The sequence below is a fragment of the Chanos chanos genome, chromosome 1, assembly GCF_902362185.1.
Source record: "Chanos chanos chromosome 1, fChaCha1.1, whole genome shotgun sequence".
Taxonomy (NCBI): Eukaryota; Metazoa; Chordata; class Actinopteri; order Gonorynchiformes; family Chanidae; genus Chanos; species Chanos chanos.
Genome location: NC_044495.1, coordinates 54,572,082 through 54,633,029, shown reverse-complemented (window position 1 = coordinate 54,633,029; position 60,948 = coordinate 54,572,082). Strand labels below are relative to the sequence as shown.

Here is a 60,948-nt window from a genome sequence, read left to right as displayed (position 1 = left end):
TGACTGTCTCCATAATAAGCTTCATATTAAGTACTGATTCATAAGTTTTTCCAAAACCAACAAAGTAAATAAATGAAAATTGTGGGTTAACTATTTAAGTAGAAGTTATCACATTCGTGGCAAGTTAATTCACCTGGTTGTTGTTGTTGTTGTTGTTGTTGTTGTTGTTGTTGTTTTATTTAAACACTTACTCGAAATAGTGTGGCCACTCAAGTTTAAACTGGACCATAAGGCTGTTTTCTGATTGCAATTAGTTCACTTTGGCTCCACCTTGAGACCAGCTGGTGGCCACGCACTTAATTACTATGCTCCACTGTCATACAAAATATTAAATATGAGATTAGATATCTCATGCTCTGTTGTGGATATATTACACCTAACCTCAGTAATCCTAGACTCATTTAATCGGTCATCATTGAAATAACAAATCCAGGTGAATTATACTCTAAAACTCAACTTATTTGTCCAACATTCATTTATATCTTGTATGTCTTTGTAAAAAGCAAAGTGCTCTGTTGCTTTGGTCTGGGTCAATTTACAAGATTAATAATTACTATTAAATCAAAAGCAAATGGAAGCAGTAAAGTAGGCAATAAATTCAGAAGACCATAAAATCAGACACTGGATAATCATTGAAACCAGGAATGTGGGGCAAAGCTCAGAAGCCCAACGATCTAGATCAGGGTAAGACATAGCATTTATCATGTTAAATTACAGATCACAATTGTTCAGCATGATTTGTGGAATACTTAACGACGGTAAAAACGGCTAACTGTGAAGGGACTACTTTTTAGTTGGGCGCCAGATGCCCTCCAGGAGGATCACAGAGAAAGAAAGAGAGAAGAGGGAAAAAATAAAGAAAATAGGCAAGTCTATTAGGCCACTTTTACCCCTATCAGACCGGCATATGTTGTCCAGAAGGGCCTAGATTCATATGCAGCCTGTTGCGAATAGCTCAAATTTCAGGGTAGTAACCATAAGGCATTTTAATATTCAAAGCAATATTACCAAAATAAAATGAAAACAGATTAAAGAAAATTAACAACACGTCAAATAATTAAATGTATTTTCAGGTTTTTAGAGGTCCAATTTGAGAATCGTCATAAAGGTTGGTCTGGTGGAAATGTCAAATGCTTGCATGGAACAGTAACAATACATTGATTGTTACCATTTGGTTTTTTTTTGTTTGTTTTGTTTTTTTTGTAGAATCAAGACGTCAGTTAACACAGTTTAGTTCTGAATGCAATACATAATGTTACTGATTCAGTTCACTGGTCTTATTTACATATATACGTGGGGCAGAACTTAACTTTCTTTTACCATGAGGAAATAAGGGAAAAGAGAGATAAAAAAAAGAAAGAAAAAAGAGAAGGGATCTCCACAAAGTTCGTCACTCCTAAACTGGACTCTCTGTGAAGAATCCACATATCCCACCCGATAGCATCAGCAATGAATGAAATCATTGCCTACTGTGGAAAGGGTAAGGGCTTAAAGTACACCAAGTCAGATAAAAAATGTTTAAATTGTAGCCAACTATGCCACCCTGGCAATTTCAACCAGAGAATTTCAACCTAGTACTAACACGTAGAACACAGGTTTGTTGATACCAGGAAGCCAGAGACATGGTTTCAGGTGTAAAATTGAATTTTATTGACCAAGGGGGTAGTGGAATCACTGCAAAGCTGAAATCATACAAAAATATTCTGGCAACAATTCCAATGTAATGGTGAGAGAGATTTACTGCAGATAAAGTCAGCCCTACAGGTTACAAGGTGGGACAATGATTAGGAATTCTTTATTATAGAAATAGCCTTTAAAAGTGTAGCAGTACAAGAATATAAAATACTTCCACCAGCACACCATCTAAGCACTATCACACAATCAGACTTCCACTATCACACTATTATCATGCAAATAATTACCCACCCTTGCAACTGGAGTAAAAAAGGGCATTGACAGCAGAGCTAAGGTTTACCTTGGGGGAGGCAGACTAATTGGGAGATGTGCCCAGGTTCCACGGCACATGCACACTGCACGCACGGCACATGCACACTGCACGCACAAGCAGACCAATTGGGAGGTGTGCCCAGGTTCCACGGCACATGCACGCGTGCACGCACACTGCAAACAATAAGTGAACCAAGCCAAGGTGCTCCTGAAAATTTCACACTGTGAGGGGACACCACCAGTGACTAGCCTCCCCAAAAGGGGCATTCAGCTGCAGCCTGGGTCCAAGGGAATTATTAAATGAATAGTGGACACACCAGATCACATACCAGTTGGCACCAAACTAAACAAAACCAATAAATACAAATCCCACATCCACAAACTCATACAGAAAAGTGAACCAATAAAATGGAGAAAAAGAGAAAGGACACAGTTGAACACAACTGGGCCTGCGCAAACGTCGCGCACACCGGACAATAATGAGTAAGCGGAATACACTGCGCAGAGACTGACCTTTTAAAAATCCAGTCCTGGAGGGCCATGTCCTGTTGTTTTTCTTGTAGACCAACTAAATAGAATCTCTGATTGGTTGAAGAGTGTCCACACCTGTTTTCAAGGTGAAAATCAACAGATAACTAATAGATGAAAACAAAAATCAGCAGGACCCCGGCCCTCCAGGACCGGATTTTGTCACCCCTGTTCTAGAGTCAGTATAAGCCAACTAATACTGATGGAACATAAGCGAAAGAATAATAGAAACAAAAACAAAGACGGAAACTAATCAGAGACAAAAGAGAAACAAAAGAGAAACAAAACAGCAGCTTCAATCGCGATGAAGCACACCAATACCTATTGCCCTTGGCAGGTCTAATGTTACCCACGGTATGGCAATCGGCCATCAAGGACAGATAACCCCAGACAGTGCTATGGCAAGGCAGGTGAAGCTGAGGGTCAGTAGCAGAGGAACATACTGAAAGTCACGCTGGCAGTAACTACAAAAACCAAGCTTTCTAATAATGAAGGAACAGGTGGCGGAAGGGGCGGATATCCAGAAAGCAAACCCTCAGGTAGCGTTTACCTGGCCATTTTATGCACAAGAGCTTGTCAGTTATGCTAATTAGTTACCAGCAAACTGAACAATAGATGCACAGAAGGGGAGGTGACACTACCCGGCTACACATCCATGCAAGCTGAATTACTTATGGAGGGAGAGTTTAAGATGGAAGGGAGAGTCACCAGGGGAAAACTGGGGAAAAGACGGCAGAAACAGTGAGGAGTCGGGGCAACAATCCACAGCTGGGAAATGAGAACTGCAGACTTGTTTCTGAGTACTTTGACAAAATTGAATACTTAAGATATAAGAGCACTCTGAAAAAGTTCACTGGATACACAGAATATGGAATGTCATTGGAAAAGAGGCTGTAAATGCAAAGTGTGTATATTTTATTGGACACCTCCTGTAAAAAACTATGGTCAAGAAACATCAACTGAATGATTATGTTTAGTACTGAAATGTTTTATAGACATTATTTAGTGTTAATCACAGTACATGGACATAAATCAGTATCACTGCAATGGATAAAAATATCCAAATGGACACAGTTTGTGATGTATAAATCTTGTTTGGTTTCACAGTGCAGCCAGAAGTCGAGCTCAGATTAATCAAGCAGGCCAGTGACAGACATCCTGCCATTTTACTGTGCAGTGCCTACAATTTCTACCCCAAAGCTATCAAAATGACCTGGTTAAGGGACTTTTAACTGGTTACCTCTCATGTGACCTCCACGGAGGAGATAGCTGATGGTGATTGGTACTACCAGGCCCATTACCATCGGGAGTACAAATCAAGAGAGAATATCTCTTGTATGGTGGAGCATGCCAGCTTCAGTAAACCCATGATATATGACTGGTGTAAGAATACTTTAATACAGTTGCACATGAGTCAGATTTAGACGTTGTCATCATCCCTATATGTCCATCATGTTTACTCTGCCTGTCTGACTTCTGACTCTGCATTTTGTAAGTTTTGAAACCTTTGGTTATGTTTAACTTTAATAAAAATGAACACTGACCTGCAAATGCATCCAGCCTCTCTCTACAAGCGTGACAGTAATGCATAAGATTGACCCCTCAGTTACGTGATATGATTTCTCAGCTACGTGATTGAAAGAAACATGACCCAATCTGTTTGTTTTGTTCCTGATTATTAAGATCAGTTTTGTTTTTTGAGAGTCCAGTGGCATTGTTTTCTATAATTGTATGGGATGCCCCTGGTACTGTGTACCGGTAATGCGCTATACAGTAAATGTTTAAAAAACAACTTTATGCAAGCTTGCATTTCCAGCGGAAAGAATAAATTGATTCTTGCATGAGAAGTGAATATTTTGCTCCATTTTTTTCATAACAATCTCATATATTTCACAGCAGGTCCATCATGGTACGCCATATATAATGGGCTTGCAGGCTGAGATATGTGTATATTTAAAGGTTTTGTTGGAAAAAACATATGCATGTATGTTACACGTCCAAAATATCACAGCTAACAGAGATACCCCCTCAGAGGATTTTGTCTTGGTTTGTGTCAGTCTGGAGAGTACCTAAATCATCCCAAAATCTCATATATAGATCATCAGAATTCAAACAATAGTCTAAGTTGATGTATTGATAATATACAGAAATTGGGTCAGAATCTTGCTATGAACCATAGAGAGACTGTTGTCGAAGCAGAGATGGATACAGATACTGATGCACTTCAGAGACATCGCACACTTATAACTTGTCTTAATAAACTGACATTCAAATAACTGGCAAAGATTCCTGTTTTGTAATAAAAAGTCGAAAAATGTGGACTTTTCATGACCGCAGATAAATTTCAACTGAGAGGTGTTTGACATTATCACTGTGGGCTTAGATTGTAGCTGCATTCTCTGACCTGCCCGCAATCACCTACCACGGAAAACAGTACCATGGCTTACAAACAGTGTAACAGTGGTGTTACATAGTACTTGTTACGTTCACAAAGATGAATGTAATTTGATCAGTCACAGAGGAGTGCTGTCAGTTCAATTACCTTATCTTGCTATTTTCAGATAATTCAATGACAGGACTGACTCTGTGTGTGTGCGTGTGTGTGTGCGCATGAGTTAGTGATTACAGATGGATAAGCTAAACGATGGTTCGTGAATTGCACAAATATTGTTTAATGAAAGATTACCACAAGGTGGCAAAATACCACACAAAATAACAAGAGATATACATATAGTCGACATTTTCTGAAGAACTACTGTGTAATCACCAGAGCCACACATATCGCTCATTTTCCCTCATCAGATCAGTTAACTACTCATAGTAAAAAAGGTCTTGTTCTATCCAATGGACATGGTCAGAAGATTGTGGTCAATATTCATTGCATTTCATTCACCAGATTCATTCCATATTGTAATATTCCATACTAGGTGCCAAAGTGAACAACAGAATCATAATTATCCCAATAATTCTCATAAAAAGCGTAGAATGCATGGAAGGGTCTGTAATGAGAGAAAAAATAGGTGGGGTTTTTATGTATTGGAACAATACATCCAAGATAACAATAACCAGATGTACATAGCTTGCTTGTATTATACTTATAATATTTTGTTTTATGGTCTTCTATTCTCTTCGGTATCAGTGTTCAGTATCAAAAATTTAGGCCCCTAAAAAAATTCTCACATTCCACACTGAGCAATAACTTAGCAACAGCAGCATCAGAATTAACCTAATAATCCCATTGGCTGATGGAAATCAGAAATTTGTGATAAGGAAATGTGTTTATGCTCTTCAGACAACCTTTACTTTGCTGGTGCTCTGCATGACCGTTACCGTTAGCTGTACTGTCACATAATGAGGTTCTTGACTGTGATTTTCATCTGTATACATTTCTTCTTCGTGGATACCAGGCAGTGTGAGTACTGGAATGTTCATTATATGGTTAAAACTTGTTGTTCAGAGAACTAGAGAATATATAACCATAATAAACATCAGAAGTGTTGTAGAATTTCTGCTTCAGCTTTGGAGAATGAGGAATGATTCTCTATCAGACTGGTAAAGAATTACTTAAAGTAAAAATGAAAAGGACCAGTCACTCCATTTCTAAGAAAAAGAATATTGTGACGATGTATTCCAGTTCATTTTCTAAACTGGTTATTCTCCCTTCTGTTTTGCAGATGTTCATGTTTTTGACACAGAGGAAATTTGCAGTGACACAGCTGATGCTGATGAATTAACCGTTCAGTATGATGAGGATGAAATAGGTTATATTGATTTCAAGTCTAAGGAGTCAGTACTCACACTGCCAGCTTTTGCAGATCCCATTCCTTTTTCATATTACTTTGATGCATTAGCTGAAATTGCAGACTGCCACAACCGGCTACAGTCAGCAAAAGACAACTACGTGAATCCACCTGAACAAAATGGTGAGGTAAAGTTTTTGAAAAAACAACATATTACAGAGATAGCATACTTTAAAGGGAAATTTTTAAAATAATGCTGTATCTGTGCTGACATATTATATACTGCAAATAGAGTAGTGTTAAATTAACTCTGAAAATGTGAAATTAACACTGTTTGTGTAATCTGCGCTGTGTTAGTTCAACAGTCCCAAGTTCATTTAATATAGGCAAATTTCGATGCAGAACAATTCTATAAAACTTTACACTGCCTCACAAAACATCCACATTCTCTTCAATGTTAGATGTATCAATATCTATTATGACACCTGTAATGTAGATACTAATTTAGCGACTCATTCAAATCACATTATCAGTTATTAAGTTCTGACTCTTAATGCATTATGATGATAGATAATTGCTAAATTAGTCTGTGGTGACTGATAATATCCTTATTAAGAATCTGAACAAATCATAACCTGTTTATTTTTCAACCCAGTATGTATTTTCATCCTATGTGGCCAAATCAGTTTTAAGTAAAATATTTATAGGCCAGTACTAATAATAAGTCTATGAATATATGACTTATACAGGCACTTTTCCAAATCCCCAGGATGCCTAACAGACTAAAACTGGTAAAATTTCACACAAAATAAATACAGTAACATAGAAGAGATATAAATGCAGTGTAATAGAATACTAAACAATTGGCCACTGCATAACTTGCATAGGGAAGTACCAAAAATCAAACAGTATGCCTAGTACCACTCTGAACTGAATGTTAAGCAATAAGCTTAGTACAAACGAAACACTGCTTATCGCTTAACTAAAATGCTAAAATCTGGTGTATTCATCAAGTGAGAAAGATTTCATTAGAGGTGGTCTTGGTTCCCTGCTTGTCAAAAATAGGGGAATTAGAATGGAATTTTGAAAAAGTTCAATACAAGTTTAGAAAAATCAAGAAACATGAAGGAATTTCATCAATTCTATCCATATGCCACTTGGCTAAAAATGAATCTGTGAGGTTAATACCTGATTTCATACATGACTGATTCTAACATTGCTTGCAGATCCTCCCTATACCATTATTTACTCCAAGGATAATCTAAAGGCAGGCAAAGAAAACACACTGATCTGCTATATGACTGGATTCTACCCTCCTGCTGTTAAAGTAACATGGACAAAGAACAATGTGAATGTCACAGAAGGAATGACTCTGGGTCGCTATACCATTAACGATGATGGCACCTTTGCTGTGTTCTCTTCTCTGAGAATCACTCCAGAAGAAGGGGCCATCTACGCCTGCACTGTTGAGCACCAAGCTCTTCTCCAGCCCCAGACCAGAGAGTTGGGTGAGACAATAAATTGGTCTGATGTTGTATAGGTGCTTTATATTTGTATTGTAACACACATTTGTACAGAATTGAAGAGAAACTTCCTTTGAGTCTGACAGTTCGGAAAACCATATGCATGTTCAACAAATCTATAGTCGGAATTGCAGCCGACTTCTCTGAAATGAAATTTAAAGCAAGTATTTACATACTCATGTGGTGTTGAGGCACCTCATAGAATTGTAAAATAGTTAACAATAGACTCTGCATTGTGTAACATAATAAATAATAAACGTAACGTAATTTCATTCAAGGCTTTGTGTGTGTGTGTGTGTGTGTGTGTGTGTGTGTGTGTGTGTGTGTGTGTGTGTGTGTGTGGACGTGCATATGTATGTGTGTTTTTTGTTTTGTTTCTACAGATGTTGAGATAACCGAGCAACTTGTTGATAGCTCGTCATTGTTTTGTGGACTGGGTGTAATTCTAGGACTTCTGGGTATGGCTGTTGGTGCATTTTTCTTCAACAAATGAACAACTTAAAGGTGCAAATAACAGGTGTTTACAATCTGTTACAACTGAATAAAATGATTTTTGGTTTTAAATGATGTGTTAACCTATGCATGTCCTTACTGTACATTCTGTGATTTGTTTCAGGGTTGATGATAACAAAGAATGGTCTTTCAAGCTATATGTAAATGATATAAAACATCTTTTAGACATTTCTGAATACACCTCTTACAGTGAAAACACCAACAGCATTTTCTACCAAATATGGAATTTCCAGTTCTGTTCACTTTGTACAAAACAAACATCTCCCATAAAAATGTACCAACAAATCGGGACGTATCATATATGAGGGCTGTGTTTTGTTTACCAAAGCAATGTGAAATAAGGACTAATAACCAGATCTAGAATGCTTTAGTCAGTTGTCTAATTTGCTCATGTGTATCTTTAGACAGCAGTGGACAGTAAGTCAAATATTCAGGGCCATATAGTGCCTCTATTTGAGGCTTTTAGGGAATTCTGCTATTTGCTCATAATAACAATATCGTATGTTGTTTCCTTACAAGACCGATTAAACAAATTAAATTAAATACAGCTGCAAGCAGCAATTCTGGGGTCTAAGCACACTTAAGCTAATTGGGGGTCTTTAATTTCATGCACTAAAAGTCTGTGATGAAGATTTTTCATTATACAATGAAAACCATTTATAGTGATCATGTCTGTCCGGGTGAAATTGATCACTATAAGCAAACGATCATTATAAGCAAACGATCATTATAACCGATTTTTTTTCTTTTTCTTTATTTCTCATACAGATTACCATCTAATTGACATTTGTATATTTATTACATGAATACAAAGTAATGAAATGGACAATGTCGCTATTTACAGAATTTTGTTGACTCTTTCAAAATACAGTAGGCCTACAGCTGTTTCAAACACTTTTCAAATTACAGTACTGTAAAAATTAAATTACTGAACTGTGTATAATTCAAATACAATATAACACAATACAGTACTGTATATAAAACATTGTACTTCAAATTGAAATTAGGCTTATTGTAGGATTATTGTAGGATAATTTTTATTTTTCACGAGTAGTATGTAGTGTGCCATTTCGGACACAGCCACAGTTTCGTAGCTCCCCGAATGCGATGGTTTACATTACTTACTGTCAACACAGTTTGTTAGAATGGGTCTCACGATGCACCCGTTCCAAATTTCATAAGTCACCAGGTCACCAAATGGCATACTACATACTACTTGCATACTAATTTTGACGTAAAAGTAGTATGCAGTACGTGAAAAAAAAAATTTTGCAGTACACAACAGTTACCCGGATGATGTACTACTCTGGCGAAAATTTGCAGTATACAACCGGAGCTCACTTCGTCGGGTACTGCATCCCATGAAGCAACGCGGTGACTTCCAACTGTCAAAAAATTTTAAAAACATGGCGGATAGCAACAGAACCAGCTTCAACTTCAACTGCAGCTGCAGTTCCAAATATAAATGTATCAGTTGCATATTTTGGTGTAAGAAGAATTCATACACTTTCTTATAGGGCCACTTTTGATACATATTTGTGGTTGTCGTGTGTTGTTTGATTTTAACAGAACAGATAGCCCAACCAATAGCAAACGTGTAGTACACTACACGAAAGTTCTCATAATTGCGTACTACACTGTATACTAGTGTGTGTAGTAGTGCTCAGTACGCAGTGTATACTAGACTAGTATGCAGTATGCAGTACGCTAGTATGCCATTTCGGACACAGCCACAGAGGGAGAGCGTGGGCGGAGTCGCACGGAGAGCGTGAGAGAGGAGAGATGCAAACACTGGCATGGCTTTTGGGAAGAAACAGGCTAAGTAATGTAATATCAAACTATACTGATATAAATGGTATTGTCTCATCCTACATCTCGTTTGAAGATATATGGATATACCTTAAAAAGTCCATATACCGCCAAGCCCTAGTTTTATATAGTTCTGTGTTGATCAGGCTAGTGGTTCAGAAGCATATGGCTATTAAATGTCCAAAAACTCATTATGCCACCATTGCAATTTGACTGACACATAGCTATATGTTATTTGGTGTAGCAACTATTCCTTCGTAATTTAGATAGAACATACCCTAAAGGCCTTACAGGTGAACTTTTACGGTTCATGAAAGTATATTTTTCATTTCATTAGCTCAAAATCCAGTCTGACAGACTTGAAAGGTTCAAGAGGCAAAGTTGTTCCTTGTGATGAGGGGAACCTGTGTGCCAAGTTTCGTGACTTTTCAACAAATGGGTCAATGGGGGCTGCACTTTTCAAAATGGCGATTTCAATCCAAGATGGCCGATCAGGTCATGCGACCTATGGATGCCATATTGTAGGCAATTGTTCAGGAAATAACCCTGTACCATCCTACCGAATTTGGTGACATTTCGATGCACAGTTTTGGTTTTATGGGCAAAATTGGAAAAGGTTTGGAAGGATAATAACAATAAAAAAAATAATAATAATACTCGAGACTCCTCCCCCAGCCAATTCCCTAATTAGAGCTAGGCTACATAAAGCACCTAGTAGTATGTGCTTCCTTTTTTTTTTGCTCCTGTCCCTTTGTCTTTGCGTTGACTTGTGGTGCTTGGTGTTCCTGCATTGATCCCTTGATTTGACCTATTGGCTGAGTATGCTTAGTGTTTGAGCTTTGCCCTTTACAATAGCCAGTAGCCAATAGCCAATAGCCAATAGTCTGTTTAGCCAGTAGCCAATAGCCAATAGTCTGTTTAGTATCTGCTGGACCGGCATTTTGTACATTTTTAGAGTTTAATCATTGTTTTAGATCTTGTAAAGGCCTTTTTATTGAAGTTGTAACAGTTTTTTTTATTTATTTCCCTTATTCTTAAGTTTCTGTTATTTGGGTTATTTTGTTTATTTCTTCCCCAGCAGCTGCAGTCCCTGCCTTTTTCATTAGTTTGATTCTTTCCATAAGGTATTTGGTTTATTTTGAAAACTTGTCTCTGTCTTGTAGCAGTAATGAGTCTTGTGTGCTTTATTAATTTCCAAAACAAAACTCAAGGTTCCTCGAACAGTATTTCCTGGGGTGTAATTCCAAAAGTGGGGTTATCGGTCTTTTCCCCATTCTCTCCTTACTGCCCCTCGCCACATTTCCATTATTAATTACACTGTTTAATGATAACAGGAAAGGTTTCTTGTGGAAAAAGAGAAATTTTAATATATGTGTTAGTTTGATCCCAGATGTCAGTGTCCTGCATCTCATTTTTTACCAAAAAAAAACCCTAACTTTTTTATACATTTTAAAGTCCTGTTTTGTCACGCCTTGGCTCACTCTTTCCTGTGTTAATACTGTGTTGTGAATCCTGTTTCAAGTCCTGTAAGTTTCAAGAAGTCCTGTTTCATGTTTCGTGACAATAAAACTGGAAGAACTGCATCTAGAAATTCCTTTGAACAGTTTTCTTATGAGTTGCAGGGCTTTCTTTGAAAGTAAACCTTAAGTCGTCTTAAATTTTACAAGCCCTAAAGCAGCACCTATTTGTGTCGTTGGAATCTTGTCTAGTAGAAAATACAGCACCACGATCTACTTTTCCTGTGCCCTACAGACAATAGTATTAAACTGGTATTGTGAATTTTGATGTCCATTGGACTTAAGGCACAAAAGAGAAGTTGCAGAACTACTTTTTTAGCATTTTACAAAACGGAGACAAACATAAGAGGATAAATAGTTGAGACTACATGCAAAAAATGTGGTGTTAAACTTTAAATGTTAATCTAGATTAGTATAACTAAATACCATCATCTGGCCAAACCATACTGAAACTGATTCAATGTGTTTGATCCATATTGGATTCATAAGGGGTTACTGCATGGAAGAGTTATATCTTAATTTCTCAAAGGAATATGCCTATGTGTGTTACTTGGCCTGACACTCCGGGATTTCCCATGGAAACCGATCTCAATGACAAATTTTAGTCTCACTGACTGTCTCCATAATTTACATACAAATCTAGGCCTCATCTGAAGTATGATTCATGAGTTTTTCCAAAACCAAGTAAATATATAAACGGCAGTAGCGTCATTATGACAGTTGTGTCATTATTAAGTTTATCCGTTGTCTTACACTTCTTATGACACAGGAACTCAACATTCATGAGGTTACTGAGGCAAAAAAAAAAATGTAATCCTGAGGATGTTTTTCTGCCATAGGTAAAATCTCTCTCAACTCTGTGTCTATTTTTGTATAAAGGAAAAACGGAAGGACACTGGCACTTTATACCCTTAATAACCATATATCAAGCAATTTCCATGTGCATTTTTATGTTCCTACTAGCTACCCCACATAGCATTTTGGTCCTATAAGATCGACCAAAATATGCTACCAGGCCTTGTTTTATTCATAATATCTTCATGTCCATTGGGGGCAGAGACCACAAATATTGGCACAAAATTAATATTAGATTCTATTTGTGGAAAAAAATAATGATTGACATCATATTGGTGCTAAAATGTGGGTTTGTCGTACCATCAATGTTACGCTCGTTTATGAATTTTGTACTTTTTCCAAATCCAGGGCCTTATAAAATGGCACACGACACAGGCTTTTAATGGTTTCAGCATAAGGAAAACATGTTTGTCTGCCATCCAACAAAGTTTGTTGAGGCTACAAACAAAACTTTTCACCATATTAACCCACAAACATGTCTTCCCAGATGAGGCCTTTTTTGAGGCTAAAAAAATGAAATAATATCAAGGGTTGAAAAAATATGAAAATATAGGATGTCAACAGAAATATTTTTCCAGGCTTGGTTTTGGGACCCATTCATGATATAGACAAGATTTTAACAAAATCTGAGATTTGATATCTGATTTGACACAGAATTTCGTATTATATATATACACACACACACATATATATGCATATATACACAGTATATATTCCAGCCAGAGTAATTGGTATAATGAACAACAAGAGAAAACTAGAAATCAGGGGAGATAGAACATGCCCAGTCTGGTGGGACTGAAACTACCAGCTGACTGGACACAGGTGTTATAATAATACAAGATTCCCAAATGTACGTTCCTTGTCTTAATGAAACCTAAACAAGATAATATATAGGTTGGAATTGCAAGAGAGAGCAAAAAAGCTGCATGGTGATGAGTGACTCATTTTTTGCATTGCACTGGATTGGTCGGTGCGTGTAGGCTCTTAAGAGCGGAGACTTTCCTCAGGCATCATGTTACAGTAGACTAGTTCAGTGAATGCACTCAGGCTGGCAAAATGCCCCAACTGGGCCTCCTTCAGATTTGCATTATAGTTTTGCTCCCCAGTTTATCTGGAACTGGTAAGTTCTATAAATATCTAACATACAATATCTAAAAACTAAATTTACTTACTACGGATTTCATTGAATTTTTTTAGATTAAATATTTTTATTGGAGGACGGTCTCTAATGAACCAAACATTTGTCATATTGTTTTATTAATATATTGGTAGAAAAAATTAGGTTGGTGAAGCATAGCACTGAAGAAAAAGTGTGATATGATGTTGGTCATTACTGAATTTATGTATTCAGTGTCATAAAGTATCACAACAGTCAGTGATGTTTTGTTTTTTCATTTGTTTGTTGTGATGGTTGTCAAGGCTTGTAGAGGCTGTGGTTTTAGAGGCTTTCCTAATCAAACTATGACATTTGTTCGTGTGTCAGCTGCTGTTATTCAGCCCCTCAGTTGTCGACTATCATTGGGCAACATCATATTTGCAGTGATAGTAATTTGTGGTTCTCTTTAACAGAAGGGTATTATACATACCGGAGGGTACGGTGCGCTACCTGGGACACGGAACTGTTAACAGGGGAGTTAATTATTTCTGATTACTTCAACAAGATTGAATACTTAAGATATAACAGCACTCTGAAAAAGTTCACTGGATACACAGAATATGGAATGTCATTGGAAAAGAAGCTGAACAATGATACTAACTATCTGCAGGGGATGTATATTTTATTGGACACCTTCTGTAAACACTTTGGCCTTGAGTACCATTCGCATGTAAAAAAGAGCGGTGAGTTAAACCCAAGGAACATCTGAATTGTTCAACAGACATTATTTATTCAGTGTTAATCATAGTATACGCACACTAAATCAGTATTACTGCAATGAATAAAAATATCCAAATGCACAGACTTTACAATGTAAAAATCTTGGTTGGTTTCACAGTGCAGCCAGAGGTCAAGCTCAGATTAATCAAGCAGGCCAGTGGCAGACATCCTGCCATTTTAATGTGCAGTGCCTACAACTTCTACCCCAAAGCTATCAAAATGACCTGGTTAAGGGATGGTAAACCAGTGACCTCTGATGTGACCTCCACTGAGGAGATGGCTGATGGTGATTGGTACTACCAGACCCATTTTCACCTGGAGTACATCCCCAAATCAAGAGAGAAGATCTCTTGTATGGTGGAGCATGCCAGCTTCAGTAAACCCATGATATATGACTGGGGTAAGAATACTTTAACGCGATTGCTCAGGTGACACATGAATAATGGTTGAACTGGATAATGATCAAGCACATTCCATTCAAGCAGAAAGGGCAATGCATTTACACCGTTTCCAAGACATTTTCATCTTTCCATATATCAGTCAGATTTAGTCATTGTCATCATCCCTATATAGCCATCATGTTATCTTTTGTTAATCATCACCAAAGACCTAGTGGACATCTGTTAGATTTGTAAAATTGTAAAATAATTAAGAATTTTGTTGGTAATTAAGAAGTATATTGCATACAGTAGTGTATACATAAAGGATAGCAAGAAAAAGAAATAAACATAAAAAGTTAAAACCAAAAAAATACAGTAAAATTAACTTGACTTCTTTCTACAAAATGTTAATCTGGTAGATCCTGGACTTTCTGGTGTGGAGAAAAAGAAGATTGCTGCAGGAGCCTGTGTACTTGTATTGGGGATGACAGTAGCAGGTGCTGGGCTGATAAACTATAGAAAAAAATACAAAGGTCAGTGGGAACTGAAATATAGAAAATCGGACTTTGAGGTGCAGCTCAAAAACTCTGATGTAATAAGTAAGAGCGCACAAATCACATTAAAAACAGGCTGCTATACTTTTTACTTGAAGACTGGGTGCATTGTAATTTTCGACACATTTTAGTTATTTGGATAGACTGACATGTTTATGTTGAACACTGAACAAAGTTGAAAACTGATTTTAAAAAATATTACTTGAATCTTGCTCATAAAGTGAGACTTTTTGTTGTTGTCTTTTCAGGACAGAACGTAGGACACATTTGGGTATCTTCATTTACAGGTGAGGCCATAGAAGGAAGGATACTGTATAATATAGTGGTACACTTTCCAGTCAGTAACCACTAATCTGCTTCTCTTCATTTCAAGTGAAAATTCAGACTAATATTTTTGTAAATTCTTACAGGATAACATCAGATGAGACAGTGAATGGATAACTACTTAATACAAAAGATGATGCTACAGTGCTACAATGACAGTGTTGTTTAAAGATCACTCAGCAACATAACATTTGCAGATAGATTATTGTTACATTAAAATAGTCAGTTTTTGCTAGAGTTTAATTATCTGTGTATATATATATATATATATATATATATATATATATATATATATATATGTCATGTCATTTCATGTCTATTTGATGATATGTGTCTATTCAAAGATGTGAACACAGAAGCAGCTGTTGGAAGAACTATATTTGTAAATGACATAGTATGTTTTGCATGAACTGATTCCAGTGCCCAATGACAAAGGTAACTGTGAAAAGGAATGTTTAGTAAAATAAAAGTACGTTCAGTTTCATCCTGGCAAGTCATTCTTATTGATTTAATATGTTGATATATTATGTATAACACAATGATCAAGGCAATGATTTTACAACGTTGTAATTGAGTCCATTACCTTTGTAAGGAGTCCAATATTTGACAAATTGATTACCAATTGTGCAATATGATTCACTTGTACCAAAATTATAATGGCATTGTTTGGACTGCTAAGTGGACTCAAGAACGATTTCATAAGAAACTAGACTAAAACCAAATACTTGTGGTTAACATCAGTCTAAATATCTCTGAATCTTTTGGGGAAGTTTGGGAATGCAGAGTGCGCAGTATATTTCGATCCTACTCATCTCTTGAAGGTTTGGATGCGTTCATGCTCATAGAGGTGTCCAGCAAATACCATATGAACATTTCATTTGAGAACTAGTATATCAGCATTTCAAAGAGGACTGAAGCTCTTCTGAGGGCAGTGAGGGGCCCATCTCCATAGTACCTGCTTATTTATAGATATTCATAACCAGCTGTCATAATCAGTGGTCATACTCTTTATAGGAAAAAAAATTACCAAAAAGTCTGTCAGAGCCCGCTTAAACAAATCTTACTTCTCTCTGTTAAATCTCCGCACTCATTGAAAAACAAAGGCCTAGGTTGTCTAGAGCCGTTCCTCAAGTGGAGCAAACTATTTGAGAGACTTTTGTTATTGATGTGTAGCTACTCTTTCAGAGACTAGGAGACAAAATGAGTTCAGTGGTTTTGGTAAAGTGCATATGCATGAGCAGTAAAATAATAATGATAACAATAATGAGTAAAGTAATGAGAGACATAATTAGTAACGAGTAGTAAAAGGAATACATGGCTAGTTTGTAAACCAGCAAGAGCTTAAATGTAAAACATAGTAATACCTGGTATTATAACACAGAAACATAGTTCAACCATAATACTGCATCATAATTGAACAAATAAACAGTTGGTTAGTTTGTAAACTGAGAAGCGCTCTGCACAGCGGTAATAAAAACTGTGACTTGACTGCACAGATGAGAACTGTAGTTTCACAAAGTATTTGTTACACATAATTATTAAACAAAACAAATTTTACAAACATTTACTTTCATCTTAATTACTGCGAATGTGGAAAATGCTCATGAATGGCATCAGAGAGCCTAGGTCAATGAGGGGATATGGAGGAATGAGAGGATAGTTGGACAAAAGTTTGAATGGATGTCTACATTCACAAAAGAAGTAGACATGGGGCACAAATTCAGTTGTTGCTAATTGTTTACATGGCATTATTCTGTAGACTTTTATAGTCTCACTCAAAAATCTGGACCACTCAAAAAATCAAGGACTAATAATTAGAATTGAAACCCTGGCAGGAATCTGTAAACATGCATAAAAATATATCAACAAAAAGAAAAAAGTTATCATTTCTTTAAAAAAACAAAACAATAGCATACACACACTTGCTACACTCCTTTTACCTATGTGAAATAGCCTCCCTGCTGTGCTATCTGCTGTCTTTACTCCACCTGTAAATGCACAGCCTTTCAACCAAAACAGCAAAACACACATGCAGCTACTCTCCACTACCAGAGAAACAAGGTTATAAAAGCCTGTGAAAAAACACTACCTAGAGCACAAAGATTAGTATGTAGTCCTGAACTCAAAAGGTCCCCACACAACTCTGGTGGGACTTGAACCCATAGTCCTTGATGGCTTCACCACTTAGCTAGAAGTCCAACATGCCATCCATTGCACAGTTCAAATCCTGGTTTGAGGTTGTTGGAGAGCGGTCTGCTCCACAGTGCAGCTGTAGACATCTCCTGCCACAGGCATCATTGTGAGGGTTGAAAGGGTGAGGGTTTGTTGAACAAATACCAAAGTGATCTATTGAAATTGTCCGGAGCAGTTTACAGGATTACTAAGTAATATTAATCAAAAGCAAACGGAAGTAGAAGTAGATGGTAATTTCAGAAAAACATCAAATCAGACAGTGGTCAATCATTAAAATCACAAATACAAGGCAAAGATCAGAAGTCCAGCAAACTAGATTAGTGTCATACATAGAATTTATCACAGATTACAGATTACAACAGCTCAGCATGTGTGGCGGAATGCTCAATAATTCATAATGGGGCAACTGACAAAGAGTTCCATATAAATATTCCAACCAGAGCAACTGGGATGATGAACAACAGGAGAAATGTATAATCGGGGGAGGTAGAACATGTCCAAGCTGGAGGGACTGAAACAGCAGCGTGTTACGTTAATACAAAATTCCCAAATGTAACTTTGTTGACGTAATAAAACCAAAACAAAATAATGTGTAGGTTTGGATTGCAAGAGAGCGCAAAAGAGCTACATGATGATGAATGACTCCTTCTGTGAAATGCACTGGATTAGTCAGTGCGTGTAGGCTTTTAAAAGGTCTGTCTTTCTTCAGACATCATTATGCAATAGACTAGTTCAGTAAATGCACTCAGATCGGCAAAAGGTCCAAGCTGGGCCTCTTTCAGATTTGCGTAATAGTTCTGCTTTTCACTTCCCTGGAACTGGTAAGTTCTGTAAATATCTACCTTACAAAATGCAAATACCCACTCATTATTTCTATGAAAAGACTGGAAATGCTTGAAAACTAAATGTATTTACAGTGTTTTCACTGAATTTATTTAGATTAAGTATTTTTACTGGAAGCCAGTCTTTGATGAGGCAATGATTTATCACATTGTTTTATTAATATATTGGTAGAAAATATCAGGTTTTACTGAAGAAAATGTATGATATGATGTCGGTCATTACTAAACATACGTAAACAACGTCAAATGTTATCCCAACATACAGTGATATTTTATTGCTATTATTAAATTGTTTGTTCATTTGTTTGTTTGGATGGTCATAGAATCCTCTTTAGTAACCATCATAATTAAACTATGAAGTTTGTTTAATGATCAGCATACATACTGGGTCCCCCCTGTTATTCAAAATCATTAGGCTACTTCATATTTGGAATGGTAGCTCATGTTTCCCATTAACAGCTGGATATTATTCATACTGAAAGGTACAATGCACCTTCTGGGATGTAAAAAGTTCACAGGATATACTGAATATGGAATGTCATTGGAAAACAGGCTGAATAATGACCCGAAGTACCTGCACAGTACTCAAAACGCTCAAAATTCAAAATTCTTTTTATCCCTGATTCCCTGGCTCCCGCTGAGCAAAAAAGTCAATGGGACCATTGTGTTTCACCATATTGGATTTCCGCCATTTCGAATTTTTTTTAAAACCTTTAAAATGTATCTCCTCCTAGACAGTTTGCCCGATTTGCCCAAAATTTGGTACACAGCGTCTTCAGAGCCATATCTTTAAAAGTTCTATAAGGAAAGATGCCGCGTTAGAAAACATGGTCACAGTTAACCAATGAATTTTTGAGGTGTGGCCTCAGTTCATATAATGAGGTGTAACTTCTGAATGCAATGTCCAATCATCGCAAAACTTGAGATATGGCATCTATAGGTCATGAGGCTTCAGCCTACCCACTTTGGTGTAAATTCACCAATAGAAAAAAATGGTTACTCCTAAACCTCTTGCCCGATCAAGTTCAAACTTTGGATGCGGTGTCTTGATCAAAAGTCCTAACAATGGCTACAAGGCCAGGTTGATGGCTTAAACAAGATGGCTGTCATCAGCCAATCAAATTTCAGCGGTCCTTAAACTGACTTGAATTTGACCTATCGTCATGAAACGTTACAGGATTGTTCAGGATGTGTCAAAGAGCAATCTGCATGAACATTTTTCCAATTGTCCAAATGGTGGCGCTATAGCACAATGCGAAAGATGTGCAGATTTAACAGGTTATAACATTTGACCTGTTTGTGCTGGGGACATGAAACCAGTTCTGTTCGATGCCTCTCCTCAAGAGGAACGAAAAAGCCTCTTGGACCAAAATGATCTGCCATACTGGATTTCCGCCATTTTGAATTGTCTGAATAACCTTAAAAACCTATCTCCTCCTAGGCGGTTTGGTCAATTTGCATGACATTTGGTACACTACTTCTTCAGACCACTACCTTTAAAAGCTCTATAAAAAAAAGTTGCTACGTTAAAAGGCTTGGCCACAGTAAGCCAATGAAATTTTGGGGCGTGGTCTCTATTGCTATAATGAGGTCTAATTCCTGAACCCAATGTCCGATCCTCACAAAACTTCAGATGTGACACCTATAGGACATGAGACTTAAGCCTACAAGATTTGGTGTAAATCCATCTATAGGTGGCGCTGTAGCACAGAAATGGTCCTACTTCCTAAACCTATTGACTGATGAACTTCAAATTTTGTATACCTTGTCTCTGTGAAAACATGAAATAAAATCTAGATGGACAAGGACATAGTTAAAACAGATGCCTGCCATCAGCCAGTAAACTTTGACCAGCCCTTAAACTATCTTTGCTTTGACATATCTGGAAACTTTGCAGGATTGTGTAGAGTGTGTCTGATAGCCATTCATATCAAAATTGATCCTTTACTTATCATAGGCTTTAACCTTTGACCTCTTTGATCGTTTCGCCTGAACTGCTTGGACCCCACTGATCACTGCTCGCAGCTATATTTACATTTAAGTTTATGTGCAAATAATGCATGCATAAGGAAATATTATTTAGTATGCATTATTTATTCAGTGTCAATCACAATATCTGTGCACTCAGTCAGTATTACTGATGAATCATAAATGTATTATGTTTATTATGGACAAATCTTAGGTTCTCTTATATTTTTAAGTGCATATTTATTTTATGAGGTTTGCTGAAGTTTAATTATCTCTTTTTTTAATCTCATGTCATGTCATGTTTATTTGTATATTTGTACATTTTACAATGCGTGACAGGTAATATGTTGAAAGATGTGAACACAAAAGCAACCGTTTAAAGAGTTATATTTGTAAATGCCATAGTATGTTTTGAATAAACTGATTCTACTGACTCTGCATGATGACAAAGGTAACCCTGAACAGGAATGTTTCGTAATAAAAAAAAGGACATTTAGTTTCACCCTGGAAAGTGATTCTTTTTGAGTTATGTTGATTTAATATGTTGACATATTCATATAAAATACAATGATTAAGAGTACGGTTTTCCATTGTAATTAAGTCCATTACCTTTGTAATGAGTCCAGTGTTTCACAAATAGATCACCAATTGTGCCATATGATTCATTTGGCCCAAAATTATAATGACATTGTTTGAGCTGCTAAAAGGACTAATGGATGATTTCATTAAAAACTAGACTGAGACCACATGCTTGTGAGTAATATCAGTCTAATCATCTTTGAATCTTTTGGGGAAGTTTGAGAGTGCAGCATGTGTAGCATATTTCCATCTTACTCATCTCTTCTCAGAACTAGCATACCAAAGATGACTGAAGCTCTTCTGAAGGCAGTGAGTGGCCCAACTTTATAGTACATACTCATTCATAAATATTCAGACAGTTGTCGCAGTCTTTTAAGAAAAAAATCACAAAAGAGTCTGTTAGAGCCCACTTAAACAAATCATAGTTTTCTGTTAAATCTCAACACTCACTGAAAAACAATACTGTTGAAAGGCCTATGTTGTCTTGAGCCCTTCCAGCAAATGATTTGAGAGACTTTTGATATGGAAATACAGCCACTATTTCAGAGATGGTGAGAACAAAGTGAGTTCAACCTCAGCAGTGGTTTGGGTAAAGTGCATATGCATGAGCAGTAAAGTAATAATAATGAGGAAAGTAATGAGAGAATTAGTAATCTGTGATAAGTTACCCTCTTTGAGTAACTACCAACACTCAAATTCACAAAGTACTTACTACTGTACTTACAACATCAAGAGGAAGTGCTTATATCATCATGTGCAGATGTGGGTCATGTAAAGCCACTACAGGCTTTAAATAGAGCTCCCAGCAATGTATGCATATCTAATTTGTGTTTGACGTATTTCCGTGCTCTGTATTTTTCCATTTATGTCAATCTAATCAAATAAATGTCCCCAGATTTATTCAGTGTGGCAAACTCTTTTCCACAGCGCTTTGAAAATATGTATTAGATATTTTTAACACATATCTTTCCCTCTGCACATGAACTAACCCATATGCAGATGGTAAGAGAATTTCACTTGTTTACTAGCTCAGTTTAAAGATCAAATACTCAAGGTATTGAAAGATGTATTAAATGATGTTCTCAGAATTAGTTTGGTGGCACCTGTAGTCTCACTGTATGTTACATAAAAAAACCCTTGTCATTCCTCTAAACAGGATTGTTATATCAGTTTGATATACTTCAACAATGTCTCTTTTTTTCTGTCTGTATGAGTGTCATGTTGTGTGAAGGACGCTGGATGCAAGTGAAGGTCAGAACTTTATTCAAACCAAACACAGGAAAAGACCTCCAAAAGACTTAGAAAAGCGGGTACAGGATTTCAGTCAAACAGGAAATCCAACACAACATAGTGTGAACACCAAACAACACAAGACAAAGAAACAGGAAACCACGGAGTACTTATACGAAACTAAACGAGGCTTAATGAACTAAAAACAGGTGAACAGAGCTGAACTTAACAGAACTAAACCAAATGGGGACTAAACCAAGAGACAAACAAGACTGAATCAAAAAACCAAGTGCACAACAGAACCAAAACTGGCCACTAAAGGGGGAAAAAAGAAACAAACAATAACAAAAGCATACAGGGCGTGACAATGAATGACTGTGATAGAAAATGCAGGAATAAATTCATTTTGAAGATGAGGAGGGATTCTGACAATCGTGAAGAAATCCTGTTCAGTATGCAATATATAAAAATGTTTTTGAATTGTTTCCTGTCTCCAAAATGATTTCTTCAGAGCACAAGCAGTGCAGCTATGGGAACCTGAATATCACCTTAAAGCCTAGTCTCAAAGCTTGACTCTGAGTTTCAGTCAGCACATTTTGCCCTCATGGTTGAGCATCTACTTGTGTCCACGTATATGTTCTCCATACCACCCTGCAGTGGTTACCTAACATCAATGATGAGCTCTGAGAGTCTGGTCCTGATAATGTATTATTAAATATTAGAGCGTTCAAACAATTAAAATAATTATTCGTGGGCAATCGCAGGAGTTTGCGTAGTTAATCTTGATTAATTCTGCATTTTGTATCTACTCAAATTTTACCCAAATGAAAGAGTATTCAAAATTCAATTTGTCCATAAACGTGAGTGAACAAAATATGCTTCATCCAAATGTATTTCTTATTTTCCAGCAAAACCGACCTCACCAAGAGGAGTTTTCAACAGCAGCTTAACATCAGACAATTCAAGATCAGGCTGCCAACATTATTAGTCTACTCAATAGAAACAACTTTCCCAATTGCATTAATTCACTCCGCAGGTTGGCCGTTTTGGATTTTGTGCGTTTTGACTGATTCCAAAATTTTAAATACTACTCTTAGATATACTTTTCCTATTCCTTCGCACTGAGCCAGTTGCTTAAACACACAAGTTTGGTTACAGCAGCTCGCTTACTGTGCAATATGCCCAGAGATGGAAAACAACCTCAAGGTACTGATGTGTCAGGTGACCTTGTCGACTAACCTACCTTTCCTTGCACTAAGGGTGATTCAAAGGGTCATATTAGGACTTGCATTAACAGCATTAAAAACAAATACTGGCTTAAAAAAAATGCGTTATGAACACGTTAACTTTGACATATATTTCAAGACCTGGACAGTATTAATTTTAGAACATAACTAGGTATGTAGTTCATTTTCTGTATACTTGTATGAAAAAGAAAGATGATTGGAGCAATCCCAACCAACAGAGTGGGAGTTTGCAGTAGTTCTGGATAATATCCAGATAAGCACATTGAGGGAGAGGCATTCTTTTGGGCATGATAATAGCATAAATATCTGCATAAAAATGATCACTCAGACCACAAACAAAAACAGATTACATGGTTATCAGGTAGATAATCAGTTAATTTTGAAAAACATCTAACTAACACATGGGTAGTAAAAGGAATACATGGTTAGTTTGTAAGCCAGGAAGACCTTAAGCTTAAACTTAAAACACAGTAATAACAGTAATACTTAGTATTGTGAGCCTGTGGAAAAAAAACATTACCTAGAGCACAAAGATCTGTATGTAGCCCTGAAACAAAAAGGGTCCCAGACAACTCTTTTGGGACTTGAACCCACAGCCTGTAAATGGCTTCGCATTTAGCTAGAAGTCCATAGCACTACTGAGAACCTGGTTTAAGGTTGCTGGAGAGCACTGCGCTGCAAAGTGCAGCCGTAAACGTCTCTTGCCACAGGTATCGTTTTGAGAGTTGAAAACTGGGTGAAGGTGTAATCACTGTTGGAGGAATACCAGATCAGACTAACACCCTCAGTAACATTCACACTGATTTTAGATTGTGTCACTTTCACAGGAGGGGGATAGATTCCAATTGCAAATACATGGATTTGCTGAACACAGATTCAATTTATTTCACTTCCATTTTTGGCCAAGCGGGACGCCTGGATCCAATTCCTGGTCAGTGGAGGATGGGCTTCTGATCCAGTGTCAACTTTCCACTCAGCCATGCTGCTAAACTCTATACTGACCATCAACAGGAGACAGCTTGAAAGGAACAACCTGGGAATTAAAAGAATGCTTCTTCTGAAAATGTACAACACAAAACATGAAACAGACCAGACTTTTCTACACCTTATGACAATTTTCACTGCAACATGGAAACATTCATAAAGTTGAGTCAGTTTTTGAGGGACAGCCTGCACATTATTGACTAAGGGTAAGGCCAGGTGAGAGAACATGTCCTCAACACCCTTCCTAACCCCATTGGTCGACTGCCCACCTCAAAGCATGACCATTTAAGAGAGAGATTATCACCAACACACATACCTCTTTGTGTAGAAGTACACGGAAGTACTCTCTTTTAAGGAGACCCATCTTATCTCTCGTGTTCAGCCGGAGAAAAATAGCGTACCACCAAGACTGCATGAAAAAAAAAAGTGCTACCAAACTTTATATGTCCATCTAGATGAGCAGAATCAAATAGAAGCATAATTTGGTCAGATCATACTAAAATTGATTCAGTATGCGTTTAGTATCTCATATCCATACTGAATTCTTGAGTTGTGACTGCATGGAAGAGTTACATTTACTCTCTCAAAGCACTATACTTATCATGTGTGTTACTTGGCCTGACAGTCAGTGATTTCCTGTGGGAACAAATCTCCAGTGGTAAATTTGAGTCTCACTGACTGACTCCATAATGTTACATACACATCTAAACTTCATCTCAGGGAGTGATGCATAAGTTTTTCCAAAATCAACAAAGTAAATAAGTGAAAATTGTGGGTTAACTATTTAAGTAGAAGTTATCACATTCATGGCCAATTAATTCACCTGTTTTTTGCTTTATTTTTTTATTTAAACATTTGTTTGAAATAGTGTGGCCACTTGATTTTAAACTGGACCATAAGGCTGTTTTCTGATTGCAATTAGTTCACTTTGGCTCCACCTTGAGACCAGCTGGTGGCCATGCACTTAATTACTATGCTTCACTGTCATACGAAATATTAAATATGAGATTAGATATCTCATACTCTGTTGTGGATTCAGTGAATACACTCAGATTGGCAAAATGCTATCTAACATACAATGCCTGAAAACTAAATTTGCTTACAACATTTTTCAGGCTAAATATTTTTATTGGAGGATGGTCTCTAATGAAGCAATCATTTGTCATATTGTTTTATTAATATATTGGCAGAAAACACTTGGTTGGTGAAACATGATACTGAAGAAAAAGCAGATTCTTCTGGGTCAATTTACAGGATTAATAATTAATATTAAATCAAAAGCAAATGGAAGCAAAAATAGGCAGTAAGTTCAGAGGACCATAAAATCAGACACTGGATAATCATATTGGCAGAAAACACTTGGTTGGTGAAACATGATGCTGAAGAAGAAGCATGATATGATGTTGGTCATTACTAAGACATAAGGATTCGATGTCATAATTTATCGCAACAGACAGTAATGTTTTGTTTTTTGTTTTTGTTTTTTTCATTTGTTTGTTGCAATGGTTGTGGAATTCTTTTTAGTGGCCGTCATAATTTAGCTATAATGTTTGTTTAATGATCAGCATACATATCAAGCCCCTCCGTTGTTGACTATTATTAGGCTGTATCATATTTGCAATAATAGTAATGTATGATTCTCATAAACAGAACGGTATGGTACGCTGCCTGGGATACGAAACTGTTAACTAGTGAGTTAATTATTTTTTATTTCTTTAAAAAGATTGAATACTTAACTCAGCACTCTGAAAAAGTTCACTGGATACACAGAATATGGAAAGTCATTGGAAAAGAAGCTGAACAATGATACTAACTATCTGCAGGGGATGTATTTTTTTTTTGGACACCTTCTGTAAACATTTTGGCCGTAAATACTATTCGCATGTAAATAATAGAGGTGTGTTAAACACAACTGAAATATCAACTGAATGATTGTTTAGTTCTGAATTGTTAAACAGACATTATTTATTCAGTGTTAATAATAGCATACGTACACTAAATCAGTATTACTGCAATGAATAAAAATATCCAAATGTACAGACTTAGCAATGTGAAAATCTTGATTGGTTTCACAGTGCAGCCAGAAGTCAAGCTCAGATTAATCAAGCAGGCCAGTGGCAGCCATCCTGCCATTTTAATGTGCAGTGCTTACAACTTCTACCCCAAAGCTGTCAAAATGACCTGGTTAAGGAATGGTAAACCAGTGACCTCTGATGTGACCTCCACTGAGGAGAAGGCTGATGGTGATTGGTACTACCAGACCCATTTTCACCTAGAGTACATCCCCAAATCAAGAGAGAAGATCTCTTGTATGGTGGAGCATGCCAGCTTCAGTAAACCCATGATATATGACTGGGGTAAGAATACTTTAACGCGATTGCTTAGGTGATACATGAATAATGGTTGAACTGGATAATGATCAAGCACATTCCATTCAAGCAGAAAGGGCAATGCATTTACACCGTTTCCAAGACATTTTCATCTTTCCATATATCAAACTGACATCAAACTGACCTGGTTAAGGGACGGTTAACTGGTAACCTCTGATGTGACCTCCACCAAGGAGAGGGCTGATGGTAATTGCTACTACCAGACCCATTCTTACCTGGAGTACAACCCTAAATCAAGAGAGATCTCTTGTATGGTGGAGCATGCCAACTTCAGTAAACCCATCATATACATTATGACTGCAGCAAGAATACTTTAACGCAACTGCACACGATGATGCATGAATCATTGTTAAACTGATGATGATGATAAATACATACTTCTTAGTGTAAAGTGCTGCAGAATTAGAAAATTATTCGAGAATGAATTGACATCTATAGATGATGTATAGTTTTCAATAACTAAACAAGCTTTATAAGAAAATTCCTACTGAAGAATTATCGGAAAGAAATTCTTTATCAGAAAGAATACCTACTAAAGATAGCAAATTTTACTTGTATGTGCTTAGAAAGGGAATATAATCAAGGATACATTTTTAAGAATCCCTAAAATCTAATTTAAATGATTTTTTTTTCTTATTTGATGAACACACCATACTTTAACATCTAAGTTAAGCGATAAACAGTGTTTGGTTTACACCAAGCATAGTACTTTAACATTTAGTTCAGAGTGGTACTATGCATATGGTTTAACATTCAGTTTGATTTTTGCTACCTCCCTATCCATGTTATGCAGCAGCCTATTGATTTGGAGAAAACGGAGCTTCTGTTTTTTCCTGCAAAGAACTCCCCAACGATTGACACAGCAATCACCATCGAGGGATCTGTGGTTTTCCCCAACACAGCAGCCAAAAACCTTGGCGTAACCCTTGACAACCAGCTAATCTACTCCAGTCACATCGCGGCAGTCACTTGATCCTGCAGATTCTCCCTATACAACATCAGGAGAATCCGCCCATTCCTCACACAACACCCAGCTCCTGGTCCAAGCGCTTGTCATCTCCCGCCTGGACTACTGCAACGTTCTACTGGCTGGCTTACTGACCTGCGCCATCAGGCCACTCCAGCTCGTGCAGAACGCCGCTGCACACCTGGTCTTCAACCTCCCCAAGCACTCTCATGTCACTCCACTGCTTACTGCACTCCACTGGCTTCTGGTAGCTGCCCGCATCCAAATCGAGACACTGGTACTGGCCTACCAAGCAACAAGAGGCTCCGCCCCATCATACCTTCAGTCCCTAATAACTCCGTGTACCGCTACTAGAACCCTCCACTCTACGACCTCTGGTCAGCTGACGGTCCCCTCACTTCGGGAACCCGGCAACCGCTCCTCCCGACCACGCGTCTTCTCCGCGGTGGTGGAACGACCTCCCTCATACAGTTAGGACTGCGGAATCCCTCACCATCTTCCGCAAGAAACTGAAAACCCGCCTCTTCAGAACCCACCTATCCCCCAATGCCTAACCCCCCTTCCTTAAAAAAAAAAACCCTTGTCTTGTATCTATGTTTGTCAAAGAATTCTAGGGGCGCAATACGAAGGAGTAAATTAACACTCAGTCTTTTTTCGATGTCTGCTTATGAGGTATTAGGAATCCGACTGATGCACTGATTGTAAGTCGCTTTGGCTAAAAGCGTCTGCTAAATGCTAAATTGTAAATTGTATTCTGTTAAACTGTATTTATATATGTCCTCTATATAGCTGCATTTATTTATGCGTGAAATTTTACCAGTTTTAGTGTGTTAGGCATCCTTGGGATTTGGAAAAGTGCCTATATAAGTCGTATATTCTTAATCTCCTCATGTATTCATAGTCTTATTATTAGTGCTGGTTTAGAAATATGTACTTAAAACTGATTTGACCATATAGGATGAAAACTGGATATTGAGTAAATACATGGGCCTGCTGAGTTGAAAAATAAACAGGTTCTGATTTGTTCAGATTGTTCTTGAGGATATCATCAGTTACTACAGACTCATTTAGCAATTATCTGTCATTAAGAGTCAGAACTTAACAACTGATAGTGTGATTTTAATGAACTGCTGAATTAGTAGCTGAATTATAACTATCATATCAGAATTTTTATAGAGTTGTTTTGCATAACCAATTTGCTTGGATAAAATTAACTCTGGGAATGTTGAACTAATGCAGTGTAGATTACACAAACAGTGTTAATTTCACATTTTCAGAGTTAATTTAACACTACTGTGTTTGTAGTATATGTCAGCACAGGTACAGCATTATTTAAACAATGATCCCTTTAAAGTAAAGCACCTGTGTAACATATTGCTTTTCAAAAACTTTACCTTACCACTTTGTTCAGGTGGATTCTTATAGTTGTCTTTTGCTAATTGCAGCCATGTTTGGCAGTCTGCCATTTCAGTGATGGCATAAAAGTAATATGAAAAAGGAATGGTATCCACAAAAGCTGGTAGTGTCAGTACTGACTCCTTAGTCTTGTAGCCAAATGATCTCTGTAACAGGCATAACGGAATGTCATCGGTGGTATTAAATACATGTACTCACACACATCATGTTTGCACACTGACATGCTTCTGTATACCTCCTACACAGGACGTACCATATGTATACATCTGACCAAAATGTGCTTCTCCATCATGTGCATTATTACATTTAACAATATAGTAACACACTATTTTGGTGTAAACTGGAGGGTCAAACACAGTACACTCGCTCCGACTGGAAGTGTGAATCTGAGGTATGTTTTATCTATGGCAACCAAGGTCAGAGGCTTTGGGTAGCAGGGGTATATCTGTGTGTGAGAGAAATTGTTTTCTCTAGTCTGTAACATCAAGACCCAGCCACAGCAACATCTTGTGTGTAAGGAGCGGCTCACAAAGAGCAGCTCCTCTGATTAGTCTGTAACATTAAGACTCTAGGCGCTTCTGATACATCATGTACACAATGCAGGAAAGTCTCCTCTTCTCTCTGATCCTGTTTCGCTTTAATCAACAAGCTTCAATAAAGACAACTGAGACCAAAAACCATCTCTGCTCCTGTTATTATTTAACATCAAAACATCAAAGCCCAACAATATAACAGATTTCATCTTTGTTGAACTGGTAGGTTAATTCATCAGCATCAACTGTATCACTGCATATTTCATCTCTGCCCAAAATGTGAAGATCTACAAAACAGTAGGAGGAATAACTGGTTTAGAAAATGAACTGGAATACATTGGCGTGATGTTCATTTTCGTAGAAATGGTGTGACTGGTCCTTTTCATATTTGAAGTTATTCTCTACCAATCTGGTAGAGTGTGAGGATTTGACAGACCAAGACCCAATCGCAGACCCACTGAGTAAAATAAGATTTATTCAGAACCAAAAATCAGAATCCAAATCTCAAGAACAGTGTCCAGTCCAAGGTCAAATCCAGAGGGCAAACAAATCCAAATCGTAAGGCAAAAGAATGGTCCAAACAGGATACAAACAAGGTCAGAGCCAGGGATCCTCAGGGCAACCAAATCCAAAACGTAAAGCAAAAACAGGTCCAGGTAAACACGGTCAAAATTACAGATCACAGGAGGCAACCACACAGACTGGCAGAGAGAACAAAAGGTCACAATCTGACAAAGAACAGGTACAAACACAGGACTTAAATACACAGAACAATGAACAGCAGAGACAGACTATTGGAGGAGACAAACCAGGTAATAATAGGGATCAGGTGGGGGGCGGGGACAGGAGACACAGGGACAAACAGAAGCACATGGCAAAACCAAAACAAACAAAAGCACAACTCGACAATACACAGGATGGCCAGCAGGTCGGCCAGATTCCCCAATCCTGACACATATACTGACAGTAGAGTATAATTTGTCGTCCCCCAAAGCTGGAGCAGAAATTTTACAACACTGATGTTTCATACAGTTGTACATTCCCTTGTTCTCTGAATAACATATTTTAACCATATAATGAACAGATACTGAAGCACTCACATCAGCTGTTGTCCTTGAAAAAGAAATTTATACAGATGAAAATCACAATCAAGAACCTCATTATCTTTAATTACAGCTGAAGTCACAGCCATGCAGAGCACTGGCAAAGTAAAGGTTGTCTGACAAGCAAAGACATGTTTCCTTAACATGAATCTCTGTTGTCTGTCAGTCAATGGGAATATTATTTTACTTGTGACACCACTTTCGCTCAGTCATTGCTCAATGTGTAACGTAAATTTTTTAAATGGCCCTAAATCTCACAACTTTGATACTGAAGAGCATAAAAGATAGTAAAACATAATAATACAAGCATAATACAAGCAAGCTATGAGCACCTGGTTATTGTTATCTTAAATGTATTATTACTAGAATTAAAAACCATCCCCATCCCCCCCCCCCCCCCCCCTCAGTACTGCCAACCAGCATATTATCAACATATCATTATGATGATCAACATATATTTTGAGAGGATTTGGGACTCTCCCAGCTGGCACAAACCAGGGGGGAAAAATCCTCAGAAGGGATCCTTCTTTCAGCTGAGATATTTCAGATATGTAACTAACATGCACTAGTAGACACTAGTAGAACTTGTTAAGCTGAAACTCACCCAGCCCAAAATATGAGTACCTCTTACCTTTGCCAGTAGAGTAGAACAATGCAAGCATTGTCAACAGCATTACTGTGGCATTAGGAAATGCTGTTATTATTAAGGTTAAAAGTCAGCAAACTCGCATGAAATCTGAGCTTGGTATATCAAGTAGTGGTAGCACTAGCCTGTGTGATTTAGTGACGCAAAAGGGAAAGGGTCTTTTTCTCCTGAAACCTTTAAATAAACATAGAAACACATTTCAGCCTGCAAGTTCACTATAGAAGGTACACCCAGATCAACCTGCCATAAAGTATATGAGACTGTAATGAAATAAATGGAGCAGCAGATTGACCTCTGATGAAAGAGTCAATTTATTATTTCCCCTGAATATGAAAGCTTGTATACAGTTTTTTTAAACACTTACAGTACATTACCAGTGCACAGTACCAGGTGTGAACAGAATAAACAGATTTGGTCATATCTCTTTCAGTCATACAGCTGAGAAATCATAACAAACGGGTAAGTAACATGTTTTAAACACAAGGCCAACATAAAGTCACAAATCAATAGGAAGAGACGCAGTAAGGGCAACTTAAATACACAGATCAAACAAGGCACAGGTGAAACACATTAACTAAATGACTATCTAAAGTCTTCTATGGTGCCATCTGGTGGCCAAAATGTGCATAGAAGCCCCAAACCTACAGTTTGTGCCAATTAGGTGAATTTTAAAGTAATATGAGTGATAATCTTCAATGAAAAGAAACCTCCTCTTAATAAGGCTCACTGAGTGGCAAATTTCATCGAACCTAGTGAATAAAACAGCATAATTAATACATTACGGGGATTCATGATAGTTGTGTAATGCTACTGAAGAATCTTTGCAATATTTTAAAACATTATATGTCTCGCATATTTTATTTATTAAAAAAAGGAAACAAAACATCTGGCACGAACATCTGACCTCTGGATTTCCAGTGGATTTCGTTTTGAAGTAGATCAGCCCAGAAATCCCAATCACACTCTTATTCCTATCAGATTCATGAGGTGAGGGATCTGTAAAATGTGGAACAGATAAGTTCATATTATTCATTTAAATTATTTAAGCTGCCTCTCTGTTCGCATCTGTTCATACTATAAATTTGTAAGGAATGGATCTTGTGGTGAAACTGATTACTGTGCAGTGATACTGCTTACTTAAAATGCATTTATGTCACAGGGCCAAGCCTATTCTACTCTGGACTCCTAATGTACACTTTGTGTCAATAACTGAACCAAATCCAACAAGAATAACTCTAATCTTTCAAACATGTACATTAAGTCAATCACATCAGATTAGGAATCTCTGAGAGCTAATGAGTTGTGTGCGATTGTATATTTAAAGAAAGTTTAGCATCCATAGGAGGGGAGCATCCATTTTTAGCTGAGTTTCCAATCCCAGCCTATACCTTCTTTCAAGTCAGCAAATACCAACCCAAAACTAAAACGCTGTCTCAATGTCAGCTGATAGATAATAACAGTAGAAACGTATTGTTCCTCAACTAAATAAAAGTTAGTCACATACCATACACTTTGGGGCAGCCATGGCATAACACTTAGGGAAGCGGGCATGGGACCAGAGGGTCACCGGTTCAATCCCTGGGACCAGCAGAAAAAATGTGGATGGGGGGAATGCTTTCCCCTCCCACAGTATCTATGTTTGAACAGACCTTGGGCAAGGCACTCAGCCCCCAGCTGCCCACCACGCACAGGTGTGCTGCTCACTGTTCCTGCTCCTGGTGCATGTATGCTCACTACCAGTATGTACAGAATGGGTGAAATGCAGAGGTTAAATTCATCACTCATTGCTCATATTGCTCATGTGCAATAACAGAGATTCTTTTTTCTGAAGCTTGCATAGTCCACCATACAAGAGATCCTCTCTCCTGATTTGGGGATGTACTCCAGGTAGGAATGGATCTGGAAGTACAAGTCACCATCAGCCGTCTCCTCAGAGGATGTCACATCAGAAGTCACTGGTTTACCATCCTTTAACCGGTACACTCTGATGAGTTTGGGGTAGAAATCAGTGGCACTGCACATCAACATGGCAGGATGTCTGGCACCGGCCTCCTTGACTGACCTGAGCTGAACATGTGACTTTACTGGGGGGGAAAAAAACTGTTCTTACACCCGGTGCAACACAGTGCAAACTGAAACACAAGTTACTTTGCTAGTTTCAGACCAATGCAGTTGTCACTTTCCCGTCCAGTGCCCACATTGTTTAAAAATGAACTTGCGTCCATCTGGGCAGATGGACTTAAAATGAGGTGTGGTCGGGCAAATTGTAGGTGCGTTGTTATTTTGAATGCAGCAGAAAGCCCAACAAAAACCTGGTCTAAAGTGAGGTCACAGTTGTTTCATTGAAAAATGGAGTACCTGACTGGACAGAGGATTGGAATATGACAGAGGTGGCAAATCACTCTTTTTGTCCAGGTGCTCAAACACCCTAAATGCACTTGCTCCATGTGCTGTAGACCACATGTTTAGATCATTAAAATAAAGTCCATAGTTTCTAAATAGACGGTCATCAATTTTTTTTGTTTTTAACCACTGAAAATCATGCAGTAACATCACAAGCAAAACATAACTGTCAGCTCAGTTTTAAACATAAATTATGACATACATAAGGAGTATTATATTTTTAAGCTAGTTTACTTCTTACCCGTTACATTCAGATGAGGAAAGAACTGATTACCATATCGTCTACAATCCGCAAGAGCCTTAGACGCTTGATTGTGCAACCACTCTGTTCTATTGTTAAGATCTTCTGCATATTTTATTCCAAAGTCGGTGTATCCTCCTACTTTATCAACACCACTATTGAATCGCAGCAATTCAAGCTTATTGTAATTGATGGAGTATATTAACTCCATCTCCTGTGGACCCCTTAAAGCAAAATGGCACAAAAAGGAGAATGTATCATCCATCTATTGAGAAAATAAAATAAAGAGTGATATAAATGTTGATATTTATATCAATATAAATATTGTCCAAAGGCCTAGGCTGTTTCGTGCTGACCGTCAAGTGGAGCAGGCTTTCCAACAAATGATTTGCGAGACCTCTGTTATTAAAATATAGCCACTATGTCAGAGATGAGGAGACAAAATGAGTTTAGCCTTAGCAGTGGTTTTAAAATGTGCATGTGCATAAGCAGTAGGTAATAATGATGAGTAAAGTAATTAGAGAAATAATAAGTAATCTGTGATAAATTACCCTCTTAGAGTAATTACTCAAACACTCAAAGTTACGTGGTAAATTTTTCTGTACTATACTTACAACATCAAGAGGAGCTGTTTTATATCCTCATATGCAGATGCGGGTCATGGAAGGCCACTCTATTTTTTTAAATACAACTCCCAGTGAAGCACACATGTCTAATGTGTGTCTGGCATATCTCTTGTTCAGCTTTTCCTGGTGTGCTCCAGTTTAGGTAAATCCTTTGCAATGTCTCAGAACTGATTCAGTGTGGCAAACTCTTTTCCTTATTCCTTTGAAAATATGCATTAGATATTTTTAACATGTTTGCTTTTGCACACAAATTAACCCACAAGCAGACAGTAAGAGAATTTTGCTTAGTTACTAGCTCGATTTAAAGCTCATATAATGAAGATAGCATAAGATGTGTTACATGATGTTCTCAGAATTAGTTTGTAAGCAAATGTAGTCGCACTGTATGTTACATAATCAAAAACACCTTCTCATTCCTCTAAACAATAGGATTGTTATATCTGTTATTTGATATATTTCAACAATGTCTCTTTTTTGTCTGTATGAGTGACAGTGATAGACAATGCAGGAATAAATTCATTTTGAAGATGAGGAGGGATTCTGACAATCGTGAAGAAATCCTGTTCAGTATGCAATATATAAAAATATTTTTGAATTGTTTCCTGTCTCCAAAATGATTTCTTCAGAGCACAAGCAGTGCAGCTATGGGAAACTGAATATCAGCTTAAAACCGAGCCAGAGCTTGATTCTGAGTCTCAGGGCTCTATCTTACACCCAGTGCAACGCGGAGCAAACCACAACACAAGTGTCTTTGGTAGTTTCAAACCGACGCAGTTGTTATTTGCCTGCACAGTGCCCACGTTGTTTAAATAGCCATGTACTTGCGTCCATCTGGGCTGCTGGTTTAAAATGAGGTGTGGTCAGGTACATTGCTGGCACATTGCTATTGTAAATGCAACTGAAAGCCTCTGCACCTCTAAAGCCAGATCGCAGTTGTTTCACTGAAAAATGGAGGACCTGATTGGACAGAGGATTGAGAGTCGGTGGAGGCAGCGAATCAGCAAATCGCAGTTTACGTTCAGGTGCTAAATCTGCCATTGTAATAGCAATCCATCAAGGCGCCAGCGCAGGTGGCTTTCAAAAGAAATGGGAGCTGATGCTCTGATTGGTTTGTTGAACATTACGCCCAGAATCACACCTATGCTTAATTAAGAGACTAAGTACAACCCCTTTACGCCTTGCGCCCTACTTTGCACTCAAATTATCCGTCTTTAAACTAGCAAAAGTGGACTTGGACTCACCCTAATGCCATGCGCTTTAGACCATTCACTTAGATCGTTAAAATGGAGCCCTCAGTCAGGACACTTTGCCTCGATGGTTGAGCATCTACTTGTGTCTATGTATGTGTTCTCCATACCACCCTGCAGTCGTTGCAGTGGTAAAAAAAATGATGAGCTCTGAGAGTCTGGTCCTGATACTGTATTCTTAAATATCTAGCTTGTGGCCTGGACAGTATTAATTTCGGAACTTGCATAACCTTTATAACTAGGTACTTAGTTCATTGTCTTTCATACCTACTTACCTATATGAAAAAGAAAGATGATTGGGGCAATCCCAACCAACAGAGTGGGAGTTTACAGTAGTTCAAAGTTATATTCAAACATTATACACAATTCTGACTGACCTTGCTTTCACATTAAAAGCATTTACTTATTTTGAAACAAATACATTATCACAAACTGAAAGAGACTGCAGGCAGTTTTATACTGATATGCAAATCACAGTCCAAATCATGGTCAATAAACAGGCAAGGTCTGGTACACTATAAACTGTCTACTGGGGCTAGGCAAGATCAAAGTCAAGAATAAGCTAATGTCTACACACAGGAAGGCTAATGGTGAGAACAGTGCTCAACCGAGTAACAGGGTTAACATTAAACAAGGAAAACCAGGAAACAAGGGAAAACTTGGAGACCAGAGCCGGCTCAGTGTTGACATGTGAAAGACTTTACCAAGGTATAGAGGAATACACTGGGATCTATATATACACATACAAAAAAGGAACAAACTGAGAACACCTGCACACAATAATAGGGGAGCAAGGTGGTTAGACAAGGAGGTAGGGACAGAGACCTGACACATTATAATGAGACAAAAAATAATTGATTAAACATAAAGTAAACATAGCTCAAAACACTTTATTAAATCAGTTCAGCCAAGGGTGAAACGAACTGCTTGCCTGAAATAGGCCTACTGGAGAAAGTTACATCAGTTCAAATGTACATTTTGTTGTTTTTTAAATGCTAACATACTAGACAGACCGAGTGGATGCAGTGACGGAATGAATGCAGAGAGAATCGCTCTGTATGGATTTCAGAACAGAAGATGATACCAGTTCATATGTCACTAAGCCACTGAATTTTTGACTCTAAGAGTGGAAAATGTGTTCCCTTTTGAACCAGTCAGGAGCTTCCTCATGGACAGCTATTTGTATCATGGAGGGTCAGTCATTCAAGACAAGCTTCATAATGTATGTTCCATAATTTTAAGTTCTTTTCTGTTCATCATCATTGGAGCTGTGAATAATGGTGGGAATGTGCTCAGAACAATAATTACATTCCACACTGCAGTTTAGCTTCAACCTAGAAACAGCTTTCTCAGAGTGAATCCAGTTATTCTATTGGATGATGGACAGTTGAAATTCTTGTTGAGCAGAATATTTGTAGTTTGTTTTTTGTTGGTGTTCAGTGTGAAAGTAACTTCGGCATTACCTGAGTACAATGAAGTTTCTAGTTGCTGTTCTCATTTTCATAAATATCTTCTTCAAGGAGACCGACCAGTGTAAGTATTTAATTATTTGTTTTAAATATGTTGTTCAGAGAATGAGAGAATGTGCAAAAATAATGGACTGTCCAGATGTCTAACAGGCTGAGATTAGCCTTTTGCATACACATAGAAAAAACACATTAACACTTCACACAATTTGAGACAGATTTGTAGAGTGTTTTCAGCACCATAGAGAACAAGCAATGACTCACTATCAAATTTGTAAAAGAAGCCTCATGTAAATAGATTAATGATATTGATCTATATATAGACAGAAAGGACCAGTCAATGTAAAAGAAAGACAACATTATGTGTTCCATTTTAGTTTCTGAATTTGGAAACCGTTCTGCTGTTTTTCAGATCTTCACATTTTTGACAGAGATGAAATATGCAGTGATGCAGAAAATGCCGATGAATTAACCTATGAATTCGATGGGGATGAGTTAGGTTACATTGATTTCAAGAAAAAGGAAGGAATAAGCACACTGCCAGATTTTGCCGACCCAATTGACTTTGCATATTACGAGTTCGCCCTCGCTGAAATGGCAGCCTGCAAGGTTCAACTGGAAAGAGCAAAATATGGCTTTAGGAAACCACCTGAACAAATGGGTAAGATAAAATTTAAAAAAAAAAAAAAAGAAAGAAAAAAGAAAAAAACATCACAGAACAGAGATGGAGGAAATCAGGAAATATCAAGGAGTTTTTATATACAACATTCAAATAACTCTTGAAAAAATCTGTAAGGTTCTTGCCTTTTTTTTTTTTCAAACTTGGCTGACTTTCTTTACTTGCAGATCCTCCTCGGACTGTTATTTACTCCAAGCATGATCTAAAGCCAGGTGCCAAGAATATGTTGATCTGCTATATGACTGGATTCTACCCTCCTGCTGTTAAAGTAACATGGACAAAGAACAATGTGAATGTTACAGAGGGGATGACTCTGGGCAGGTATTCCAGTAACAGTGATGGAAGCTTCAGTCTGTTCTCTGTTCTGGGGTTCACCCCAGAGGAAGGGGATATTTACACTTGTACAGTTGAGCACAAAGCTCTCCTCTGGCCCTTAACTAGAGAATTAGGTGAGACAACAAATTCTTCAAGTCCTGTAATTTTATACTAAGCATTTGCAGAGTTTAACTCAGAAATTATGAAACTGATTTCCACACAAATACCAAGAATAGAAATTATATGATTTATTAATTTTCTTATATGATTTTTAAATTTCAGTCCTTTGACTGGGAACAGTTTTGACATTTTTAGTGTGCTTAGAAATACCACAATAAATGCATGTGTGTGTGTGTGTGTGTGTGTGTGTGTTTGTGTGTGTCTGCAGGCATTGAGCTGGTTAAGCAAACTGTTGATGGTTCATCAGTGTTTTGTGGGGTCAGCATTATTCTTGGACTTTTGGGACTGGCTACTGGTGTATTCCTCTTCAGCAAATAAAGGGTAATAACTAAAATCTACCAAAAAATATGATATTCGAAACTAAATGCAGTTTAGATGATGATTTAATATGACCATGGTGTATGACATGGTGTACATTAAACTATGTTTATTTCACTATTTGTTTTTGATTTGTTTCAGGTTTGCTGTTCATTAAGATGACTTTTCGTATTAAAAATGTCTTTATTACATTTAAAATATATGAAATACACAAAGTATCTCATTCTTACTTTATGTCTTGCTATTTACAGTGTTTTATGAACATACTATGACTATTTTCTCTCAAAAGTGGAATCTTAGTGATCTGTGGTTGCTTGTATGTCTGTCTTTCATGTGGCAACAATTTAAGTCTCTGTGAGTAATGCTAGTATATGCCTCCTCCAAGAGCTGTCAAGGTTGCCCCCTGTATCTTTTCATACAATACAAAGTGTTAAGCATCACAACTACAACTTCATCATTGCAGCAGAAAAGGTTAGAGAGACTCTGATCAGCATTCACATGTTGTGTCCTACTGCTCGCATGTGTTTAATTTGCATTGGTGCATTCATTTTGTCTTTTGAGTATACAAACATCTTCCATAAGTATGTATAATCAAGTCAAAATACAGCAACCTTTTTTTTTTTTCTTTTTGAAAAAATGGGGTGTCGTTTTGAGAATTATGTCCAAGCAGACAAAACTGAAAGCAGGACATGCATTACGGTTTGATAACCTGTGATGTTTGGTATTGTTATTTTTATTGAAATGCTAAATAAATTCAGTCATATATAAACACACTGTGTACAGTTCACCTATGCATTAACTCAGATATCTGATATGATGAGCTTGAGATGCCCCCTAATTAAAAAAAAATGGTTTAGGGGTCAAAGGCTACTCTTAAGTGCTAGTAGGATTTGGAAGTTCTCACCTGCGGTTCTCAAGTCTAATCTTTTGGATCTTGTGTCATATGTTCTTTCCTCGCAAGATTAATGTGGTAAAGAATAAATCACTTAAACAAACCACTTGAAGTACTTTTTTCCTCCAGCAAAGTTAACATGAATGAAAGAGTTAATGATAATATTCATGTGATACAAATATACAGGAGGATGCTGTATGTGATTTTCCACTTCAATGTTCAATGATTTATGCCAGAAGAAATGGTTTCCTGCTGAAAAAAATCAATATTTTCTAATATTTTCAACATTCAAGGCAGTTCATTTGACCTCAGATGTTCGTGATTATGTTTACAACAACTTTCATATTCCTGGTGATACAGAGCAGAGGGTATATCTTTTCAAACTTTAAGTTTGTGTGGGGCATCACCCATAGTGCAGACACAGTCATTTGTAGTATCAGTCTTACTGTTTTCACTTGTGGTTCCCCAATGGTGGAACAAGCTAGCAACTGCCATCCGAGCAGGGGCATCCCTCTCTATCTTCAAGAACCTCTTGAAGACTCGCCTTTTCCAAAAGCACCTCCTCTCCTAACAACTAACACCTCTAACACCTAACACGCCTTCTTCACACCTAAGGTGCTCTTCTATACCTACTCTCCTGCCTCTCTTAAGGGAAACTCGCACTTACTACTTATTGTTTGCATTGCTTAGTGCCTACTCTCAGGTCTCTTGCTATCCTGGAGCATGAATGGTTTTTCCCACTTGTGAGTCACTTTGGATGAAAGCGTTAGCTAAATAAATGCAATGTAACGTAATCAATCCCTGTGATCTTTATGAAGCGTTTGTGCAAATTTTGATGTCTTTTGGAAGGAGGGCAGATGAGAAATCATTAAACAGAACATCCAGTACAATGGACAAAAATGTTCAGGTGGGAAATGGCAAACATGTAGAGCATAAGAGTATTAATTGCTGTGCCACAATCTTTCACAGTAAAAAAATAAATAAATGTGATATTTCTTTAAATGTGAAATTTGAATTGGTTTGAATTAGTGGAATTACATGGAAGTCATGTTGTATAAGGCAGGTTAATTCAATTTGTTCTATTAAATTAGGGTGTTATTTGTTGCCATTCTAAGTTAAACTGGATGGTAATGCTGTCTCAAAATTCCTGAAACTGTTACATTCCTACTGCAGCTCCACCTAGAGACCAAACTGTGGCAGTCTAAAGGTTTCATTAAATAAAATATGAAGGACATGTTTTGTAAACTGAAAAGGAGAGAGAAGAGAACTTGCACTGAGTGTGATATAGTGCCTTTAGACCACCTTCAGTAACTTAGCCCATAGGAATAAAATGCAGACATCTAATTACAATGGAAAAATTAGGTGAATACGGGTGGTGCAGTGGGTAGCACCGTCACCTCACAGCAAGGTCTCGGGTTTGATTCCTGGCAGGATGACTCTTTTCTGTGTGGAGTTTGCATGTTCCCCCCGTGTCTGCGTGGGTTTCCTCCCACAGTCCAAAGACATACAGGTTAGGTGAATTGGATACACTAAATTGTGTCTGTGTGTCTGCTCTGCGATAGACTGGCGAGCTGTCCAGGGTGTCTCCCTGCCTTTTGCCCTATGAGCACTGGGATAGGCTCCACGACCCTGATTCGGGTCAGCGGCTTAGATAGTGAGTGAGAATTAGGTGGATATTGTCTGATGGCACATTATCATATTAAACTTGACCTCAGTAAACCTGGACTTACACATTGCTCATTTCTGCATTAAGACCAATACATTACACCTCAAAACTCAACTTTATTTATCTAACTTCAGTTTGTCTATATATTATTTTTTAGGTGTTTCCTTGTCGTAGTTGTGACTCTTTTATACTTTTATTATGTTACTACATACTAATGTTTATAAAACAATGCAATGCGTTGTACAAATTGTGCACTGTCATGTGAAATAAAAGCATGGCCCCTACCTAATCCGTAAAATACATTTGGCTGACCTCATAAACCTATAAACAATTAATCAGGTTTCCAATGCAAGTGAAAACAAAATGCTCCATGGTGAATAGTGACATCTTTTGTGCTTAGGACTGGATTGGTCAGATTGTTTGGGTGTGGAGATGTTCAGAGATTCTTGAAGTGTTGTGTTCCAGTTGGCTCCTTCAGTTTATGCATCTGACAGACAGAATGCTTCAGTCAAGGCACTTACAGATTTGTATTGTTGCACTGCTTTCTATCTTATCCACAACTGGTAAGTTATGTCCATATCTACCATACTAATCAAAATGAAAATGGTAAGTGATTTGTTGTATTAGTTATTCTACTGTATAATAATAGTTTTGTTAACAATAACATTTTGTCTCTGTCCATTATGTCTATATAGCTAGATGCTAAGAATACCTGATTTCATTAAGCCGGTGACAAATATCGACATAGTGGATAAGCTTTGATATTTGACCAATTTTGCGAGGCACAGTTGTCATCCAAGGCTTGGACCTCTCCTTTCTTAGAGCTCAGATAACTTTATATCTTTTACACATATATTTGAGTGACACTGCATATAATTGGAAAATGAAAATATCTTTCCTCATGCATCAGATATGTCCTCATGCATCAAATGTTTGCATTAAAATTAGCATAAATTTTTGACACCTCTGACATAAGATCAGGTTGCCACACAGCACGGTTGTCATGGCATCACCAGCTTGCTTCAGTACACAGTATTTTTGTCTTCTTTACTTTTGTATACTTTCATTTTATTTTGTTTTGTCTTTGATAGTCTGTAATACTGTTCTCTTTTAAAAATATATATATACTTTTTAATATTTATCTCATAATGAACCTGAAATTATATAATATTACAGCTATAACTGTTGGCCTAATTAAGTTGAGGCAATAATGGTGATGCATACTTCTTACTAACAGATGGGTATTACGCACACCGAAGGGTGCGGTGCGCAACTTGGGATATGGAAAAGGCAGAGTTAATAGATTCCAGTTATTTTAACAAGATGGAATACTTAAGATACAACAGCACTATGAATAAGTTTACTGGATACATGGAATATGGGCTGGCATTGGCAGAAGAGCTGAACAGGGACCCTGCGTACCTGAGAGCCATGTATGCCGTCATGGAAAGATATTGCAGATACTATGGCCTGAAGTACTATCCACATGTAAATAAGAGAGGTAAGCTACACAGAGGAAGTTAAGGAATGAGAAAAATAATTGCATTGTGGAAGGTTTTATCACTGTCATTAAAACGTCCTGTTTTTATACTATCTGATGCATATCCAATCAGTATTATTGTGATGAAGAAAAATATCAATATAAAAATATCATTTTTCTTCTGAATGTTTTCTTCTGGTAAACAAAAGTAGCTTCTTGTTTGGTTTCACAGTGCAGCCTGAAGTCCAGCTCAAGTTAATCAAGCAGGCCAGTGGCAGACATCCAGCCATGTTGATGTGCAGTGCCTATGACTTCTACCCCAAAGCCATCAGACTTACCTGGTTAAAGGACGGAAAAGAAGTGACCTCTGATGTGACCTCCTCTGAGGAGATGGCTGATGGTGACTGGTACTACCAGAGCCATTCTCACCTAGAGTACATGCCCAAATCAGGAGAGAAGATTTCTTGTATGGTGGAGCATGCCAGCTTCAGTAAATCCATGATATATGACTGGAGTAAGAGTACATTAACACTATTGCCTATCTGTGTCAGTCTGTGTCGACAATGCTAAATGAATGTGTGCCATGTGTCATGATTTTGAGTGAACATAAAAAATCGTATCACATATTGTTTGTTTAATCTATGTTACTTGGGCCTTTTTACAATATTCTGCTTAGCAACAATAGTGAGACAAACAAATAAAAACAGAAATGAATAGAAAAAATGCATCACACACACATTATATCTTACTCTGAAACTTTTAGCAGCAGATCCTGGTCTCTCTGGACTGGAGAAGGGGAAGATTGCAGTAGGAGCCTGTGTGCTTATGTTGGGAATGACTGCAGCAGTAGCAGGGCTCATATACCATAGAAAAAAATACAAAGGTCAGTGGGAATAAGATTGGAAATTCAGAGTTTGAGGTGCCACCTAAAAACTGTCAAACAGTAAAGGAGTGTGCACAAATCATTTTAAAATATGTTTCTATCATTTTTGAAGTTAGAATGCACAAAACATTTGTGCAACTTTTAGCCCTTTGATTTGATTGCCATGTTAATATTGAATACTGACTAAAGCAGGAAACTGATCACATGGCCTGAATCTTACTTATCATATTTATCAGAGATTTTGTTGTTGTTGCTTTTTAGGTCAGAATGTTGAAGACGTTATGATACCCACAAATGCAGGTGAGACTGAAAAAGGAAAAATTACATGCTGCACATTGCAATTAGAAAATATAAATTTGTTTCATATCAAAGTAAAAACTCAATCTCACATTTTTGCACATTGCTTCAGGTCTCCACGAGATGAGAACCTCAGCTGAGGATGTCAGTGACCAGTGATTGCTTACTGAAAAAGATAACACTACATCACTCTAACAAAATTCTTGCTTGAAGGCCTTAAGAGACTAGATTTGGATCTTAACAGTTGATCTTATATTACAGTTAAACTGAATTTTCTTCTTATGTAAAGAAAAGGTTTTTGTACAATAAGAGGATATACAACAGACAGATGTTTACATGTTTACAAAACTACCCAAAAGGTACAACCAGTGGGCCTGTAAATGTTCCGTTCATTCATACTTCACTCCCAAAGAAGAGATGTAGAAACCAAGGAAGGATATCCTACCTTTTTCTAAGTTTCAGCTTTACAAACAGATGGCAACTTTTTCAAAAACAATCAAATTTCATTGTTCATATATTTTGATTACCTGAATAACAATTTCAAAGAATAAGAAGGAGTCATAACATTCATACACACCACTGATACAGACCTAGAATACATTGCAGTGATGACAGGACATTTGAAACAATGTAAAACAAGGCATACTGTCTGGCAGTTAAAATTTTTCGAAGCCTGACCAAAGTTACTCATGTTTTAACAATTGACTTCTTACTTGTCACTGAATATGAGTCAAATGAATAATTTTTAAAGCATCACATTCCGCAATATGAAAAGTTTTTTTTAGATATGTGTGTAAGCACACAGACCAAGACTATTTTAGCGACCATGCACATAGTGACATCCATTGCATTTCTATTTCAACACAGTTATTAATAGATCATAGAAAGCAGTGAAATAACAAAAAATGACACTTTCTTTTATGGGTAGTAATGCACAGTAACAATTCATACACTACATAGTGTCTGCAGAGAATAATGTCTGCCTCTCCTGTCATTTAGTGTTTTGAATGTATTTTTATGTTATGAGGTTTGCTTATGTTATGAGGTTTACTTTTTAATCTGGTGTCACTGTATTTCTCTTTATATGTGTCATAATTCGTGAAGGTACATTATGAAAGATATAATGTATGTATGCATAGTACGTTACACCATATAATACAGCGATTAACTGCACAGTAAAATGATTCATTATCTGTTTCTATTCAAGTTCAAGATCAAGTTTATTTGTATAGTACTTTTTACAATCAAAAATTGTCTGAAAGCAGCTTTACAGTGATCAGTGCCTAAGCCACCAGTGGGCAAGCCCAATGCAGCAGTGGCAAGGAAGCTTGGCACCTGGAGCCTTGTAGACCTCAGAATTGATACCCTAGTGTTGGGGCTGAGAAGTGAAGATAAAAGAAGAGAGGGAACAGGATAGTTAAGCAAACTGAGGCATGCAGTAGTTTTGAGATTCTTTAGAATGATTTTGATTGTGATTCAAGTGCAGCACTAGTACTCTGGTAGTTCTGATTAATGCAGTGTTGACCCAAAAAACAAAAGAGAGCAGGGAAGCAGTGGGCCACATGGCCATTTGAGGTCCTTGAGACATCAACAACTCTCCATTCCGTCAAACAAACTTGAGTAATCGCGTGTCAATAGAAAGGAAACATCATTGATGTCTCAGTTCACCAAAAACACTCCATGACTATGGTCCACCGTGTCAATCCCTTTGGCTAAGAAAATAAGCTGTATGCTAGGCTGAATACCTCAGTCTAGACTTAAACTGAGAAAGTGTGTCAGAATCCCGGACAGTGGTTTGAATACTGTCCTATAGTTTAGGAGCCGTGTTGGAGACGAACATGTTGCTAATGTGGGTAATAAATGCTAAGTCACTATGCATCACAACCCCAAGTCACTTTTTAACTGTAGCGCATGATATGGTGGTGAGACCATCTAAACAGAAATCAAGCTGAGACAGCGTATATCTAGAGGACATGGGGCCAAGCACTAATATTTTAGTCTTATCCGAGTTGAACAGGAGGAACTTACTGGCCATCCATTCTTTAATGTCCCTAATACAGTCAGCTAATCTTGAGAACTGGGAGAGTTTGTCTGGTTTTGCAGACGTATACAGATGAGTCGTTGGCATAAGAATGGAAGTTAATGCCGTGCTTACGGATAATGTCTCCTAATGGTGGCAAGTACAAGGAGAACAATGAGGGCCTAACCTAAAACAGAGCCTTGTGGCACACCATATTTAACCTAAGAAATATTTGATTGTCCCCTGTTTACACATGCAAAATGGTGGCGATCAGGTAAGATTTGACTTTGTTTGATGACTGGCAAAGGTCACATTGAAGAGAAACGCTTAAATTAAAAGTAAAGCTTAATTTCTGCTCAGCAAGACATTCTTTTTAGGTTACATTTATTTAATACATTGATATATTAATGTATAACACACGTTAAATAGTGATATAATATTTAAGGATACATTGTTTTAAACATTAGGGGTAAGTCCAACCAAGCTCTCCTTCAGTGTCACTGAGTCTGGTGCCACCGGTCATACATGCCCAAGGTTCTCCCTCCCTCCCTCCCTCCCTCCCTCCCTCTAGTTACCATTTAAAGTTGTTTTTACTGTTTAACCAGCGTCTTACTTCCTTTTAGTTCAGTTAAGCTCAGTTAATGATTCAGTGAATGGCTGCACCTGTTACTATTCCTATTCCTCACAGTCACACCTGTGTTCTCTTAATTTACCTTGGTTGTAAGTTCTTATGTATATCACTGCCTTTTCATGCTTGCTTTGTGAAGTCTTTGGTTAGGAGCAATTGTGTAACTTTGTGATGCTATAGTTAATCCATCTGTATTTCTGATCTGCCAGTTTCAAATAAAGCACCTGGGTTTTTGCACATGTATCCAGTCTCTCGTCCCATTTGTGAAAGTTTCACTGTGGACAGTTGTCTTGTGGTAATTGCTGGATTCAGTACATGGACTAATTTTTATTTGTACAGTAGAACAAAACACAAGAAAGACGTGACCAATGGATTACAAATCGTACTATAACTTGGCAGCACTTTTTATTTCAAGGTGCTTATTGATTTCAAGATGATAATGTCCTTATTTACACTCCTAAATGGATTCAAGCATAGTTTATGAAAACTAGTTTCAAAGCACATCTTAGTGAGCAACAGCAATCTAGATATCTCTCATTTTTTATGACAAGTTTGGCAGTGCACAGTGCACGGTATATTTCCAGCTTCCTCATTCTTAAAAATTTGGATGTTTTTGTTTTTGAAGGATTGTTTTTCAACCCTTATGCTGAAAAAACAATCACACACTACAGCTAGTGTACATGAGACATTTCAGAGCTAGTATATCAGCATTCCCAAAAGGACTGAATCAGGTCTAACAGCAATTAATGCCACAACTCCTTCACAGTAACTTGTACATAGATAAACACGGATAGTGCAGTTAAAAACATTGCCATCATTATGTCAACCCATTTCATCTGAATTCTTGCTCTTGCTCTTGTATTACATCTGCTTGCTTTAGTTCCATTTGCCAGTTTGTTTTCGGCTTATGGTAAGTTGTAAGATTCACAGGTCTCCATGCCACTTTGTGTGCTGACAGACGGAGGGAGATTTTGTGATCTCTTATGGTCACATGGTAAATTCTGCTTTACTTGACTCACTGCATTCCACAGATGCAGGTCATGCAAGGACATTTCTCATTTTAAATAGAATTCCCAACAAAGCATTCACATTTAATACATGTTTGATAGTGCCTGTGCCCAGGTAGGTAATCTGATCTGTTTGTTCACCTTTTCCTGGTGTGCTCAGGAAAGCCCCTTAAAGGTCTCTGGATGTATTTAATATGGCAAAACCTCTTCTGCATTGCATCAAATTTATGCATCAGATAGTGTACATGTGAAGGGAATTTTACACAAATTTGAAGGTATGAAGGGAATTTCATTTGGTTATTGGCTTGGTTTTAAATGACCTAACACCAGCTACTGCAAGACATATTAGATTCAATTCTCAAAATGAGTTTGTTGGTAAAATATGGTTTCCCAGTATGCTTGTAACAGCCCCCCCCCCCCCCCCCCCCCCCCCCGCCCACATCATTCAGCATTCAACATCACTGGTCCACGGATCACTGGTCTGATTGATGATTAAATTAATCGTTAGCTGCACATGTTCCTGTTCAGCCTGGTTTTCACCCATGTTCTGTTCATCAACTGCGGTTTGAGTTAATGTTTATATCCCTGTCTTTTCAGTTCTTACTTGCAAAATCTTGGATACAATTAACAAAGTACTATTTCATGAAAGTATGGTTTACCAGTCTGCCTTGCTCTGTTTTAAGCATCCTTATTCCTTGGTCCTTGCATTGTCTGTAAACCTGTCTGTGAGTCCAGCTTTGTGTGAGTCTATGTATCCTTTTGTTCCCTGAGCCCATCTGTATTCCTGACCTGCCTATGTCTAATAAAGCTCCTGGCTTTTGCACATGTATCTAGTCTCTTAAGCCTTTCCAGACAATGATGCACTAAACAAAAGGACTTGTCATTCCCCTGAATAACAGCATTGTGGTTCATTTGCCATGTTTAGTTTACTTTAACCAAGTCCCTTTGTTCTGTTTGTATGAGATATGTGGGAAGGAAATGCTTTTAAAATAATAAGACAGATATTCATTACCAAATATATCAAAACATGACCATGTTTATCTTCTTTGCAAATTTTTTTTTTTTCTGTTGACTGACCAACAATGTCCTTTAGGGCAGAAGGAGTGGTATAATCTGCATCAGCATTTTCATGTTGATGCATATATCACACTATGTTACCCAATTCCCCAAATAAAGCCCAATTTGATCTGTATTCGGCTATGGGAAGCTAAATACCTCTACTTTTTAAACCGTGTCAGGGCTTGACTCTGAGTTTCAGTCAGTTTACTTTGTCTTGAAGGTTGAGCATCTACTTATCCATGTATTTGCATGATACCACCCTTGAGTGGTAACCTATCAGTTATGATGAGCTCTAAGAGTCTGGTCCTGATAGTGTGTACACACATATGCATTTGAAAGCCTGGATAGTACTACTTTCAGAATTGCACAACCTTTATAATTGAATTTAGTTCATTGTCCTCCATATATTCAGCGCCCAACAGAAATTAGATAGCAAGAATGTGGAGATTCCATAAGCCAGAATCAGCAGATAGAGGCAGAGGCATTCCATGGGCCATAAACTGTCATGTAATTTTCTGTATAAAAATGATTATTCAGATTAAAAACACAAAGATTCAGATTACAAAGCTACTTTAAAATTAGATATTAGGATCATTTCCTCTGAAACTGGTTAATTTTGTCTACAAACATCTGACTAATCCATTATTAATAAAGAGAACATATGGTCAGCTTGTAAGCCAAGAGGAGCTTTAACTTAAAATGTAGTAATAACAGTAATGCTGAGCATAATTACACAGAGACATAATTTAGCCATAATGCTGCAGTATAATTAAATCAATAGCTGGTTGGTTTGTAAACTGAGGAGAATATGCTACCTGCTGTCTTGGCTCCACCTCCTGTGCATGCACAGCATTTCACACAAAACAACAAAACGCACATTCAAATCCTCTCTACTGCTAAGGAAAGAAGGTTATAAGAGCCTGTCAAAAACATTACCTAGAGCACAAAGATCTGAATGTGGTCCTGAATTCAAACGGTCCCCGTACAACTCTGGTGGGACTTGAACCCACAGCCTTTGAATGGTTTCACCACTTAGCTAGAAGTCCACCATGCTATCCATTGCACCATTGCACCATTGAAAGCCTGGCTTCAGGTTGATGGAGAGCATTGTGCTGCATGGTGTAGTTGTAGATATCTCCAACCACAGGTGTCATTGTGAGGGTTGACAACTGGGTGAAGTGTAATCACTGTTGGAGTAATACCAACTCAGACTAACACCCTCAGTAACATTCACATTGATTTAAGATCATGTCACTTTCAGAGGAGGGGATAGAGTCCGGCCACAGATAAATATTTGATGAACTCAGTTTCACTTTACGGCACTTCCACTTCTAGCCACAGGGGAGGCCCAGATCCAATTCCTGGTCAATGGAGGATGGGCTTCTGATCCAGTGTCAACTTTCCATTGGGCCATACTTCTGAACTCTATACTGACCATCAACAGCAGACAGTTTGGAACAACCTGGGAATTAAAAGAATGCTTCTGGTGTAAAGCTGCAACACAAGACATGAAACAGGCAACCAGACTTTTCCACTCATTATGAAAATGTTCACTGCAGTGTGGAGACATTCATAAAATGATGTCGGTTTTTGAGGGACAGCCTCAATAGAATATCAGACAGAACATCGCCTCACCACCCTCCCTCTCCCACTGGTCGACCGCCCACCTCGATGCACGACCCTTTAAGAGACAGATTTTCATCGAATCCCAGGTTTTTTCTGACTGAATACCTCTTTCTGTAAAGTACCAGGAGCACTGGAAGAGAAACTTCCTTGCTTCGAAGGAAACCCATCTTATCTCTTAGATTCAGTCGGGCAAAATAGGGTTCCACCAAGACTGCATGCAGAAAATGTGCTGCTAAACTGTATACATTCATCTAGATTAGCAGAATTGAATAGCACAATCATTTAGCCAAATCATAGTAAAACTCATTCAGTATGTGGTTGATTCCTCATATCCATACTGACTTCATGAGTGGTGACTACATGGAAGAGTCACATCTTAATATCTCAAAGCAATACACTTATCATGTGTGTTACTTGGCCTGACACTGATTTCCTTTGGAAGCAAATTTTAGTCCCACTGACTGTCTCCATAATGTTACATACACATCTGAGCTTCCTCTCAGGTGGTGATTCATAAGTTAAATGAAAATTGTGGGTTAATTATTTAAGTGCAAGTTATCATATTTGTGGTTGATTAATTTACCTGTTTTTAATATTTGCTTGGAATAGTGTGGCCACTCAAGTTTAAACAGGACTGTGAAGGCTGTTTTTTAATTGTGATTTGTTCACTTTGGCTCCACCTTGAGACCAGCTGGTGGCCATGCACTTAATAACTATGCTCCACTGTCATACAAAATATCAAATATGAGATTAGATATCTCATACTCTAGAAATACAAACAATACAAAGGTCAGTGGGAATTAGAATATAGAAAACGAGGTTTTGAGGTGCAGCTCAAAAACTCCTCATAAGTGAGAGTGTACAATCACATTAAAAACAGTCTGCTACTCTTTTTGCTTGGAGTTTTGGTGCACAGTAATTTTGTACCCCTTTAACTTTTGCACTTGGTAATTTTGTATTTTGTTTTGTACTGTCCTTTTGTACTTTGTATCAGTAATTTCGATAGACTAACATTTTTGCATTGAACACTGAATGAAGTTGAAGACTGATCAAATAAATATACCTGAATCATGCTTGTAAAGTGAGACTTGTTGGGGTTTTTTCATGACACATTTTGGTGCCTACTATCACATGGTAAATTTTGCTGTACTGTAATTACAGCGTCAAGAGGAACTGTTTATATTCTCATGCACAGACTGATGTCATGTAAGGCCACATTTAGTTTTAAATAGAGCTCCCAACAAAGCATGCATGCCTACTGCATGCTTGATCATATCTTCCTTGGTACATCAGTCTTATCTGCTTGTCAAGGTAAATCCCCTGAAACATCCCTAAATTTATTCACCGTGGCAAACTCTTTTCCGCATTGCTTCAAAATTATGCATTAAATATTTTAGGGCATACTTGTCCCTTTGCATACATTATCCCATATGATAATGGTATGTGAATTTCACTTGTTTACTAGCTTGGTTTTAAGCTCACAAAAGCAAGCTGGTGATAGATATATTAAATAAGAAATTAGTTTATAGGCTAAATTTGGCCTCCCTTAGTTACACTAAGTAAAAATGCCTTGTCATGCCTCTGAACAACAGGATTGTTATGGCAATTTGCCTTAATTAATAAGCGTCAACAATATCTCTTTTTTCTGTTAGTATGAGTGACAGCGATAGAAAAAGTGAAAATAAATCATTGCGTAATTGTCTGCATAAAGATGACCACTCAGACCACAAACTAAAAGGACAACTCATGACTCGAACTCCATTATGACTCCATAATGCTACCCTCACAGTGCCCAATATCCACTGTAGTTTATGATTGGCAGAAAGGTGCACATACCTCTTTCACTGGCAAAGAGCACTCCCCAATCATAAAATAATGAAATATGAAGCAGGAGTGGTATGGTATGACTAACCCTGCTCTACAGGCACAATGTAAAAAGCGCTTCTCTCTGGACCATTTTCCCAATGATATACCTCAGAACTGCTCAGGCTGGTGCTACAACAATACTATGATATCATTTGCTAAGAGTTTATTTTAGGTTGGAGCACATCAGCAGTGTCTCCTTGACGATTGAGTCCTCTTATCCCTGTTACAGTAAATGTTCTGCACAATACAATTCTAAGTATCTAAGATAATCAGGTCATCAATCTGACTCACATTTCTGAGACAGATTTTGTAAGCATTTACTTCCTTAATGATCTTATGTAAGTATAAATCTGTTTACATTGGTAAGTGATGTCTAGAAATACCAGTGATAACTGATGATTGAACTGATATAGATGACTGAGATCTAGTCTACCAAAAAAAGATCATAGTTTTGCGGTCGCTTTCCTGATGCCTTATATTTTTGTCATGGTCACAGAGAGAGTGCCTTCCTGCTTTGCAAACAGTTGCAAAGGGAACAGTTTGCCTCTTACTTATCAAGTTACACAAGGAAGTATAAAATGTTTGAAACAACATTCACATGCAGTCTTCCGCAAAATGGATTTTTGGCATATGCTGTTGGAGCTTCCATGGGTGGGTATGTCTGAACTTACAGTATTGTTCAACTCTTTCTGAATAGACACAATTGAAAGCTGCTCCAAAACTGTCCATTTTTGCCCTGTAAGAAATTCTATTCATGTGAATGTATGCATTAATGTAAAACAGATCTATCTATCTATCTATCTATCTATCTATCTATTAATCTATGAACAGTGTAACATATCATGTGACTTTGAAACAAATTACAGATATTTTATAAAGAGTAGAAGGTTCAGATAGATGGTGCCAGAGAGAATGGCTCAGTGAAAGAAAATGGAGGAATGGGAGCATAGTTAAATAAAAGTTTGAACGAGTGTATACATTCTTAGGCCTTGCGTAGCACAGACTTGTAAAGTTGTTCATATTGTAGCTTAAATATTGTATGTTTTGGACAATTACTCAAAGTCCTGCAAAGTGTGGACATAGTGACCTTGCACAACAATGGGTTTAGTTAAACTTCTGTATTACTTCTGCTAACATGGCAAGACAAAAGCCAAACCCACAACAAAATGTCTCCTTCCATTTTCTCACGGTTCCATAAAAGAAACCAACACAAAGGAACTGACATTAATGCAACAAGGTTAAATGTCTGTCAGTATTTATCCCGCCGTAATAATGCTGAAAGCAACAAACACAAATATATTCAGTGTAAGGCTACAATATGATTAGAGATGATGCTTCACCCAAAAAGAAAAGACTAAATAAAGTAGTTAGTCCTTGACCAGAGTATATGTAGAACAGGATATGGGTAGGTAGGATATGGTATGCTTCTAGGATTCCAACACAAGGAGTCTCACATGCCTTATATGGAGAGAAGCCTTAGCTAAGATACAACAGTGTCATAACACATAAAAAAATTTCATTGGACCATGAGCAAGGCAGATTTGTGAGCGGTAAAAAAGTTGCAGTTCAGAGTAAACCTGTTTTCTGCTGTAAGGGCGCAACGCTACACTGAATGTTAGTTAAATACAATGAAGCTTTTAGTTCTTATTGTAATTCTAGTAGACTTCCTCTTCATCGATGCCTTCCGTAAGTACCTGAAGAAATGTTTTGACAAAAAAACATGTTTTTGTTGTTCTTATTGGTGTTAGCTTATTTCTTTGTTTTTGTTTCTGCACATGTACATTTACCCACTAATCTATATTGTGATCTTTTGTATAACTCTAGAGGACACATATGGCTTAGTGCAAAAGAGTTCACTGGACATCAGATTTTGCCTGACGTTAAAGAGAATTTACTTCTATTTTAAATCAAAGACATTATAATCAAGAAATACAAATTAAAGCTAAGTAAAATGCAAGTTAAAATTATTTCATTGAATCAGTTTGGTCAAGACTGAGATGAGTTGCCTCTAGGTCTCAGGATCTTAGAGATTAAAATATTAACCAGTTTTATTCCCAAAATCAATTTAAATGTGTATTTTGTTGTTTATCAGTTGCTCACACTCTGGACATACTGAGTGGATGCAGTGACATAGACCATGCAGATCAGCTCAGTTATGAATATGATGGTAATGAATTGTTCTACATGGATTTCAAGAAAGAAGATCAAGTCAACTCAGTTCCAAAGTTTATAAACCCTATTACTTTTCCAAACATGTATGGTATAAGTATCATCTATCACCGACAGATGGATGTTTGTCGAGGCTTAATAAATTGGTTTCGAAAAGAAGAGGGGAATCCACCTGAAAAAAAAGGTAAGATGTGACCATTGTGAAACAGAAAACTATGGAAGAGTATTACGGCCAAATAGAGAGAGAAAAATGATGATTTTATTTCAACTTTCAACTTGAGATTTCACTATTATACTATACTAACATTGAATTATATAATAATGCTGACTTTAATCTCGAAGTTAATGTCATGACTGAATTCCAAATATGAAATTTCAAGAATAAATTCAAAATACAGTTTATTTTAATTATTTCCAGTACATTTCTCACTGATTCTGTTCATTAAGTGTGGTGTTTAGGTGTGCTTTTCTATGAATATATGTAATGTTTATTTGTATATTGATTTATGGTCCTTTCAGATCCACCACAGACCACTCTTTATCCCACAAATGAGGTGAAACTGGGTTTAGTAAACACATTTATCTGCTATGTGACTGGATTCTATCCCCCTCCTGTGAAAGTGACATGGTCTAAAAACAATGTGAATGTGACTGAGGGTGTTAGTCTGAGTCGATATTCCTTCAACAGTGATTACACCTTCACCCAGTTTTCAACCCTCACAACGACACCCGTGGCAGGAGATGTCTACAGCTGCACTGTGGAACACAAGGCCCTCCAGGAGCCTCAAACCAGGTTTTGGGGTGAGACTATAAAACTTTATATAATAAGATGACATAAACAATTAGAAGCAATACAATTCGCGTTCTCATGTCAACTTCACTTCTATAGTCCTCTTCTTTCATAAATTTCTCATGCATTTACAAACAGGAGAGATGTTACAAAGTGTGAGAAAATAAAGGGACAGTCAGTCTCTTATCAGCTATTTTCAACTCTTGTTTTGTAGTTCTTGCTCTGCTTCAGCAGGGATATTTGACTCAGGGTTCGTGAGTCCCTAACAAATTGAGGCAGTGGTGTAGGAGGTTTGCATGATTGTGATGGAAACTCCAGTGTCAAATAAAATTCACTTAGTTAAAATATCAAGGGGGTTGAAGAGATTCAGTTGACAAAAAAAAAGGTTGCAGACCAATGTGCTACAGTGAACTGGACAGCTGCTGATGTCAGAGCTGAGACCGATGTCTGTTAGGGGACTGTGTAACAACATTTCATTTCAATAATCCAATGATGTGGAATATATGAGATTAGCAGATGAAACATTTCAAGCCAGTTGTCAGTTGTCTGAGAAATTCATAATCACACAGTTTGTAGAAAGCTATTTTGTCAGTACATTTACAAGGGAGGTTCCTGACATTGAAAACACAAAAATGGTCACATGAAAGGGCAGTCTGTTCTTTTTGGTGAGTTAGAAAATCCTTATATTCCAATTACCTGGCATTTTAGTTTACACCAAAAGCAAATATTGAAGCTAAATGCATGGACAGATTGATTTTCAGGTAGAATATGCCTGGGATAAGACATGAAGGTAAATTCCAAACTCCAGTATTATGCGGTTCACTGGTGAATATTCGTTTTATTAATATTTCTTGTTCTGAATAGAATCTCAGCATCTCTGTGAATTTGTGTCTGTGTGTGTGTATGTATGTGTGTGTCTGTTTCACAGATACTGATGTTGATGAAGTGAATGCTGCTCAACCCTGTATTGGTCCAACTGTATTCTGTGGAGCAGGACTTGTCTTAGGAATTCTTGGACTGGCAACTGGAATATTTTTCCTTGTAAAAGGATACAAATGCCCTTGACTTATAAAAATAAAAGCTATGAATAAAGACTGTACACTCTCTTCTTCTTCTTCTTCTTCTTCTTCTTCATTTACATTGTCATCATCATTATCAACGACCACGCTCAGCTCCAGTGTTCTGTTTAGTGACAGAAGATTTAATAGTTTTAGTACATAACTTTAGTATAGACTGATTTGTTCTACGCTGTCTGTGCCCTTAGCTGTATTTACAACTTTTGTATTGTGTGTGGAATGGTGCAAGTACAAAATAATTGTTCAAAGTATGAGATTTTCCTGTATAGGTGTTTAACTAAGTTGTTTATCGTGTTGAAGATTTTGCAGATGACCCTTTGGTTTTGTTAAAACAGTGAGGGATTATTTTCAGGGACCTTTTCGGTGTTTGCCTAAGAATTACATTCTTGCTAAGTATTAACACTCAGGTTTCAAAGACTTACCCAAATATAAGTATCTGCTCTTTCATATGCTTCTCAGAGCTTTTGCTAAATAAACCAAAAAAGATTCCTTTTTTTTTTTTTAACCAGCGAAACACTGCTGTATTTTCAAACACAAACTATGGTTTTACCTGGCCAAAAAAACACAAATGCTGCTGATGTGTGCACTATATGAAATGTACAGAATTAATATTTTGAAAATTACATATCAAAACATCACTTTTATGATATACTTATTATTCATTCATTGGGCTTTCAGATTAGCATTCATAAGTGTAAAGTAATAAAATAGAAAGTAAAGGGACTACATGTAGTAAAATGACATGCATGACTTTTTTCTTGGATTAACTGAAATGTGCAAATTCAAACTCACTGTAAACTACAACTATGCAAGGGACAGAGCAGAAGTTACACTACCAATCATACAGACTTCTACTGTGCACCAGTGGAAGTTTAAACATTGTGTGTGTGTGTGTAGGGGAGGGGGGGCTTCCCCCCACAATCATCATCAGCATCTCTCACTGCTGGACCAAATAAGCTAGTAATTAAAGATCATTAGGAAAATTTTGGGACAACAGAGGAAGCTATGATGAAAACAATGAAAACAGCAAAAGACAAATACTTATTTGACATGAGAAATACCTGAGATAAAGAACAATTGAAAGTGTGTCAAAGAAAGGTCAAAAAAGAAGAACTCAGTAAGAAATTCAAAGGCTCTTTCAAAACTGTACAGGAACTGACAGGTGAATTATGTGAACAGTCCTGTTTCAAGACAAATACCTTTCTGTTTTTCATTGCCACATTTTGGTACATTTAAAACTCAGGTTCCTTATAAAAGGATTTCCAGAGTGACAGGTCCAAGTGGAGCTGGAAGTTTTTGTTTATTTTTTGTCAAGCAGTTCATTGTGCTGAAATTGTCGAATCCATATTCCATAATTTGGAAAGACAGTATGTGGTCACTTGAAAACGGCCTTGCTGAATATAAATGACATTAGTCTGGCACATGCATTTCACTGAAAAGAACTTAAATGGGGACTCTGCAATATTTGAGTTGTATAACAGGGTTTTTTTCTTAAGAGACTTTTACGTGTATGCATATATATATGCACACATAGCGAGAGAGAGAGAGAGAGAGAGAGAGAGCAGTATCAAAAATACTTTGCTTCCTAGTGACATGTGACAGTGTTTTTTGCAGCGTTTGTGGTTGGATAAAGGAGGGCACATTCAAGAGCAAACATCCTGACCTGACTTCCTTCTATGGTTCAGTGGATATGCTCAGAATTAAAGCATGTTCAAGGCAACTTTACTTTGGATTCACTCAGTGCTACTGTTTTTTGTATCATCTGGAACAGGTAGGACATGAGACTCTGGCTTAGATAGAGAACTTAAAGGCTGGTGGTAAAATAATATATAATCAGTGTTTGTTAATACTGTAATACTGGAGAAACATATATTTATGTCAAAAGTGACACTTTGCAGGATTTAATATGTTTTGAAAAAAATTGTTTTTGACTGGAGCTTTAACTGTAATAAGAATAACAACAACAAATCACTTTGTAAACACAAGGGCCTTTGAAAACAGAAACAGAAACAAGGTGTGAATTGAAAGGCAAATCTAAATAAATATCTCCTCATTGTAAAGGATTTACAGTGAAGGGGACACATTAATACAATGTTGAACCAAATGTGGACTAGCTAATAGACAGTAGCTGTTGATTATATAAATCTATGTTGGCTTATTAATTCATCAGTCAGTTACTGTCACTCATGCTGTAAATTTGCTAATAGCATTTAAGACATATGGGAATGAAGGACTACTAGTAAGTATTAAAACCAGGTATTTGTGAGCGTTTGTAAAATACATTCATTTACAAAAAAAGAAACAATAATTCTTTTATTTAGAAAAAAAACAACAGCAAACACACACTTCAATCCTCCCTCCACTACACTTCTTTTATCCATGTGAAACAGCCTCTCTGTCTGCTGTACTATCTGCTGTCTTGGCTCCACCTCCTGTAACTGCACAGATTTCATACAAATCCTCTACCAGATGGCAAGGTTATAAGAGCCTCTGATACAACACAACATAGAGCACAAAGATCTGCATACAGTCCTCAGCCCAGAAGGTCCCTACACAACTCTGATGGGACTCAAACTTAAACAGCTTCACCAGTTGGCCAGAAGGCCAATGCACTATCCATTTGACCACAGAGCCTACAAAAGATTCTGGGTTCAGGCCAATGCTACATGAGGCTTCAACTTGAACATGACAGATACACTGTGGCCAGAGGATCCAGTATAGGGCATGCTACCAACACAACAGAGGTTGAACGCAAACAGGAAAGAGCACAAGAACATTTAAGAGTTTCTAGTTTTCTGTGTGAATTAAGAGCGAAAGTAACCCTCTACCATTGCCAAGTTTTAATACTGCACTGGAAACAACAGATTTAAGCAAGAGTCTTCTACCATACCTTGAGCACTTTAGCAACAAGGATGACATCTCATAAAGGGAGATGATGGAGTAGATATGTTGAGATGCGAAGTCAGACAGCTTTCGAGGTGCAGCAACTCAATCAAGACCATGTCTTTCTTAACTCTAAGGAAAAGCTTAACCCAACAGATTGTTTCTCAATGGCAGAAAAGCAAGAAAACACATGGCTCTCTCCAGCAGACCTTAAATAGGAACCACTGGGATTTGAACCCAAGAACTTCTGTTTATTAGGTAGGCACTTTAGCCAGCTAAGCCAAAGCACAGTTGTTGGATTATCACACCTGATCACTCCACTTGAAATAGCTGTACGGCTTCCAACGCACTTTTAGTACATCCATGCAAACATTTTGCGTTGGTAACATATCCAGAGGAAGGCAAAGGAACAGCATGTCAGCTGAAGTTCTTGCTTGTATGTACTGTAATGCTATGGGGACTAGGCCATAACATAACATTTTTATTATTAGTAGTAGTGGTAGTAGTAGTGGTAGTAGTAGTGGTAGTGGTAGTAGTATTATTAAAAAAATGTCTCTCAGTTGGGGAAATCATGTGGCAGAGGGAATCAGTTTTTACCTCAAAATATCCTTTGCACCTTTGGACAGCTTGGGAATGAATTTTTCCTGTTATCAAGTACAAGACATAAGAACTTGGAACAGGAACGGTATATTGTTCTGACCCCTTTCCTTACCATGTGGGAATACATTTGTTGGTTCTTTTGTCCACTTTTTGTGGTAACAAAAAAGGCCCAGCTGTGCATTCGTAGTTCAAGGGTAAAATTCTCACCTGTCACGCGTGTGACCCAGGTCTGGTTCCTGGCTTCCTGTTTCCGTAGTCTTCTGTCGTGAAAAGAGACTGGATGCATGTGCAATACCTAAGGTTTATTAGACATGAGGTAGACAAGGAATACATGGAGCAAGGATACTGAGGAAAAAACGCTACGGCAAACCCACAGACAGGAACTCTTGACGGGGTACAGGGATTCTCATATGGAGCGGCACAGACAGGTAACAAGGGTTCAGGCTCACGGCAGAATCCCAAGGTTTAACTGAACAGAAACAGGTGGAGCCAATACTTAAACTGTTCACTAAACCAAATAAAACCATACACTGGCTAAATCAATGAAAACAGAATGATAAATATCCACCACAAGGACAGAGAGCGAGAACTGGGGCATAATAGAGAGTGACAGGAATATACTCAGAATAAAACAAACAAACAAATAAACAAACTAGCCTGCTTGATTCCTAGGCTGAAAGGAACTACCTATAGTGGCAATTTCAGTTCTGTGTTTGTTATAATTAAGCCTCTTCTTTCTCGTGGGCACGCTAAAAGGTAATTTCGACTCGCATCCGTATCCACTTGTAACTTTTATCATTCACCAGAGCCCTGATGCATGCTACTCACGACCAGGTCCGGGTGAATGTCGGCGTCCTTTATTTTCAG

General features: G+C 37.5%; 5 protein-coding genes across 5 annotated transcripts; 4 read left to right on the top strand and 1 right to left on the bottom strand.

Annotated features, from left to right (window-relative positions):
• The first annotated feature begins 644 nt into the window (after positions 1-644).
• Positions 645-8,231, top strand: LOC115804985 (H-2 class II histocompatibility antigen, I-E alpha chain-like). Its single transcript, XM_030765474.1, has 4 exons — positions 645-684; positions 6,150-6,398; positions 7,442-7,723; positions 8,122-8,231. Exons 1-4 carry the CDS (start codon positions 645-647, stop codon positions 8,229-8,231), a joined length of 681 nt encoding a protein of 226 aa, XP_030621334.1.
• Positions 8,232-8,641: 410 nt separating this feature from the next.
• LOC115804974 (HLA class II histocompatibility antigen, DRB1-11 beta chain-like) lies at positions 8,642-26,998 on the top strand. The gene is given in 7 exon segments (XM_030765465.1): positions 8,642-8,668; positions 8,969-9,039; positions 13,988-14,271; positions 14,427-14,708; positions 15,108-15,287; positions 15,491-15,529; positions 26,685-26,998. Coding segments are annotated over 7 exon segments (1,197 nt in total).
• A 6,463-nt stretch (positions 26,999-33,461) lies between these two features.
• On the bottom strand, positions 33,462-34,519 carry LOC115804963 (rano class II histocompatibility antigen, A beta chain-like). Its single transcript, XM_030765455.1, has 2 exons — positions 34,309-34,519; positions 33,462-33,748 (listed from the first exon to the last, which is right to left on the bottom strand). The coding sequence occupies exons 1-2, from the start codon at positions 34,517-34,519 to the stop codon at positions 33,462-33,464; spliced, it is 498 nt and encodes a 165-aa protein (XP_030621315.1).
• Positions 34,520-37,653: 3,134 nt separating this feature from the next.
• Positions 37,654-56,587, top strand: LOC115804952 (H-2 class II histocompatibility antigen, A-U alpha chain-like). Its single transcript, XM_030765444.1, has 4 exons — positions 37,654-37,714; positions 38,060-38,308; positions 55,252-55,533; positions 56,451-56,587. The coding sequence occupies exons 1-4, from the start codon at positions 37,654-37,656 to the stop codon at positions 56,585-56,587; spliced, it is 729 nt and encodes a 242-aa protein (XP_030621304.1).
• On the top strand, positions 38,565-44,074 carry LOC115816637 (rano class II histocompatibility antigen, A beta chain-like). The gene is made up of 4 exons (XM_030779658.1): positions 38,565-38,775; positions 42,935-43,198; positions 43,410-43,691; positions 43,947-44,074. The coding sequence occupies exons 1-4, from the start codon at positions 38,565-38,567 to the stop codon at positions 44,072-44,074; spliced, it is 885 nt and encodes a 294-aa protein (XP_030635518.1).
• Positions 56,588-60,948: the final 4,361 nt, after the last annotated feature.

Excerpts from the sequence above, each read along its gene's own strand:
- LOC115804985 (XM_030765474.1), top strand. The coding sequence starts at position 645 with ATGTGGGGCAAAGCTCAGAAGCCCAACGATCTAGATCAGG. Across the intron at positions 685-6,149 it reads GCCCAACGATCTAGATCAGG|ATGTTCATGTTTTTGACACA; the intron begins GTAAGACATAGC and ends TCTGTTTTGCAG. Across the intron at positions 7,724-8,121 it reads GCCCCAGACCAGAGAGTTGG|ATGTTGAGATAACCGAGCAA; the intron begins GTGAGACAATAA and ends TTGTTTCTACAG.
- LOC115804963 (XM_030765455.1), bottom strand. The coding sequence starts at position 34,519 with ATGGAGTTAATATACTCCATCAATTACAATAAGCTTGAATTGCTGCGA. Across the intron at positions 33,749-34,308 it reads TCCTCATCTGAATGTAACGG|TAAAGTCACATGTTCAGCTC; the intron begins GTAAGAAGTAAA and ends TTTCCCCCCCAG.
- LOC115804952 (XM_030765444.1), top strand. The coding sequence starts at position 37,654 with ATGAAGTTTCTAGTTGCTGTTCTCATTTTCATAAATATCTTCTTCAAG. Across the intron at positions 38,309-55,251 it reads GAAACCACCTGAACAAATGG|ATCCACCACAGACCACTCTT; the intron begins GTAAGATAAAAT and ends TGGTCCTTTCAG. Across the intron at positions 55,534-56,450 it reads GCCTCAAACCAGGTTTTGGG|ATACTGATGTTGATGAAGTG; the intron begins GTGAGACTATAA and ends TCTGTTTCACAG.
- LOC115816637 (XM_030779658.1), top strand. The coding sequence starts at position 38,565 with ATGACTGGATTCTACCCTCCTGCTGTTAAAGTAACATGGACAAAGAAC. Across the intron at positions 38,776-42,934 it reads GCCCTTAACTAGAGAATTAG|ATGGGTATTACGCACACCGA; the intron begins GTGAGACAACAA and ends TCTTACTAACAG. Across the intron at positions 43,692-43,946 it reads ATCCATGATATATGACTGGA|ATCCTGGTCTCTCTGGACTG; the intron begins GTAAGAGTACAT and ends TTTTAGCAGCAG.